General features: G+C 40.4%; 1 protein-coding gene across 2 annotated transcripts; it reads right to left on the bottom strand.

Moving 5' to 3' along the window:
* Window positions 1-24,275: 24,275 nt before the first annotated feature.
* On the bottom strand, window positions 24,276-44,682 carry tmem161b (transmembrane protein 161B). Of its 2 annotated transcripts, XM_063489730.1 has the most exons (12): window positions 44,462-44,682; window positions 38,937-39,040; window positions 37,307-37,387; window positions 36,014-36,111; window positions 35,758-35,914; window positions 32,843-32,994; window positions 32,696-32,756; window positions 32,452-32,592; window positions 30,330-30,443; window positions 29,167-29,341; window positions 27,783-27,879; window positions 24,276-27,665 (listed from the first exon to the last, which is right to left on the bottom strand). In XM_063489730.1, exons 1-12 carry the CDS (start codon window positions 44,462-44,464, stop codon window positions 27,370-27,372), a joined length of 1,479 nt encoding a protein of 492 aa, XP_063345800.1. In that variant the 5' UTR covers window positions 44,465-44,682; the 3' UTR covers window positions 24,276-27,369. The 2 variants fall into 2 exon arrangements, with proteins under 2 accessions (XP_063345800.1, XP_063345801.1); XM_063489731.1 differs by lacking the exons at window positions 35,758-35,914; window positions 36,014-36,111; window positions 37,307-37,387; window positions 38,937-39,040; window positions 44,462-44,682 and adding exons at window positions 33,639-33,753; window positions 34,226-35,731 and having other exon boundaries at window positions 32,843-32,896.
* Between the last annotated feature and the right edge of the window lie 7,904 nt (window positions 44,683-52,586).

Below are 52,586 nucleotides of genomic sequence, written 5' to 3'. Positions count from 1 at the left end.
TTTGCTTTTGGATGTTAGTCGTCCTTGCAGGCAGTGGGACAAGCAGGGATTGTTGATATCTGCACGAAGCTATGAAATACAGGTCTTGTGTTCCACTTCTGTTCTGCATTCACCCTGGTGATTTATTATAGAGAGAACATGACATTAATCTCTCCTTAGAATTTTACTTTTCATGAGAATTTGCTGCCAGTCACAAACGAAAGTCCATGTAATGAGTAACACATGGATTAAAAATGAAAGGATTGTGCTGTGAAAAAGGAAAAAAAAGTAATTTTGATATACAGATACATTATTTAATTGCTCTGATTTATTTGTTTTTCTGGATAAGACTGATAATCAGTGTTATGACAAACTCTTACGATGACTGTATTTCCAGGTTCTACGGTAAGCACAAGACTGGCAGTCTCGACACAACCCCTGTCCTCAGCCTCAACCCCCACCCTTGTCCTTGCCCCCACCAACCCACCCTTAACAAACTGTAGTCCTCCACAGCACAAACAGAAGCACGTTGTCACGCACTCGACCCCCCGTGACAGCACTGGGTCACGGAAGCCGATGATGGGCTGTGTGTACCATCAAACACACATGTCATTGTGAAGGGCTGCCAGATTGTCAGTAACTCTTTTCATCCAACCCTAAAATATCTCATAGTCCAACTCCGGCTCCTCACACACACACACACACACACACACACACACACACACACACACACACACACACACACACACACACACACACACTCAGACAGATTGGCTCGGTATCCCAGCCTGTCTGACCCTGGTGGATGTGGATCAGTGCAGAGGCACTGACAACTCTGTCTCTGGCATGCCAACACGCCTGGTGTCGATGAAGTGATGCTTTGAATTAGAAGTGCGTTTGATGCTAAAGAGGAGCTAACCTGATTTGACTGGCTAACGTGATTTGAGTGAGCTCAGACAAAGATAAAGAGCTACGGTGTGTGGAGAAAAATGGATCCCTGCCAGCCCGATCTGCTTATTCAGTCGATAATGGACACAAATGCAGCCAAATGAACCCAAAGGTTCAGCGCAGAGCTAATCTAAAATGCTAACAGTTGGCCTTGCATTGCACACTATTGCAGGTTTTATCACTATGGTTATCTAATAGCCTCTGCTAACTGCTCTTGAGCATTACAAGCATTTAATGTGGCTATCATTGACAGGGTCATTAAGTGTTATCTGATGTGATTGTTATTCACTAAAGGGAGGCATTAAAATGTGAACACATGCAGTTATGTCTGTGTGTTTCCTAGTGATGATTGGAATTTTATATTTTTTGTGTCGATGTGACTCCAGTGTCCATCCCTCTTACTGTATTTGTTTAGCTTTGAATACACTCACAGTTAAAATGTTTTTTTTCTCGCCGGCACTGTGGTTAATTTTGTTGTGAGAAGAGCTTTTGATGAACAAGTCTAGGCTTCTGGGGGGTGTTCTCAGAGGTGTCAGAGTGCCAGAAATGGTGAGACACAAAGTGTAGAAGCGTTGATTGGGCTGAGGTGGGTGCATTTGGAGATCTAGGGGGAAAAGATTTGACTATTAGGATGCCCATTTGGATCTGTAATTTTTTTTGTTACAGAGACTTTCCCTGTAGCATCGAAGGAAAAAGCAGACTTTTTTTGCTTTATATGTAAAGAAGGTACAGTCCCCCACCCCAACCCCACTCCATAAGGAATATAGAATGATTGTACGGAACAAAGCTTCCCCTCACATTTAAGGTCAAATCCTTGCTTTCTGTCTAATGAAAAAGCAAGCAAACAAACAAACCCTCATATAGAGATAACCATATAATGAAGAATAGTTTTGCCACCAAACATTCTGCATATTATCAGCTGTAACATCTGTGATATACTCACTGCTGTCACACTTGTCAGCATTCGTTGTGGATCTCTGTGGGGTCAGAGGTCACAGGTGGTCTCAGCAGGGAGGGCAAACCAAAGCTGGGCCTTCTTCTGCTTTTCACAGAAATGCCTTCATGATCTCCGAACGAGGGGCCTTGCTCCTGAAGGCCAACCCCTGTTGGCCCTCTAATCCTGTCTAAATGAACCAGGAAGATGGCTTCTCTGCACTCTCTCTCTGACCTTTGGGTCCTTCAACACCTCCCAGTATGTGAGAGGATTAGTAAAGCAGGCCTCTAGCATCCCTGCTGTCCCAGTGTAGAGCTGACCCGCAACCCTGTGGCCAGGTGGAGCTGTGCAGTGGGTGGATACCCAGGACTGAATTAGCCTCTCTCTTCCTCCCTAAATGAGGTGTCTTGAGGGGCGCCAGGTAAGACAAGTCGCAAGGGGTCGGCAAACCCCTGTGGTCTTACACAAAAAAGAGGCAGAAGATCACCTGCCGCTTTCCAGATCAAATGAGGGCTTAAATAGGGGGTTCTTCTCTTGTCAAATCTCTCTCCATGAATACTCAGGAAGACCAGAGACTACTGTATAGCCTCCCCCAGTCTTGGCCTCCTGTAGACCCAAGACCCTGTTGACTGCTAACACCCCTGTACTTCACCCAGGTCCCCTCACAGTAGCCATCAAGCTCTTAATTCCTACTCTCAGCCCATCACTAAGTACTTTGTGCATAATGGACCTATAATCAACCCCTGTCCAATGGAGCCTTTTCTCTCAGCATGTCTGCACTCATGTTGAGCTTGCATGTCGAGTTGCAATGAGATGCTAATTAGACTTCATATCTACAGGGCTAATCTGTGTGTTCACATTCAGGTGCTTTTAATCCACTCCATAGCCGAGCAGCTTGCTAATTTGCAGGTAGTATTACCATATATTGGTCAAGGGAAAAGGGTAAAATGATTTTATTTTATGAAATATGATGTAGACATGTTTGAAGGTAGCTGCTGGGATCCATATAAGGGAGTAATTTCTAAGCCTATGCACAATATGTTCTACTACTTTATGGTTAATGGTTAGATCCTGCTCCTGCTACCAAATAACCTCATCAACCTGCACTGTATGACAGGGTAAGTGAGAGGTGGGGCGATCTAGGTGCCTAACACAATGCCCCTTGTCAGTCAGCCTCATTCCTGGGGGTGAAGAGGGGAGAGGGAGGGTGCAACAGAGGCAGCCACAGGCCCTTTGGTCTCTGCGATTGGCCTTAATCCGCCAGCTAATAAGTTCAGAGAGGAGCCATATGCTGCGGTGCAATGTGTGGGGAGGGGAGTGTTGCCTCATGTTACTTACACCAGGCCGGCGCTTTCCTAGGTACCGCCCTCCCACGGTCTGTGCCTTTGTACTGGGGGATCAGCCCTCTCCACGCTGTGAATGGTCCGAATTGATTAAACCCCACCGTATAATTGTCAGCAAATCCTAGCGAATCATTTCCCATCCATTTGAAAAGTACAATGTGCATTTCTCTTTTTCTCCTCGCCTCTTTTTCTTCCTCACCATCCCCACCCCTCAACGTCCTTCCCCTCCTGTTTTTCTTCTTCTTCTTCTTTTTTTTTTTTTGTAAGGTCTCCAGTTTGTCCCTGCATGCCACTCTTGGTTCCCCGCGCATGAGAGGGAAAGCAGAAGCTGTTGGAGGAAGAGGATAAGAGAAAGCAGGGTGAGGAGGCATAGGGTATGCTTGGTTGGACAGCTGGCCATAGATGAAAGTGGGCAAAGGGGACAGGAGTTTTAATCTGTGGCCTAGGCCAAAGAGCAGAGTGCTTATCTGAAACCTTACCTGCCTAGGCGCAGCCAGGGAAGAGCAAGGTCACAGTAGGTCAAAGTCAGGCTGTCAAGATTTTAAGGAAGCAAAAGAAATGGAGCAACTTAACTGTGGGCATATTTTGCTGCTAAATTCAAAGCGACTTTTAGATGAGTTCAGTGTAGAATGACCTTTTATGTAAGTGTGACTTTTAGCACAGATTAAAAATCAAATGGTTTATTTTGTATACCTTTATGAGACCTTTTCAATATTTCATATATTTACAGTTTTTTTTCTTTAATTTGGTTGCAGTTGCATTATTAATCTCTAAAGTAGAAACAATGAGCCTGTGATACTTCCCTTCATTAATTCATCCATGTCTTCAACAGCCTTTTATTGATCTAAGAAATCTCTAGACAGTGAGTCATGACCGTCTGACCCCACCATTTAACCTTTAACCTCAGCTATGGGCCAAAGCATTTCCCAGTTTATGGAAACTAGTAATCATTTCTTTCTTTGCCTGTTTTTCAGCTGGCCTCACTGACGCTTGAAAAACTTTTTTTTTTTTTACTTCTAATCACCCTGTGTCAATGTGCTGTGTCTCACATTCTGATATAAACAAGATCTCTTGGAGATCCTCATCACATATGGGATCATATGCATGAAAACAGTCCCTGTCACGAATCCTGTAACCTGACATTGATCTTCAGCTTTGATGCTTGGCTTTCATTACTAGCTGAAGGGCGTTGTTTGTGAGAGCGATCTTCATGTAAAGTGCTCATAAACGATCACAGGCCATGCAGGCAGATTTATGATCATGGGGGTTAAAAGGAGATGTGGGACAATGCAGTATCTCATCTATGCTCATAAGCTGCGTAGGTTCTGGGTTTGCATGCTGTCACGGTGGTGGTGCGGACACTGATGGCTGAGATGACAAGAAGGCAGGAGTGAGGTGGAAAGTGCCAGCGGCGGAAAGTGCAGGAAGTTTTCGTAGATGCGTTTGATGGATAACACAACCGACTCATTGCTAATTCAAATAAAAAGTACAGTGGAAAATGTGCATATGAATAAAAAACACATATTAAGATGCTAATTCTGAATGTAGCTAGTGGTCAGGAAATGTCTCTTATTTCCATGCATAACTGTTAGCCTTGCTATCATTGATGGAAGAAGATAATCCTCAAAGGTTGTCCCTCTAAAGACCCTATCACGAGAGTTAATTATTGTTTCCCACTCATAGTTCTGCAGTGCAAATGACTGCCCTCTTGCCAAATTGCTTCCACACTGCTTTCCATCATAGTTCTTTGAGTTAACTGGTGCTGGACTGGGGATTCCTTGGTTTAACTGCTTTACTTGCTACAAGACCCAGTGTATTTGCTTGTACTGTAACATCACAGTCCACCAAGGTCGCTTGTACATCTGACTGTTATTAAGCATGGACATGTGCAACTGCTGTTATGATACAGGTGCGCACAGCACTAATGCATATAAGTGCATCTGTGGCTACCACCACTTGACTATTTGATATCATTTGTTTTGGTTTTTTGGTCCTAATTATTGACTGAAAATTACCAATTCATTGTGCCCAGGGTCATTAATCCTTCAGTTGTCTGGCCCAAGTTTTCAATGATGTCCATTAAGTAGCCTGGGAGTTCATCAGCAGGCATCTCCTGGGAATGAGGTTATAGTGTCTGGTTTGCAAACTCTGACCTCTAGTGACCATAGTGGTCTGACCCGCACATGTGCTCCTGCACCAATGCGGTCGCCAATAGAACCACGTCAAGGGTCTTGAGCAAACAGATTAGGCCCATTGTCTGTAAATAGGATGACCAGCTGCCTCACTGCCCATCACGATAATTACGTGACCCATGAAAAAGAAAACACAAGTACTAGTTTATTGGGGACTGAAGAGGTACTGTCATTTAAACAATTACTTGGTAAGATGTTAATGTAAGGTGGGGTGGGGATGGGGGGGTGGGGGGGATTTTAACAATCTTGTTAAAAAAAATTGAGAGCGTAAATCTAAAATTTTACAATTTTTAAAGCCCAACAATTGAAGCAATATGAAATGTTTTACGCAAACCAATAACAGTGGCACTTAAAAGAATTTAAATGGTGTGAGCTTTGTGGCACGACGACAAAGAAACACCATTCTCACCAGCAACACTTTGCAAGGGGGTCTGGGTTTTTCATTTTCTCCTTAACCCCCACTGCACAGCAATTTGTCCCCTACCATTACACAGTAACCACCCTGCCTGTGTCCACCCAGTAACTCCGGCCCTTTCAAACCAAAATCTTAGAGGGCAAGTGCAGCTGACCATACCCTCACTTGACCTTCTTTGACCATATGGAGAGAGGCAGTGGCTAGATTGATAAGACATTGTTGAAAGGTCAGAGGTTAAATGACCAGGACTGTTTACAAGGCGATGGGGAGTTCAAACATCAGGCTCTTGTAAATTTTTTTGTCCTCAGCCTGTTAATGACTCCAGTGACCCCAGTTAAAGACTACAGTGCATTTCCAGTGTTATATCTAAACAATACTGAACCAGTGATTGCAGTAAAGTATAAACGTATTCAGCAGCAGTTTGTAAATTCAAACGTGATGCAAGAAAAGAATATACTCTAGTGAATAAGCAGCCACCAGTTAAGACTTAAGTCCATCACACCTTGGCTTCTATACATTTTCTCACACGGGTTATGAATCTGATTAGCGTAGGGTTTTCTTTTCTTTGGAGACCCTCTGTTTACATAAAGAGGCCCAGTGGGACCAGCCCCTGAGGTCAGGGGGTCGAACCTCGGTTGTCAGAGAGCCTTGTGACATTTCTTTCCCACGTTTCCTGGCAGCCATTGTCCATGGAGCAGCCCTCCTCCCCCCCACACCATTAACGTTTGGCCCTGGGAGGTAGTGTGGCGTGAGAGGGAGGCCTAGGGGCGTTGGACCCTCAGCGGGTCCCTGGGAAACGGGCGTAACCAGGCGGGGCTGAGACGAGCGGGGACAGCATGGGGTCATTTTCCGGCTTGCTGCCCCTCTAAAGGGCTTTGGAGCACAGTATTGCAGTATTGGCCCCAAGAGGAGTGTTGGTGTGGAAGACTGTATAAAGGGCTTTGTTTGTGCGTGTGTGTGCGTATGTGTGTGTGTGAGAGAGAGAGAGAGAGAAAGAGGGAGAAAATGTGTGGGTGACTCCACACCTCAGCAGGTATATATGAATATCACAATGAATATTTTACATGACGGCAATAAATTCTGGTCTTTTGATTATATTATCGGCTAATTATATTATTGGGTAAGGAAGATCAATAATGTCACAGGGCTTTTACGTAGCTTTGGCCAGTGCAGGAAAAAAGTGTGTAAAAATTTGAAAATGATGAATCAGCAATGGTAGAAACCAGCATTGAAGGTTCGGGATTGTCTAAAAATCTTAAATTATTTTAATATTCTTTATGTGAGAATTTCAGAGCTTGCCAGCATTGAGAAAAGAATAAGAAAGGATCGCCTTACATAACACGAATACACACATGACTAGCGCCGAGAGCAAAGGTAGGAGCAGCTGAGGATCTTGAGGGAGAGTCACTCGGATGGTGTCACTTCTCTTCCTCCTTTTTTCCTCTTGAATGCGTGGTTAAGAATGGCAGCCATTTTGTTTTTATAAACAAAAACTAAACTAAAACTAAAAAAAATATATCTTACATTGTTTTAGAGGTCATCGCCAGAGAATATTATGAATGTGAAAAAAATTCTGTTCTATTATTTCTTCTCATTTCTATAACGTTTGCTTGTTACGTTCATCACAACTCCATTTAGTCCATTTAATTCACGATTGTTTTCTTCCTAACAAAGACTAATGGTGCACATACATATTGCTCAAGGTTGACGGAGGAGAGGAAGAGAACAGGTAAAGATTGGAATTTTTACACATGAAGAAAAAGCGAATAGCACAGTTTGTTTGTCTCCAGCAGACCATGCCGGTTCCTGAATGCTATATATAAAAGTTTCAATAAAATGTCCATTCATCCCATTGTGAGTTTACCTGGGCTGAACGTATTACCAGTAGCATATCAGCCACAAGAACTGGCCTGATAGAATCTCTCCACTCTTCCAAATCGGAGACAAAACATTGCAATCTAGTGGCTGATTGCAGCTATTTTCTTGCTGCTCTCTTTAGCAGAATTGTTTCCTGGCCCCTTTCGAATTGAGTTTATCAGGTGTTGAACAATGGAATCGCGCTGGTTTATCAGGTGTTAAACAACTGAATAGAACATCGCAGAAAAGGTCACAACTTCTCGCAAACTCAAAACCAAACTTTGTTTCATTTTCATTGCGGGATGAGGCCACAAAACCTTTAGATATGAAAAAAAAAGAAGTCCTGGCTGCTTTGGATGCACTACAGTATTTCTTGTTGAGCAGTCCTGATGCGTGGGAGGGTGCCATTTTATTTTCAGATGTATTTATTCATGGATCTGACATTTTAAACAACCTCTGTGTGCCTGCAGAGTTACAAACCAAGCTAATTTTCTATCATATTCCATACGTTTAAAGCTCTATCACATCCCATAGGCTGTGAGATCTGAAGACTATTCACTAGCTGTCTTTCTCGCTTCGCCTCCCGCACTCCCAAAGCCTGAACCTGAACTTGGGAGTGCAGGCAGAGATTTATATGCATGCCCCTCCTTTGATGGCAGGGTAAATATTCGCACAGACAGCCAAGGTGCCCCCTTCATTACCCATGTGCTGTGTGTTTGCCCACCAGTTAAATTCTTAAGGGGATTGTTTGGGGAGATGAATGGGGCCAAAGTGCTGAAGGACGTATCGGAGTTCAGCAAACAAAACATCCTCCGATTGGCTCAGCAGCAGCAGCTTGGTCCAGTGGGCAAAGTTGGCTGCGCGGGGGGTGGAGGTGGGGTGAGGGGGTGGGGTTAAGGTGAAGGGGGAGGGTGGGGGGTGGGGGGATGAGCCGTTCTACGGTTTCGCCTGTCAATTAAGGCTGCTGTGAATGGCTAGGAGGTGGAGAGCTCCAGGCTGCGCTTGCCATCTCCCTGGTCCTGTTGGATCTGTGGAGATAGCTGAGGTGCCGTTCACCTCAAATAGGAAAAACACTGTCAATATTCATCTATTTAATAATCCTGCATGTGCTCACGGTGCCTTTTGAAGACTGTGGGGTCTGCATTTCCCTTTGATGTACCTTCATTGTCAGACCCTCTATCTCAAATCTTCGAAGATGGAATTGGTGACATTTTCTCTTTTTTCATTCATTCAATCCAACCTCAAAGGTTTCCTGCAGTATTTCTCTTGTCCAAGATGCTTTGTTGTATAGGGGGAGGGCATTCAAGTTGGCTGTAGTTCCTCAGTAGGATTTCTATCCCTGGGTAATGGAAGACCAGGAGATTTAGACAAGGATGTCACTGACTAAAATATACAGGGCTATATATATACACACACACAGATATATATATATATTTACATCTGCTATGGCTGAAGCACAGATTGCACTATATTGCTATAATTTTGAGTTTTTTTCCTCTGAAGTGAAAAACACAAAGATGCACTAGTGCACGTATCTGTATACACACATGCATCCACTCGGACACACAACTCAATGTCACAATAACACCAATACCACATTGTAGCCCAGGTGAGGCCAGCACTGTCAGTAGAAATAATTAATATTACACATTTTAGGCACCTAGTCCAGGAACTCTACTGAGTGTTAGGGCTCACTAATTAATCTGTCTGGTTTCATTATTTTCATTATTTGATATTATTTTTTATGTACGGTAGTAGCTGTCAGGGCTTGATAAAGGTACTGACTTTTCCTAGAGGTCTTCAGCATCCTGATCCTCTAGTCCAGGAATTCTACCAAGGGTGACTGCTAAATGAGGAGTTTGCTAAGTCATCTGTTTGGTTTTATTACAACATGAAAATCAATCCAAAGGCACTGCAATTCAGTCCAATCCAGTTTTTTCCCCTCATAACACCAATTCATGAAAACCAGTGTGCTTCTTTAAAAAAAAAAAAACACACAGCTGAAAACACATCTATTTAGACAGGCATTTGGATAATGTTCTTGTGAATTATGGTGTTTCTGTGTGATGTATTTTTAATATCCTTGTAAAACACTTTGTAATAGATTCTTGTCTTAAAAAGTTTTAGTTACGTACGTACTTACTTACCTTATACTATAAGGTAAAGACTACACAATATTGAAGGATGACCCCAACGATCAGATAAAGCACGTAATTATATACATATATTGATTTGAGAGCTTATCATAGAGAAACAGCCAGACTTTTGTTTGCTGGCAAATGTTTCATTTCAATATATGGAGCTTTCACTATAAAAATAGCATAAATATATTTATATATAAAATATATGGAATAGAGGTTTAATATAAAGCAGTAAAATGTTTTAACGATAACCACATCACACTAGGATGAACCGGATGAATTAAAAGAACAAAGCTTGGTTATGCTTTATCGGTTTCTCTGTTTTAGTAGCAAAATGTATGTAAGTGCAGTGGAGACACAACTTTCATTACTTATGTAATGAATATTTTTGTTCTTTAAAATTTAGTAGATATAACACTTGGTTTGTGGTGATGGCTGCTACACTGCAGTAATGCAAACACACCACATTTACTGGGATACTAAGAACCCTCAAATGAATATGTTATGATATATGATACACGGGTGCATCAAACTTACTTTTAAATTAATGCATAATCAATTACCTTTCTTTTAATTTAATGAACTAAAAATAGACGTTCAAATTTAATGAACCACGTGTAAAATAGGCTGAAATATTTAAAAAAAAATTTTCAATATTATGTCTTGTTACATGTTCATAACAGAGCATAGTGGCCCTACACAAAGTATAAAACCTTCAAATAAACTAAACAAGTTTATTATATTGTTGTGGGTTTTTTTATGTAAACAATTTATCAAGATCTACAAATGTGTTTAACTTTACATACATTTTGGTACATATGTAGTGAAGCTATATTCATCTCACAGTGAATATCTTGTATCTTATTGAAAAATCGTAACTATTAATAGCTTCACTGCAATTTTCGTGCTTACAAAGCCAGGCGGTAGGCCAGTTCTGGCCACTGGGTCACATGTTTGACACCCCTAATGTAAAGTCTATGTATAGAATCCCAGTGAAATGAATATCATAGCTGTTTCCTCACGACAGAATATCTTTCAAGGTTTGTCTGGAGAAGGACATAACTGTGGAGCCGGCGCTCCTGAGCGTGCAGCTGTAATGTCTAACAACTTCCTCCGTTTCTCATATTCAGCTAATTTGAGTTTTCCCATCTCTCCGTGGTGCTGTGTGCTCTATACATCTTCACCCACCATCCCCTCACATTTTCACTCCGTGCACTCTCACTCTGGAGGACCTATACACTCTCAGATAAGAGGAAATGAAGTCTCGTCTGCACAATTTGAAGCGCTGCTTTGTAGCTGAAAGTGAAATGGCAGCACCGCTCCTCTCTGCTCCTCTCCGTCTGGTAAAATAAGGGCCCTCTCGTTAAAAGCACTTTACCTGTGCTCCCTCTATGGATCATTATTCTCATTAAACAGATTTGGGGTTACATTCAAATCACAATTACTCCGAGCACTAACTGTTAATGGGCACAAGGGTTGAAAGAGTAAGAGAAATGTTTCTGACATTTCTTTTTATATCTCTCTTTGAGCGTGGATGAGAACACATCAAAAGGTGCAAGGTGAGGCATAAACTCACCTAAACCAGGATGAGGATTCATTTCAAAGATGTGCAGTATTGAACTGTACCTGAAATCACAGCCAAGGAATTTAATCTTTACGCTGGATTTTAATCTTTCCCTCCGCTGGGGACAGTTCCTTACATAATGAGTATGTGTTTAAAATGTAGAAATGAGTTTTCTCTCCTGGCTCGAATTACTAACTAGTGCACATTTTTTGACCCGATTTGACCTTTTGGTACTTAAAGAAAGTTTTTTTTTCTCTTTAAAATATATAGCCCACACTACTCTGCTTCTGCGCAGTTGTGTGTGTTTGTCTGAGTGTTGTATATGTACCAGATAGTTGAGAACACCCCCCCCCCCCCCGGCCCTCCTGCACAATGCCAAGAAAAGTGCAGGCAAGATACTTTCATCTGTTCACCACCAAACTCCTGCTGGGTGTGTGTGTGAATGTATGTGTGTGTTTGTGGTGTGTCTCTGAGCTGTAAAGGAGGCAGATATGTCACCTTGGGCACTGCAACACAGGGAGGAAACTACTTTTTTTCTCTTCTTGCATTACAGATACAGTAACTAGTCCTAATTTGGCACTTGATATACAGCTTTCACAATATTTAAGTAAGTCTCTGAACTTTGCATCAAGTGTTCAAATAAAACCCTTTTAAAAGTCGCACACTCACTTCTTCCTGTGAGAATTTCTTTTTTTTAATTTAGTAACCTGCAGACTGCCTCAGGAAAAGAGTCTCATATGACGTGTCATTGATGACCAAAAGAAATCAAAATGTGGATGCTCCTTACGATAGATGTGTGCGTGCCTGTGTGTGTGTGTGTGTTTAAAAAAAATTAGAATATGCAGTAAGTACACAATTTAGCAATTTGTGCACATTGGTGAGCATTTATGTGGCTTCACTTCACTGCTACTATGTTGCATGTGTTTGTGTGTGTGTTTGTGTGTGCGCGCGCTTTTGCAGTATGTGTGAGGGCCTCTCCTGGTGACTGCCTAGGGCAATAGCACAGGATGTAATCCCGTGTATGCCTGCAGTCTCTTAGCTGCCTGCGTAGATGTGGAGGAACGTTTTAGCCCCTGCAGTGTGCCGTAGGGCAAAAGTGCTCACCCTCCCGTACTGCTAACAGACAGCAGCTGTTGCAGCACCGACACACTTTCTTCTTCACTCTCTCTCTCTCTCTCTATTTCTGTCTGTGTGGCACAGTTCGATTTGCAGCAATGAGAGATGGCTTAAGGAGGGAGAAATTGACTTTTGACAGCCATTATATTAAAGTATGCACACTTTCACAAATTTGTATCAGTATCCGGAGGTGAAGAGCACTCTTCTGCCTGAAAATCAAATCATCTACTTAATGTATAGCTTTATCTTGATTGGCAGTCGGTTGTGCAAAAGCGGAGAAATACAGTGGGTAAAACATACTGATAGAGAAGCCAAATGTCACGCAGACGTCCTCAGCGCTCAATCCAGGCCCCGCAAGTGACAAATGACTTCGGCCCGACATGAAAAGCTTTGTTCGGTATGTGCATGAAAATGTATCACTTAAAATAATCAGCAAGGGAGATTGTCCGAAATTCTGCTGTATTCTTAACAAAGCAGAAACAGATTTTTGATGTGCGTTCGGCTGCTGGGTACTAGTGTGTCTCCAACTTTTAAAAGTGACAAAAAGCAGTTAGAGCCATAAACGTTAGAACATGGGCACACTGTACTGAAAAGCTGGTCTTGATCTGTAACACATTATTATTATTTTAATATATATTACGTATTATTATTCCTGAATTATGTAATTTAACAAATACTTTAATAATAGTCATGCTTGTGTAATTATCCAGGTGTAGCTGATGGTGTCGACCTCGGATGTCAAACATAAAGCCCACTTTGATCTAAGTGGGCCAAATGAGTGAAACTCCACTTTCTGTCAGTATGAAGACATTTACAGCACATCTCAGTTTTTCTACTTGATAAATGTGTAAAATTACAGAACATGTTTTGGTGCACAGATTGTCCCATATTTATAAAGCATAAAGTTTTTTTTCCCCTTTGTTAAAACTGAAATTTCTATAGTAGACTGTGAAAAACATTTTTTAAGTATTTAGTATGAATAGATATGGGGGAGATCTTTATCAGCAGGAAAAGCTGTTAAACTTATAATAATAGAGTTAAAAAATTTAGGCCCTCCTTCGTATTTTCCAACTCTTTTCAACAGGCTGGACAGGAATCTCTGCCAGGCTCATTCTGGCCCTCGGGCCTTATGTTTAACACCCCTGGTGCAGACAGAAGAACTTCCTCTGTTTACAATGTCAAAATAGCTTTTAGTGTTTGCTCTGAAACCTGTTAAAGGCTAAATCTAAAGTTCCTGTGTCATTACCCTTAACTAACAGGTTCAGCTTTATCACGGCCTGACCTCCTGTGGCGCGTGTCAGTGATGACGTTCACGAAGGAAGGCTGGAGGAGTGACAGGTGGTCCTCGTGATAACTATCCATCCGCCACCTTCTATCTCACTATGGTGCGACCCTGTGTCACTGATCTCATCTCTGATGTCTGCAGTTGCATCAGAACGCGGTGAAAAGAAGGATCAAGAGGTGTCATGATCGATAGGTCAGAATGAGAAAGTGCTGAAAGGTCAGTGCTAATTGATTCCCACATTATTGCGCTGCACCCTCTGTGCTGCTGCGTCTTGTTGAGTGTTGCGGGATATCAGAACCCCTGTGTATTTTTAATAACATCAACCGATCCTAATTATTCGCTCTGCTCTGGCAGAAGGGGCCGGCCGTGACATTTTCTTCATCTGCGCGCGATGTGTTATCTTATCTGCACGGCCCTCACAAACTCTGACCTGTCTCTCTGTGTGACTGTTCCTTGTTAGGAGGAAAGTCTGCTTGCCCCCCTGCTGCATGTAACCTCTGCCATGCAACCATCATTAGTGACTGAGAGTGGGTGTACGCGCTTGCTGCGCCGCGCTCTGACCAGCCTTCTTGAACTCCAGGAGGCTATCGTGGAGCTTTGTGGGGTCCAAATCTTGAATCTTAGAGAGCAATCCTGGCAAGATGTTCACCTGTGCTCTCGGCTCTTCATGGGAAGAGGATAGGGCCAAATCTGATTTTCACCTCTGTCTGGGCTGGTGTGAAGCTCTGATGGAGTTTTGACTTGTCTGAGAAGTGTAGTGACATGAGCGGATGAAATGGATGTTAGTGGTAAGCTTAAATAGAGTATCGTGTCTTATTTAACACAGTCATTGTCTATTTAAGACATGAGTGATTGGGGATTGCTGTCTCCAATGGCAAACTTTTCCTTTTAATCTGGCAAAGGCCAAAAAAAGAAAAAACCCAGACTATAAATTAGAGTAGACCTTTAAAAAACAAACAAACAAAAAAGCCCCCCACACACAATACAAGCAGAACCAACTGAAAACCAGGTACAGACATGCAACTACACAGCTCCTTTTGACCCTCTAAACCCGTTTTGTCCAGCACTACTTCTCTGAAATAGCATTAGCATAAATCTCCAGCCCATAGAGGTAATGATGGCGTGAAATTATGGCTGCCTCAGCAGACCTTATTCCCCTCTCTGCACTCCCTCCCTCTGGGTCCAAGGCCTCAGCCTTCGACTGAGACTGTCTCCCAAGCCTTCTTTCTCTCCATCCCCTCTCCCTCTCTTCTTCTTTGCCTTCCAGTTCCATTCAAAGGGAATGTGTAACTGAATTTGAAATTGAGTGCCCTTCTTTCAAGGACCACGGCTAATGAGACGTTTTGCCTTGAAATCCAGGCTGGATGAGGGAGACCCTGATGGGCAAGGCCTGGAGATGATAGCCATCCTGTATGTCAGGTGTAAGGCTGTCCGGATCTCTCACCACTGTGAAGGGGAAAGGTGGTTCTATAGGAGTGAGAAATAAGGATAAGCCTTCGTAGAATGAGCACTCTTCTCTGGGTCACCTGGGGGCTGCCATTGTGAATCCAAGAGCCAACCTGAAATAATATGCCCCTGTGATCTGCATCAATGTGCAAAGAGAAGACTGACACCAGCCAGGCCTCCCCCTTTTGCATACATATATTAGAAGCCCATAAGGGTCTGCAGAGACATAGGAGGTGAGGTGACAATTAGACCAAGATGGAAGAAAGTACACTGTAGTGGGTCTGAGTGAGTGAGATGAGGAACGATGCAGGACGGAAAGATGTAGGAGAAAGAGATGGAAAAGGGGGACGGACCCATAGAAACAGGTACACTTGACAGTTTGCGGTCTCGGGATCATCCAAGAGACTCTGCATGGGTGCGATGATGAAAGGAATCGGGAGCTTTGCGTCCTAGGAGTTCACCCTTTAATCAGGGGCCCAGAGGAGAGAACCTTGCAGCCTGGGGGCCCCTGGACGCTGCTAGCAACTGTCATGCTAATGAAAGAGGCTCAGGGTGTGAATGGAGAGGCTAGCTTGTTACCAGTGTGCTAATTAATGCATGTGTCAGGGCTGTGTGTGTGTGCATGTACGGGTTTTATGCATTTTAATGAGGTGTCTGTGTACGTGTGAGAGTGTGCATGCTTGTTGGGATGAGTGGGATTCGAATCGTGGAGTGAGACGGATGTGCAACCAGGTTTAAAAATAGGGGCTCAAGAGTGCAGAATACAGCAGATGCATCTAGAAACAGGATGGAGATAATTTGTTGGGTATTATGTGAAATCAAGACGCGAGTCTGCCAGCAACATCATCTTACTGCTCTGTTAAAAGATCCTTTTCAGTTTCAAATTTTAATTGAAAGCACACACAATGGAATCAGATAAAAGCCTGTAATTAATACATTAGAGTAGTTTTATCTATTAAACTACAGATTCTTCTTCAGCTGCCGTCTGCTCTGTCTCCATCACTACTGTGGAAACAATCCTGTCTGATTTACTTTCTCGTGGCTGGCTACATCACACTGGCTTCTGTTGATCGGCGCTTTTGTGTCTGCCAAGTCTCAGACTATATGACTAATAATTATCTTTGGAGATGTGTGAAGGGTCTCATTCCAGACAACCCTTTCTGTCTATACCCCACGTTCCCACGGATGAATAGCTGGGGCTGGGTGGGTGGGTGGGGGAACTTGTGGATGGCCACAGGCAAAGCATATGGCCTTAGGCCTCAGCATTGTCTGAGCTTGTTTGGGAATGACTAAAAAAAACTGCATTGTTGCACGTGTCACCCAGACAAGACGTAGGGGCGTGTGTCAAGGACAAAGAGAAAGCCATCGAAGTCTGTGACCTTTTAATTTGCTGGTGGCCTCTCCCACAGACCACGGTATCGGCCATACATGCCCCCATTCTGTGATTTGGGACTCGATCGATGTCGCCGGTATCGACAAGGGACTCAGTTTGATGCAAACTGATGCAACCTAGGTGGTAAATGCGCGTGCTGAGGTTTCTTGTAAAATTCTTTATTCAACACGTATGAACTATATTATTTCCACAATCAGAGCACAGACGAATTAGGTTCAGTCTTAAACGTTTCGAGGTTAGGGCCTCTGAGAGACTTGCTTATTTTGCCTGAAATGTGAAATTCTCATCTGTGAAGAATTAGAATTATTTTCCAGGGCATCAAAACTAATATCTCCGGAGATGTAACCCAGTGCGGAGGTGATACACTAACGAATTATGAGCTACTTTTCCTTCATCAGTCAGCTTGCACACAATTTTAAACAGCCTGTTTCTACATGCTCAGCAGAAAAAAAAGAGAAAAGTTTTTCTTTGGATTAAACAGCAAAACTAAAACACGTGAAATTTGCTATAATTTAAAAAATACCCTTTATGTTGTTTTTTTTTTTTTTGTTCTCGCGATTTTGAAGTGAGATGTACCGTTCTGATTAACAAAACGTTCACACGTTCCATAGGTCACTGTCCAGCTTCAGGAGTGCCAGTTACACTCGAGGTGCCTATATTGTGTTCCACTAGTACTGCCTCTCATATTCCACCCTACCCCCAACCTTGTCTGCCCTGTAAAGTGCCATTATAAAAATGTCAAGGGGTCCCTCTTTCTCGTCCTGCCTGTCAAAATCATGTGCTATTATGCAAATCACTGTGTGAACATACATTCTCTGAGATTTACACAGGCTATATGGGCTACGGGCAAGAGTGAATTCAGATGATTGCGGACTTAATCATAGAAATACAAAATGCACATGTGCATTTATGAACACGTGAACATTTTACACTGCCCCTTGGAAACATTATCATTGTGTTACATGTATTATTAAGCAGCATCCCATGTTTTTCCCTTTCTCTTTATATAAAAGGTCATTAATGTAACATTCATGATTTCTAAGCAGAAAATGAAAGCGGATTTTGAAAAAAAACGTATGGATCAAAGAGGCTCATAGAAATCTAAAACTTTTTAATATCAGTATTTGAAGCAAATAACTTCATGGAAAAATAAAAAAAATAAATAAAAAAAACGGTTTAGTTTTAATTCCTATTGAATTCGGATAAATTCTCAAATTCCACTATATTCTTCATCTCGAGAAGATTTTCATTCACTGATACATTTTATTGAAATGGTTCAATGGCGGTAGGCCCTTACATTGGGTTTAAAGCAATTTTTCTCAGTGGCTGTTAGAAGTGCACATGAGATTTTTATCCTTTTACATTTCTTAACTCTTTCCCTTTTTAAATGCCTGTGTTTGAATTGCAGTGTCAGGGGTAGTTTTGTGGTTCTGCAGAAATGGAAGTAGTGTATGTGGGAGAAAAGAGGAGGAAAGGGATGTAAAAAGATAGAAATATGTAATTTTTTTTTTTTTGTGGAAAACGTCAATATACCTAAGATAGAGGTCAACCCTATAATGTACCCATTTGGAGGTTGGATCATTAAAGTCATTTGCTATGGCTTTCATTGCATTGCTTCTTAAGTAATGACAGAGGTCTTCCTATTGAGAGCGAGTGAAAAGAGCTATGTGTATCCTTCTGCTGCACCTGCCCTATATGGAGTGTTATATTAAAGAAAATCAAGAAAGGACAGATAACTTCACTGCTCTGTGACACATCAGGGTATCCATTAGCTGCAGGAGAGCACGGGAGAGAAAAGGAGAGCGAAACAGAGAGCGGGCCTTCTGTTTTGACAGCCATAGACCGGAATATCGCTCCATTGTTTGTTTCTCAGAGACAAGGAGTCATGGATGTGGTTTGAGTGACAGTGAGTGTGATGTACGCTGACGCGCAGAGCTGATTCACATTTCCTCTAATTGCTCCACATTGCCCGATCTTGGCACACATGTAGAGCATGGTAAGAGGCGCCTCTTTTTAGGTTGAAACGGGGAATGCTGTGATTTGGCATACAAAGAGAAAAGGAGGCACAGGGGGTAAGAAGAAGAGCAGCAGGAGGAGGAGGAGGTGGAGAAGGGCTGGAAGAGGAGAGCGCTCTATTATTCCTGATAGACTACTCTGAAGGACAGAAAGGTGATGGCCTTGTTTGTACAACTCTGTGGCATAATAATGTCCTGCGTTAAATCTCTGGCCAGTTAAGGCGTAGATGTGGTGTGGGTGAGTTAGATATATGACATAAGGCACATTCAACCAATCGAGTGTCACCGAAGCAAGCCAGTTTTGTGGAAATAAACCAAATGGAGAAACAAAGAAGGGGACGTGAAGGGTACAAAATAGTGGCAGACATGGCGTCACTTTTGATTCATGGTGTGCTGAAGAGCATTGAGATTGGAGGAAATCCTTGCGGGGGGGGGGGGGGGGGGGGGGAGCCTCTATCCTTGCTGATGCTATTTTAATTAAATAGTTGCTAGGTTACACATTGCAGAACGACAGAGGTGGGTGGTGTGGCACAGGCGCCTGGGCAAGGGTGTGTGCACGCGTGAATATTCGTGTGTGATGGAACATGTCCCTCAACAAAGAAAGCACATCCCTTTTTTTCCACACCCAATCTATAATAAGGATTTCAAATGTGAGACATATTGACATGAAATACAGTGAGAGCGATTTTACGCTCTCTAAAACTCTCTCCAGCTCTCTCGCTCGCTCTCCCCATATTCGTCTGTCTTTTTCATTTTTTTCCTCTCGCAGATCAGAGGACGGGGGGAAGCCCCCTTTCATCTCTGTGACAGCGCTTTTCACCTCCACTGGTGACTGGTGCTCCTATTGCACACTGGGATGCCAGACAGAGCAGAATGCCACAGGCCTGTGCGCCCTGGCAACCGTTCCTGCTTTAGATGCCCCCCTCGCTCCACAGCGTACTCTGGGAATACGCGCACCCTCCTCCAGCCTCCTTTAGCCGTCCACCCCAAGCCTTCGTCCACAACCTCCAGACAGGTCACTGATGGATGGAGTAGGAGAGCGCAGAGAACCCCTTGATGTTGGAAATAAATCTGACAGGCCCGGATGGATAAGGCCAAGCATTATATTTCTCATTGGCCTCACGCTGAAGTGTGTACGTGCGGAGCGGTTTGTCCTATTTTACTACACCATTTTCTTTACTTTTAACACCCTCCCTCATCTGCGCCCCAGCCCTTCCTTTCTTCTCCTTTCCCCCTCTATGGCAGCAGAGATAATGCCATAATTTACAGCTATGCATTGTAGAAGATGAATGATAGTTGCTTTTCTTGCTTAATATGCATTCACCACTACCAGATAATAGTCTTTTTGTAGGAATAATAAAAGAAATACCCTCAAAAAAAAATTGAGCATTTTTATGTTATATCCCTTCTCCATAATGTGCTAAAAGTGATGTATAATTTTCAATCTTTCATTAGAAACAAAATTGATAATGATGAAAGTGTGCTACATTTTTCTATAGCTTTTCTTCTTTTTTCATGTTCTTAAGTGAAATATTGCACGAGGGGGGGAAAAGTTCGCTTTTCTTTTTCTCCCATAGGTAGTCTCTTGAGTGTATATGCAGCCTGCTTAAGAACAGGGGGAGAAAAACACACAGACACCCACACATGCATGCATGCATGCAAACACACACACACACACACACACACACACACCCACAAATAATTTTGCAGACATCTTTTTGCAAAAACATCTCGTCTTGATGCATATACAGCATAAATATGTATTCCGTGTCTCCCTCACAAACAGCAATTTCTCTTGTAAATTCACACTTCCATGCCTTCTCAGCAGACTGTGTGGTAAAGGAGGCTGGAGCTTCGGTGTGTGTGTGTGTGTCTGTGTGAAAAGAGGCTGGGGTCCGGTGTCCAGGGCCCGGTTTCCCTTGGGAGCACTTTAAAATACTCCACTGACCTTCCTATCTCCTTCAAATGCAGGTCATGGCGAGGGGTCAGAGGTCACTTGGAGCAACAGGATGTCAGCGTGTGATCTCCGTGCAAACAGGTTCAAATTTGCTCCCCGAACACGACGGTGCTTTGATTTTTTCCTTTTTTTGGGCAGGGTGTTAAAAATGTATGAAAATGACCTAGTTTGTGGTTATTCGGTCAGTGAGTTTTGCAGAAAATAGGTGACACGGTAGTAAATATGCAAAACCTTTCAATATTACTGTTGAAATGTCCTTTCAATATTAGACAATATACCACCAAGTCAACACGACACAGTATTCTCTGATTGTGAATTGTTTTGACACCCTCCCAGCCCCCCACCTGGACGACTACACGTCGACTGCATGTTTATGAATCTTAACAGATCCGTGAGGAAACCTGCAGAAGCCACTCATTGCATTTCTGCTAATTGACCGGCTTAAAATTAATTTCTCGCTTTTACCCGGAGCAATGTTCAGAATTCGCAGCCTTCATTCAAATCAGTCTCAGTTCCTGAAAACAGCGCGCAGCCACATTGTCTTAATTAGGAACATAGGCTGGCTTTACAGCAATGTGTGGGAGGACCTGGAGGTTGAAGTGCTCCGTGAATGCAATGTGCATCATCATCCTAATAAAATATAACTCCGAAAATTAACTCTGTTCGACCTGAGGCACGCAAAACAACAGGGTCCACTGAGCTAAAGTGATGCAGGTTTTAGTGGCATGTGCGAGTCTACGCGTGCGGACGTGTGTATGTGTATGTGTGTGTTTATATAAATGCATTTGTGAATGCTCAACCACAAAGGGAGCAATTATGTAAAAGAAAATGTTTGTTACTCTATTACTTCCTTTATTGGAGTAGAAGGGAGAAAATCCCCAAGAAGAAAGTGCGATGCATACTTGCAGCTGCTTTGTCCTAGTTCGAGCGCCACATTTGCCAAAGTGCATCAGAGTGTCAGCAACTCAAAGATGAAAAATGGATGAAGACAATAGTGCATTTCTCACAATTTTCCTAATAAAGTGTCAATCAAAAAGCTGCATGAATGACACTAATATCATATGATGCAGCATTCCATATCAAAGATATCACCAATGCTCATCCCTTCCCCCTCACCCCACCCTCCTTCCCCAGCCTCCCTTTTGCTCAATCTGAGGCCTGTCCTCCCCTCGTATTATCACCATCATCATTCGGACATGAAAGGAGAGAAACAAGTGCTGCACCGCTGCCAAGGAGAAACCTTGATCTCGGAGCATTTGCATTCGCCACCTTGTTCCAGTGGATGTGTGAACGAGTTACCCAGGTGCTCTCTCATTGGATGGCACTGAAAAACAGGCACTCTGCTAATGCTCCAAACAAGCAGGCTCTCCCACTTCCACCACCCACCCCCAAGACGCCCCCCCCTCAGCTCCACATACTGTCACACTTAGCTGGTGGCACTAGAGGGCAGTCCACTCTGTTGGTTTGTATTGTTAAGGCATCTACATACAGTAGAATTTGCCCTGAGGAAAAAACGGGACACAGAAAGAATTTTTAAAAATATATAATTAATTGATTTATTCATGTGAATTCCTTTACGAAAAAAAATCTATTACATTTCTGCTTAATGCACTGCTTTTTTTCACCACAAGACATTAAGCTTTTGCTAATTAATTCGGAATGCACCGTTAATCTTCGACTAAGCATAGTTTGTCTCGCAAAGAGTGGATTACATATGCAAGACACAGAGTATGAAATTCACTCACTTTTGGTGAGTTAAGATGCCATAGTGTTTCGGATTCACGAACATACCTACGTATCTGTTAGCTCACCTTAGAAAAGATGATGCAAAACTGTACAGTGAATGGGCAGAAGATTCATAATCGCATATTTTGCCCATGTGTTACACTTAAAAGACTTAATTGATAAAAAAGGGGGGTGAAACATTCCTGTTTTTTACATTAATATTCAAGAGAAGAAATTCCATTAAACCCATGATATGTCCACACACACACACACACACACACACACAGATTTGAAGGAGCTATACTGTGGCAGTGTGTCTGTGGTATAGTATCTATCAGGAGGCTGCTAATTAAAGGCCTACAACAATGAAGCATGGAAACCTCAGAGGAACAGTGCTCATCTGAGATTAATTAATGTAGGAGCAGTGGTGATTACCACAAGGGCAGTCAGCCGTTTCATATTTCTAGCACAAGGCAGTGGACCTCAAATTTTTAACCATGACGAGATTTAAATGTAGTTTACACACACAGAGGATTTTCATCGTTCCAGTCCCCCCACTCGCGCTTTATTGTGTTGCACTGGTACCCAGTGGAATTTTAACTAAATTATGTCATGGTACATGGAAAGCTTATCAAAGAATACTAATTATGTGCTGGGATGTGAACAATGATGACGATCAGTGAAAAACTGCACAAAGTTATCCACAGCGTTACGCCTGAATGTTGGGTTTCTGTGTGTTGTGTTATTTGCCTTGTCAGTGACTCAGAGAATAAAAATTCTGAATGTTTTGCTTTATGATTTCCTGAAATCGATGTAAATTAAGTTGCCTGAAATCTCACTAATGTCCTGTTTATGTTCTTTTATCTTACATGTCAATAAAAGTGTTTGAATCGTTATGTGGTCTTCAAGGGTGTCTTATAAAATACCTGACTTTGTGAAATTTAAGGACAAGTTTGTTTTTATGTTAAAATGACCTCCCTTTTCTCTGAAATGTCTGGGTTTTTAATTTATTTTATTGTTTTCCAGTTGTTGTCATGCTAATAAAAAGACAATAATTGCATTTAAGATGTTTATTTCATGCTGATATCAGACAATCAAGCTGTAATCAGCATTCAGTTCTGCAGGGAACCTCTGTTTTTCTTATCTCATTTATGATTTGGAGGTATCGCTATAAAGAATGTAAAAAGAAAAAAAAACAACAAAGTAAAAATAGGTCGGGAGAGTTCAAGACATGTGGAGTGCTCTCTTTTAGGCCATTCATGGCACAAGGTCAGGTCGATCACGTAAGTATGGCGGCCGCATCTCACAATCAGCGTGAGGATGGGATCACTCTTCTGTGCGGGACAGAAAGCTCACTATTATAGCTTTGCCCCTTCAGAAGCTTCACAGTTCTTCTGGCTGTGTTAGGGATGGAGGGGTGTGGCGGGGGGAGTCTCTGCTCCCTTTCCTGAATCGGAGCTCCACGCCGCTCTATGGAGAAGGGACGTCTGTGAATAGGACCCACTCAAGAGGAATAAAGGAACCTCTCCACTGGTTTGTTTTGGAAGCTGTCTTATTGATCTGTCTACCTATGAATGAATGCCATGGCCCAGTTTTCCCGCTCATGCGGACAATGGCACTCAAGGCCTGTATTAACTGGCCTGATGTTGTTCCCAGAGAAAAGAGAGTTTGGGAGTGTTTGTCATTTCATCCCTCCATCTACTCCGATAACGATTCCCACAAGAATGGAGACCCCCAAACTAAGAAAAGCAAATCGATGGCCATTGACTGCCTTAATCAATGCCTGCTTACACGAGGACATATTTTATAATTAGAGATCCTTAAACACAATTACAGTATGAGTAAACACTCTCATACGTAGCCCTTTTAAGCTAGAAATAAAAAAGAATTATTTTTAACTTAGTCTTTCCGAAGACCTTGAAGATCCAAAACTGAGACACTGTAAATGCAGAGGAAAGCTTTTAATTCCAAAGCAATTGGAGCAGTGATTTGGACAGAGGACCTTATGTGCTTACAGTCTTCAAGTGCAGATGAAGCAGCGATGCTTTAGAAATGGGCCTCTGTATCCCCCGCCTCCCCCCATGCAATCATGAAGGCCACACCACAAAAACAGCTCTGCAGCAAAAGCCAAGGCATATAAAAACATCAGCAATTTATTAATTTAGCAGTTTACCAGAAACCACACCTTTTTCCATCACCAAAAAAAGTTATTTGCCTGTGAGAACGAGCTAAACTGGGAGTGAAACACATAATAAAATGCTTATTGTTCTTTCTAGGGTTCCTGCTGGCATCCTTTGGAAGAGAGAGTCCACAAAAGTATAGTCTGTGTTGAGCACGTTCCTCTACTACAGTATGGGATATCACCAGAAATGTCCTGTAAAATAAAATGAGTTTCCATCTTTGGTCATCTGGAAACAAGTTTCAGAAGGTGGCATGGCCAGAAAATCAGACAAAACAAAATGCACAAGGTCTTCTTTTAACTTTTCAGAGCTTGGTCTGATCTTCTGACCTTAATAAGTCAACTGCATCTTAAGTTTTGATAATTAACCGACGTCCCAGTTGTGTAAAGTTGTGTATGAAGCTACAAGGACGTATTAAAAAGGACGAATTAAAGAACATAATTTATTTAAGACTAAACTCTAAAGCAGAAATAAATACATGAAAGAACAACAGTGTGTGTAATTTGCTTTGTGAACCCAGCAATGAATAACAAACACTTTCAATGGTAACACAAACTGAAGGAGCGATGCCCGATAAGGCATCCGAAAGTACTCTTTCGCAACCGATCAGAACCACGCCGTCAAACACAGGTTCAAAACTGATTTTAGCCCACCACACACTCTGACAAAGAAAGAAAAGAGTTTGCCATTAAAATGAGAAATGTTTACAGGCCTCAATATGTGTAATAAATACAAAAAAAACAACAAAAAAAATACAGATCAATCAATTAAACTGGTCATTAGGATAAATTACAATTTGCTTGAGGGGCAGATTTAGACAGATTAGACAGGAGTTTAAGAAGTACAAGGAGTGAGGGGTGTTAAATCAAGTCATCAAACAAATAATTTCCATTAAAAAAACAAAGAAAGAAACAAACAAAAAAATCTAGAAATCAGGCAGGATTGATACATTCATTATGTGCATATTCTCCATCCTTTAAAAACACACAACTAAAGCTAAGACTTTTGACATCAGGAGCTTAGAAACGCTGATATGGTGGTTCTGTACAAAACTGAGCTAGAATTTTGAAATTACAGCTCGATTGTATATTAAAAGCAAAAGGAAATGACAGGCCAGAGAACCGCAGCACCGTGCGATTAATCTGGCGCCATGTACCCAACATTCCTGAATAAACTGGACAATCGCATTGGCCAGTGTGTCATCTGCACAATGACTGCTTGTGCGTTTAAAATCACCCACCCCCGAGAATTACAGCATACAAAGGAACGGTAAATACTTCAATATCGTTATGTGAAGCAGAACTAGTGATTCCCTCTTTTTTTTGTCCTTTTTCCTGTGGGGGGAAAAAAGAAAAAGCAGGAGTGGTGGGGTTCGGGGTTAGACTCACTTGGCACACATTTTTAAAATTAAAAAAACAAAACATTTGTTCTGTTGGAAAAAAAAAGAAAAAAAAGAATACAAATCAAAGATTGTTCTCACGATGTTAAAACTAATGAATGGATAGAAGTAAAAACAAAACAAACAATATAAAGGCAGTAGCTTATCAACAGTTGCTGACATCGTCTCCTCACCTGACCTTCAGCACAGAGCCTTGTGCTGTAGATGCAGACACAAGCGTGAACCCTGACCCCGTCCCTCCCATTGAATCATCTTCGCATCTCCCACATCTTCTAAAAATGGCTCAGTTAAAACCAGGAAGGTTCCAATGCAAGTATGATATCAAAACTACGCCTTTCTTTAAAAGAGTCTCTCCTCTATCTCAGCTCATTTAGACACATTTAAAGAAATCAGCTTTGAGTCAGCGAGATGTCACCCTTTGAGTTGAACACTGCTTCTCGCTGCTTTTATTACGGACGCCACAACCCTGGTTAGACTACGGCGCTTCCCGAGCAGCTATTCTGGGAATATCCCAGCCTGTCCCTCCCTCCTCTAACACAGACACTCACCGGTCAGCACCAAACAGTAAGACTCTTCTCTGAGGCATTGCAGGAAAAAACAAAACAAACCAACAAATTATATTAAGTTTAAAAAATATGTTAAAAGTTTCGATCAAGAGACAAATCTGGGCCCAAGTGTGGCAATCATCAGTTTCCCACAAATGTAAAACCACACACGCACACACATAAACAGCTGAGGTGATTGTAGATCTAGATTCAGTGACATCCTTTGGTTTAAATGCAGCTTCTTTAACGTGCATCGGGTTTAGGACCTTGAATATGCCCGAAGGACTCTTAGCATCCAGGCCCCTAGCAGCATGTATGCACTCTGTGGTTTAAATAAGCCAGACTCTTGCTGATGTGCACAAAGCTGCAAAGAACCTGCATTTTCTAAGCAGAAGATGTCAAAAATCTGAAGATGCTGATGAATTAAACTCATTGCATGTGCTCTGTTGTGAACAGTTACCATGGATTCAACTCCCCTCACAAAAAAATGGTGTAACTGATCAGAATTGCCACACCGATTTTCACCTAGTAAAATTAATTAATTCTATTGTATTTATTTATTTATCTTTTTACAGCTCTTCCGACACACTGCTGATACCGATTACTCTTACAGTCTTGTTAAGGTTTATAAATGTTCTTGACCAGATCAAAAGTTGTGGTCACATGTAAAAACAATGTCAGAGTTCATGGTCTATGGAGGAAGCACTGGAAGTTGAACCAGGAGCTCTGAGGATATGACTGAAGTTATTGTACTGGTGGTCAGAGAGAAGAAGGAAGGGAAAGGGGGGCGGATGTTGAGCTGTAAGTAGGCCTCCATTTGCCCCCCCACTCAGTCCTTTTTGATCAGGCTGTACACATTAGTTGCACTGTGGTTGTGTGTGTGTGTGTGTGCAGCTGGAGGGGGGGGGGTTGATGCCACCAGTGGCCTGGTGATGCTATGCCGCCATGAGATACTGATGGTAGAAGAGGCCAAAGAGGGAGGTGGAGAAAAGGCAGGCAGCAATCCACCAAGTGAAGAAGGAGAAGAGGCCCCGGAAAAGCAAGGGGCTGAAAACAGTCCGCAGGCCTCCCAGGGCTACTGAGAGCTGAGCTACTGATGCTCGGGCTCCTGTTTCTATCACCGTAGCTGCTGTTGGAGCTGCTGTTGGTGCTTCACCCATTATAGAGTCCGAGTTCATTTCATGGGTGCAAGGCAGGTCTTCTTCATGATAAACCCACCAGGAGTGACCACCTATAATAATTGAGGAAAATGGGAGGGGGAAAAAGGAAATATAACCTGAAGTTGGAGGAAAATGTGATATTTTAAACATGAAAAAAATATATATTTACCAAGCAGTAGATGACTCACCTAAGGTTTTTAGCAGCAAGGTTGTGTGTAGCAACATCACCAGGGGTGCCACATATTGTAGTGCAATAACACACAAATAGTAAAAAACACGTGCAACCTAGGTGAAAATTAGACAAGAAAAGCACCGTTACAATAAGCTTTTTACACAAAATGTTAACACAATATCTTTCCAAATGTTTTCAACTAAGCTCATAAACTCACAGCAGCTTTTGTTTCTCTGAAAGAGTAACCCCTATTTCATGTAGGGCAGGGACACATCGTAACAGGAAGCTTCATCATAAAAATAATAATGAATTCTATATTGATAGATCAAGCAACATCAGGAATAAAACATCTTCTTCACATTTTAAGAGCATTTCAGTCATAAATAAAAATATTAGTTAACTACAGGGATCAGTTTTTCTGTCTGTTGTAGACTTGAATCTAAAAATCTTAACAGAATCTTAACGCGTTTTGTTCTATCTGTAGTTGTAGTATATTATTCAGGCTTCTTAATTGCTTCACCTCTGCAAAACCAGCATCTTAGATCAACCTTAACAACACAGTCGCACTAAGGAGAACAGTGATTGCAAACCTTGGCAAAACCAAAATTAATAGGATCGTGTGCAGTGAACCTGCTGCCTTCACAATGGCTGCTTTGAAGACGAGGACCAGGTCTGCAACTATTCGCAAACTGTGCGATCTTCAAAGTTAAATTGCTGTCTTGATGCACCAAAGTAACAGCAATAAGACAATCAGTCTGCTATCAGTCTGCACCTGAACGGAGTCAAGTTGGAAATTGCAATAACTTTGATAAACTGGTGAAAATCACCTGTTGTGTAAACCAGAAATTCACACTGACGACATGCATTAAGACTCCAGCCAGAACCAGGATGAGAAAATCCTCCATAAATAATGAGGTTATTGCCGCAGGATGGTAACTTAACCACAAACTGACACAGGCGTTCACCAGCATTGATTTTACACACACATAACAGAACCAGCTGAGTCGAATCCCTTGTTGCAAAGAGACACATCGCAGAGGAGTTGCGCTCATCAGCAAAGACTGATTCCTATTGATTGCAATGTGTTGACGATCTCTCTGCATTTATAAGTTTGACAGCAATTATTTACAGACCTTCACCAGTCTGTCTGAGAGTGACTGCAGTTTGAGACTGCACCCAATGGGAAAAAATTCAAAGCAATGACTGGGCAACTGCTCATTTCATTCCATATGCCATAGGTGATGTAATCTAAACACTGCTCTGAATCCCTCGTTTCAGTGCTCACCTTAAGTTGAAACGGGTAGTTGCTTTTTCTTACATTAAAAAAAAACAGAGTGGTAATTGATTAATAATGATCAATAATTATGACTAATATCATGGGAAAAACAAAAATTGCCCACCATCTTCTGCAGGTCCACAGTACTTATCCGTCCAGCTTCCTTCTTCATCTGATCCACACCCTTCTGGGCCAAGTTGAGGTAAGCCTGCAAGTGATGTCTCATCATAGCAAGCCGCAGCACACACATCAGTACGATCGCCCATAACCGCAAAGTATCATACGTCTGTTCAGTCATCCTGACAGTAACAGAAAGACAGGAGTGAGAAGAGGAGGGATGAAAGGATGGCAGTTTTTTTTCCCCCCCGGCACACAAACTCAATACATCATGTATCCGCTGTGCCATTTGGATGGTAGGTAAGAATGCTGAGACAGAAAGGAAAGATTGTAAGAGCAAAAAGAGTAATAAACAACTAAAAAAGAAAAGTAAGAGAGGGTGAAATTGAGAAATTAAAAAAATAATGAAAAGGGGGCACTGTAACATGAAATAGGACTTAATCAGGTTTGAGTCGCTGTCAACAGCAGGAGAAAGTTCAAGACATGACAGAATTCAAACTTGTGCCACAAATGAAATACACAAACTCAAAATAAACAAAGAGAAGGTGGAAAAAAAGGGCCTTCTCTCAGGTGTGACTAAATTTGTTTAAAGTCCAAACAGAAAATGCATGTACTTGTTGTCACTTTATCTTTGCACTGAATACAATCTTTATCTCATTTTTGTACATTCCTTTCTCACAAATGGCGTTGCTTTGTTTACATCTGTTTCGCAATACAAAAGGACACAATTGCTTTTATTTATTTTTATTTTTTTACACCTTGACAATGACGTCCCATCCCTCATCTCTGAGTGCCAGGTAATTAGCTTTCTAGATATCAAGGCAGTTGAACTGACTTCCCTTCCAGAGTACAGATCCATCAGTGTGATGTTAAGACTATAGACTTCCGCGAGAATCATGATGAATTGTTTACACAGACTAAAATGTGGGCAACAAACTAGTTTACATCCGAGTTTTGTTCATATTCAGCCAGCACTCTGTTTTATTTACAAAGTCAACTTTGGACTATGATGATGTTCAAACTGGTCCAATTACTAAACTACTTATTTGATGTTGAAGTAAAAAAATAATTCCTTATGGCTTGAATTCATCCAGTTACAACACAAAGCTTAAACTGTATTTACGAGCACGGAAAATGTTACTACACAACGTGTCCCATATCTTTACTTACAAAGGCACACTCTCCTTTCCCAGAGTGGGGTTCATTATGTAATCCTTGGTAATAGGCTTCACCCACAGCAGGACCATGATGAGAGGGGACAGGAAGTTGATATGAAGCAGAGTCCTACAGAAATAAACACAATACTTAAAAACAAGGGAACTCATTTTTCCCCCCTTCAGAATCATCTATGAATTCATACATTCATACAGAAAACTGAAGACATCAATGAAATAATCAATTTTTAAATGTTAAGACTGTGAGAAATAAAGTCCACACTATGAACGTAACTTTCCCCGCGAGTGGTGAGAAGATAACCAAGACACACATTTCGAAGGAATGGAGATAATCCCTGCTGGTGACAGGGTCTGAAGATGTAAGCTCATGACACTTAAGTAGGCGAATGGAAGAGGAAGCCATTTTGGGGAGTCTGCTATGCCAAAGTGGATTATCTGAATGCGATGTGCTCCCTGCTCTGTACCCCCTATCATGGTCAGAGGCATCCCACCCAGTGAGTTCTGAAATGGAAATCTGCCTCAACTGAGCAAGCCTTCATCTGATTTGCAGGGTGCTCTCTTAAATTTGACACACTCTGAATAGTAGGAGACAAGTATTACTGGGCTGCACTTGCCCTCTTGATAGTCCAAGATAGGATAGTTTGATAGTTAAGCATTGTTTTTGTGGCCAATTTGAGCACATCCCATATGAAACAGGTCTAACATAACAAATACATTACACAAGGTTAGAGGAAATCAAAAATACTGTCTTACAACCTCAAGGCAACAAGAGTAACTGCATCTGGAGGGTTCATTCTTTCATTTATGAATATATTTTGCATATTTTGTAATGACACCAGACTGGCAAAAAAATCTGTATAGAGACCTTCGGCCATTGTTTACAGGCTAATCTCTATCTGTTCTTCACTGGAGGGATTCTGCACGACACAGCCACAAGTGTTCCTTGCAAGGTCCACGCTAAACACGACGGGCCCCATCTGATCCAAACAAATTCATTTTGGTTTAATCTGCCCAAAGAATAGGCTGCCAATATGAAGCAGGCTTCTTTTCATGACTGTTTGCAAAATTTAATCTTGCAAATAATACTATGTAATCAAAAACTCTAATGCAACTTCTGCTCCAACATTTGCTCAGTATCATCTACGGAGTAGAGAACTGAGTAGCTCAGGGCTTACAGATTAATGAAAGCAGACTAAACAAGGTCAAAAATGAGAAAACTGCGGTAACAGACGGTTCTTTATAACCATATGACCTTAATTGCAAACTACCTTGTTCCAGCAGCCACTTTCTTTTTCAGTTTGCTACTTTGAGTACTGAATTTGTACATATATCCTTGAAGAGCCACCTCGTCAGGCCAGGACTCCGCAGTCTATTTACACCTACAGGCCAGTGGACACTCTTTCAATGATGAGGATGTACACATCCTGGACAGGGAGGAACGCTGGTTTGAGCACGGAGTCAAGGAGGCCATTTACATGAAAAGGGAAAGACCATCTCTGAATCGAGGAGGGGGCCTAAGGGTACATCTTTCGCCATCTTACAATGCTGTGATTGCAGCCATTCCCCAACTCTCTGTGATGGTACTCAGGGCCATTGATCAATGGTCGTGAGAATTTGCTTAATTATGATGAAGGAACTGACCTCCCAGCCTGTTATTCCTTTAGTGGTGCTGGTTTCAGTCACTATGCAAATTTACTGTTTATAAGATTGGGGAAACCTGCAGTCAGCTGAGACTGAAGAAGTCACTTGGATGAGTGATGAAACGTTTCTCCCACTGAAAACGCTACGTCCAGATGAACAGAATCAACTTTTGGAGATCTATCCTTTTTGTTTGTAACTCTACACGAGAGTTACAGCTCCAAATAGCACAGTTATCTTACCAGGTGAAGCAAAGAAGCATATTTTTAATTGATATTTGTCTGCCAGCAATGCTACATAAAAACTAAAAGGAAACATTTTATAAACTCTAGTGATACTTTTTTTAAAACTGTAAAACAGAGTATTGGTTCTTTGCATTTCTAGTTTTAAGATCAAACATTTAACATCTAAGGGGTATACGTATTATTGCTGTCTATAAAAAGGGCTACTGACGTATCTACAAAACACAGAAGACTCACTGTGTAAATTTGGTTGTAGTTAGGTTGAGTGCATCTAGGTGCATTTGGGCCAACCGTAGACCAGGGAAAGTTAGAAACGCTCCGATCAGAGAGCAAAGCAGGGCCAGGATCAACTTGAAGGTGAGCTTAGATATGGGACCCCTGTGAAAGAGAAAATCCACGTTACTTATAACAGTCATTTTACAAGTCGTAAAGAATTTATGACAGCGGAGGAAAGAAACAACAACACTGATGTTACACTTACTGGGAGTCGAGGCCTTGGTGCTCCAGAAACTGTTGAGCGCTGTCAGAAAAGTTTGCAAAACCTAGAAAGGAAGACGTGTTCAACGGTGAGTAATATTTTTATTCTCAAAACAAACAAACAAAAAGAAAGCTATGGTGCAGAACTGACCTGTCTCCAGACCAAACTCCAAGTAGTTTTCAGTGACAATGAGAATGGCCATGGCTTTAACAAAAAAGAAGAAAGCAAAAGTAATGCAGAGTGAGCGCTCGCCGCTTTCTTCCAGCTTGAAGTAATGGGCAGTTAGAGAAAAAAGCGTCTTACTGTACAGTGCACAGTTAAGGAAAACATCTCAAGAAGCACAATGACATAATCAGCTAACACAAACTACTTTGCCTAAACTTTATCCTTTTGTCAAATTCAAAAGAAATACACAACAGTATGCGATGAACAACATGGATATTCACCATGCAAACTATTTTTCCTCTTTACAGAAGAACAGTCTGTGGATACTGAAAGACCCCGTGTGAACCCTCACTCATTTAAAGTCACACAAACCCTGCTAGCTGGTATGTGTGGAGAGTGGATCTCTGGTGCTTTGGCACCGCTGCATATGACTGAAGTGATGAAAATATTTATACTATTTTGCAGTGACTTTGCTCTGATGTTCACAGAGATGAAATCCTCGGATTCTGGAACATATAAGGTTACAGTGTGGCATTCAATCTCTTTCACTCAAAATCAAGAATAGCATTCAAACAAGTGGGTTTTCTTTTTACCTCTCCAACCTTCATTTGTACTATAATGCTCACTAGATAAAAGTTAGCATGAGGCTCTAAGAGGAATAAGTTTGAACTATGATGTAGTGCTTTACAATCAAAGGTGGCTTGCTAACACTGGGAGGATAAAAGGGAGATTTTTAAGCAGGAATTTACATTTTAGTAAATAGATTTAAAAAGGTAAATACCATCAAATGTGCATACTTGCAGAATTCCAGTAATTCCATTACTTTCAGTAAATAGTTGAGAGAGCTGTGCAGCTGACCTCCAAGGCTGACCTCCAAGGCAAGAGTCTTAAGGACTCTATCAGAAAAAAATGTAAAGGCATTACTTTGAACATAACGTGAACTCCACAGAGTTCACAGCATGTGCGCACATTTGCTATATGTATAAGTGACATCAAGTGACATTATGTATGAGATCAGAGCTGTTCTACAGTATGGCAGCCACATGTAGTTTGGCCTACTTTCGTTAATTAAAGGCCATGCATACTCTGACAGCTGTGATGGAGCTCTGGACTACAGATGGCCACTTTGAAACAAATTATTTAACTGTAGCTTCTAAACTGTGACAGCTCACCTGTCTAATGTGAAGAAAAACACGCAAGGTGATCTGCTGTTACAGATAGAACAGATTTACTGATCTACTCCTACATGTGTAAATATATGCAGCACTTTTGCTTTGGAAACCCTCACAGATGGCTCCTACTGCTGTTTGATGCTGTAGAAATGTCATAAACTCAGAAAAAAATACTTAAATTTCACCAACATCATACTTGAAAGGCATTCTGTGATTCTGGAGTTGTCCGTGTATACCTCTGGCAGCTGAAAGCATGCAACTGTGTCTTTCGCTCTGTGTAAGATGAGCAATTCACAGGGATGCAACGGAGAAATGCACAGACAGCAGGAATCGTAATCATGAGCTTGCCTGTAAAATTGAATGCATGCAGTTTAACCCTGTGTTGAAAGTGATATGTAAATTTTACTAGGTCCACCCTCATAAGACTGTTGACCAGGTCCTCATTCAGACATGAAGCTGACGTGTGCGGATGCTGTCAGATTAATGAAAAGGAGCGGTTATGAGAGTATTTAAACATGTCACCAGGGCTGAAATGGGGAAAAAACTGAAATCATGTGTCGAATTAACACATATCCCCGCATCTTCAGCTTTCATCAGTTTCCTTTTCCCCAGGCATATCAGTATGTTGGGCTGTGAAAATTGGGCCTCCAATCGCCAGTGCAGGCAGGAAATGACACACCGTCTGACCGCAGTGAGCCACATCTGACCTGGAGAACTGGAAAGATTGATCCCCTTGGTCGGTGGCAAGGATAATGTATATTATTCAGCGCAGCAAATAGCAGGAGGATGATAAAGGCAATGGGAATACGAACCAGGAGAATCTTTACCTCTCATTTCAGTGCCATTAGTCTCCTCTGTTGCATTTACATAGCACATTGAATCGCTGTTATAGACATGTTAACCTATGTTGACCTACATATTTCTTGAGTGGCCACTTATGATCGGATCTGAGCTGCCCAATCTACATCTAAATAAACACATACATCAGATCCTCACAAAAAACATAAGCTTGCTGTTTTTAGCTGGCTGGAGGAAGTAAAACACTGACAGAAGCTACAAAAGGACAAGAAACCTTGAAAAAAACAAACAAAAAAATCCCTACTGTTTCTTCACGTTTTTTGCCCAAGATAGCACACTTGTAACAATACTGCTAATGTTGAACTGACCATCATTTGATGTCAGACTATCATTTGTGGTGTCAGACTACCAAAGTCTTGATAACGATGTATAATCATAACACCGTCTAACGAGTTCTAATGAATTCTAATGACAAAGCAGCCACTATCAAGTGTTAGGTTTGATCTTCTGACATGTTTACATTCGGTGGTCTAATGTCACAGTTAACAGGAAATAAAGAGTTTGGACTGCATTATTATTTTTAACAAAAATCTAAGTAAAGGCAACACAGTATGTGTAAAAAGGCAGTTGCGTGTAAACCGGGCAACACCAGCAAGCACTAAACTTCTTAAAATAGAAAATTGCTTAAAAAAAAACAGTGCAACATGATGAACAGCAGGTGCTGTACTGATGATTGCCTATGACAGTCTGCATATAAAGTTGAAATGTGCTAATGAATGAAAGAATATTTTTGTTATGCTAAATTTTATAATTGTGTAACCTTTTCTTACTGTCAGCATACTATCAAATAAAAAGCTACTTCACACAACAACACTGAAAAGAAAAAAAAAAGAATTAATAAAACGTAAAGACTGACTGATGTAAGGATACACAACAAAGGCGAGTACTAGTAGGCACCAGACCACACTGATGTTCATCTCTCCTGAGGGCTGAGCCACACTGTAGTACAGCTCTGTTATCAGATAAACCACAGTTGCTGCTACTGTGAAATCCACAAGCCACTGGAACTCTGGGAAGTAGTGCAAAGCTGCGGACATAAAGTACATAATTAAATCAACACTTTCAATTACAAAACAGATTGTATTGCACAGTATTTACAGGCTGTGGGAACAAACAGTCAAGTTACCTAGTGTGTCCACTTCTGTGATGCATTTCGTCTCCAGCTGTAAGTCTATGTCCTTGGGGACTGTTAGGGGCTTACTGTCTATGTGACCATTGTACTTCCTTGAAAAGGAGTGACAGAACAACAACTTGGGTGAGAAAGGGAGAAAAAGGAAGAAAAAAAACTGGAACAGAGTCAAGATTTATGGTAAAGCATTTTTAAAGGAAAAGAAACCAGAATAACAGTAGTCTGAACTGAAAACTCTCATCTGAACTCTCTTTTAGGCAAGAAGAGAATCCATGACAGCTAAAAGCCTTACTTATGAGATCCAATGCAGCTCTAGCATTCAAAATTTCATTACCGACACTACTGTACTCTCCCACGACCCAGTGTGGCAAAATGTAGGCAACTCTAAATCGCTAATAACAAGTGAATGGAGAGCTGTTCTTTAATGTTGAAAAACTGTCTGAGGGCCTCCTTAGTTTTGGACTGCTGGCTGAACAATACCACTCTAAGACTCAAAGACCAAACATGCCCTGGATAGATTTAATTTCTGAGGCACCTGACAGGAAAAAAGGGGCTCAGCTACACCCCTGGCTGAGGGAGTTGGACGCTTAACAAAGAGAATTGAGCTGCATGGCACGAGCTGGCCAAAGGACAGTGGTCCATCTTTTTCTTCTAGAGATTACTGAGCATGTGGTGATGATAGCCTTGACCTGCCTCATACAGGGTCAAAGAAAGGACTGTGCTACAAAAACCGCCTTAAGTTGAGAGATGGACACCATGTGGAACAGTAAGGATTAACCGTCACCAGTGACTTTAAATTCACATTTAAAATGAAGAGTACAAAGGCAATTCATTTGTATGGCCCAACATACACCTGCAGCCCTAGAAAAATGAATAGCATGGGTTTTTTTTTTGTTTGTTTGTTTAATGCAAAGTAGTCTCAAAGCAAAATTTGACACTTCTAGTATCAAGGCTTGACATCTGACCCCTTCGAATTGATAATGCCTTTTAGATTTCAGACATGATGCAATTCTTTTCCCATAAAAACAGTCCAAATAGTAACACCTGCCCCCCCTTAAAAGGTCCAACTTTCCTCATATCCACTGGACAGGACCACTTACATGAGCTGTTCTTAAACCCAATGAACAGCCATGGAGGAACAAACCAGAAGGAAATCTGTCTATTTTATCTCCTTACTTCAAAAAATCCTTAAATGAACCACATAAACACATCTTTGGCACCTCCTCTTTGCCTCTGCTATTCCCCGCTACCAAACAATAGCCTTCATTCACACCCTTCCTTCCAACCTACCTGTCTTTCCTTTTCTGTCCTTTTTGTTTCCCAGCTAAGCTCCTCAACTCATCTTCCGTAGGGTGCTGGTACCACCGCAAACTGCGAACAAAGAAAAGAACAGCCATGTGACTTTGCACTCAGAGTAGTAGACGGGGAAAAAAGACAGTTTTAAAGCACGTGCAAAGTACATTTGTGACAAAGACACAGCCATTCTAACACACTCTCTCACACTACAAGAAGACTGTTGATTTATGTATCTATTTATTTTCTAATTTATGTGTTCCATGTGCAGTATGTTAGTTTTTTTCTAACAGGAGCAACAGTTGGTGATACACTGTGTATTTCTATATGTACTCTAGCCTTTTATTGAATTTTGTTAATTTCCCTAATATACCCCCCCTTCTTTTTTTCCTGCCTGTCCTGCCTTAGACATCGTCATACTATACCACATATAATGAATAACCAAAATAACACAAATAGAAATAAATAAACAGATAAAAGATTCACATGAACAAGAGGAGTCTGTAGAGATTCTATATAGCTGTTCTTGCAAAAGCAAAATGTGTTTGGCACCACAGTGCATTTAAATCACAATTCTGATTGTAAAAGCTGCCAGACAGGACAGGATTTAAAAAAAGGAAAGAAAAAGAGAAAAAAAAAAATGACTGACTGATGCTAGATTTGATTTACATTTGCTAAGACACCCAGCACAAAATAGCATATGTTGACTATGAAGTATGGAAGGCATAGGCAAGTAATTTGGGGTTAAACATGTACCATAAGAAAACTGGGGACTATATAATCAATTGTTCATTCATTTCCCTTTCCCAACAATCAAAGACGATTCATCTACTGTTAAAACTTTAAATTGCCTTACATTACTCTTCAAAAATGCTCTTTTAAGTGGTGACATTAAGTCTAGATTGTATGAACATGACTCAAAGCCTCAATTTATAACATCTCTAAGCTTTATGATGAACTTAGAGAACACAAAAGCGTGCACTAACCAGACATATCGCAAAGATTCACTTTACATAAGCGACCCTAATACACATCTAAAATGCATTTATAAGAGCTTTTACAACAGAAAGAGTATTTGTCCTTAAGGACTAAGCTTGAAATAAGACCTAATTCAGGAGCATCCCTTTAAAGACAAAGACCCTCCTTAACTTTGTTTAGAAACTCTCTTGTTAGCGCATCTTGAGAACTACTGTTAGGTGGAGGAGGATAGAAGGAGCAAAGCTTGCTTTTTTTACATTCTATATTTATTTATTTATTATGGAAAAGAGTAATTACAAAATATTCTGAGGGGACAACGCTCTGCTTAGGGCAAACAGTTCTGAAAATGTTGCAACGGTGCCCTAAAAAAAGCTTATTAATTATTAAAGATGTTCCAAAAAGCAGTTTTCTCAAAAACATATGTGGCACTAGTTAGAGGAAATGAAGCGCACCCTATTTCTGTCCTTTCAGGCCACCCCAATATTTTGCCGACCTTTGGTCTTTGATCAAAATGCTTCAGAAAGCTTTAGAGTCTGAGTAAACATTTTGATCCCGATTGTTTGGAACCCTTTCTGAAATAAACTTCCCAGGTGGCAACTAAACTGCCTGCAGCATTTAAAGAAACAGCATGTAAGAGAGTCTACATTACCTGCCACTGCAGAGTAGCCATCTTGCCAAGGAATAATGAGGTATGATTTTCTGAATTACACTGGCCATTACCATGGTAACCACAAGCTGCACACCGATCACACCCTGTGGAAAAAGGATTGGATTTAAATCCCATTTAAAGAAAAAATAATTACGCATGCCATACAGCCGCTACAAAACGAGCTCAGCATGACCTAGAGGTTCATCGCTTCAGTATTATTTAGACAAGCCCAGCTACACCTAAAGCTACAAAATGTGTAGAATGTGAAAATACATCATTTAAAAGGCCAACAGAAATTTACAACCAAAGGGGCGCTGTGGCAGTCTTTTACTGTTCATTAAAACCAGAATACTGACATCGCAAGTGCTTTAACATCATTGACACCTTGATTTATGCGTCTTTTTTGACACTCTGGTTAATGCTACTTCAACACTTGCTTGATTGGTAAAGCTACAATTTGCAGGCAGCGGTAGATGTGATGGAACAGTAAAGACTGACAGAGAAATCTTCATCTTATAGTTACTGACAACCTTTTTTCTCTGTTTACCACCTAAGCAGTAGTCCTTTTATGTACAACTCTGGTTGCATTAGGCCATCATAACCAGCCAGTCAGTTGCATTATTTTATAATACTGCTTGATGTTTAATATTTGTTATTTATTTAATTCATTAGATCAGGAAATAAAGAGAAATGTATTGCATTTATGCAAATTTAAAGGTTGTAAGAAAGCTTGTAAAACATTTTATAATGACCAGAAGGAGGGAACTGATTAGTCATATACTGTGCCTGTCTCTTCTTCTATATCACAATTAAACACAATCTTGTAATGTCTTAAGTGAACATAGAAGCTAGAGTATAAAAAATATGGGATGATGTGTAACATTTAAATAAAGCAGACTCCAAATACAATTTTTCGGATACAATTTTTAAAGCCTATTTTTATTTGAAAGCAGCACAAAGGCAACAATTCAATTGAAACTGCAAAGATTTCAAAGAAGATATGTATTTTCTTTGAAATCTCTGCTCATTTGTAATTTTACAGCATCAACACATTATGAAAGGTTCCCCACCATTTACCTGAAATAAAAGGAAGTCACTGAAATTGTTTTATATAGAGTCACCAGCCCATAAAAACTTCAAGCACTCTCATAACTTCAGCATACATCCCCAGCTGGCTGGCTAATTCAAATATCTGCTTATTTAAAAACAAAAAAAATATTTTGTTTTACAGCATTTTAACAAAGTGTTGTACTCTGTAAGTAACCTAGGTTACTTCACTGTGATGTGATTTTAAAATAACTGACATAAAACTGCAGCACTTGTTGGAACATATATATATATATATATATATATATATATAGTTACTCTTTAATTTGTTACTTAAACATGCAATCAGAAAAAATCATCCATGCATCCACTTTCTTAACCACTTAGCTGATTTAGGTCACATGCTACAGAATAGTGGGTACACCCTCAATAGTTCACCAGTCCAGTGCAGAACATGGTAAAATCAAAGAATGCACAATTGAGCTTAAAATGATTTTGCAGTTTAGAACATTTTATTTTCCTAAAAGCAGATATCTTTTTAATATTTTTTCTAGGTTTATTATAATAATATTAGTGTAAATGTAATTTTATCTTGACACAAAACACAACAAGCTATTGAATTCTTGCTCTAGTTGCCAGATGTTGAATTTTATTGCGTTTTGGTTCATTAGTGCTAGCCTACTCCAGACATTTAATTTTTTTTAATTAAAGGTATTTAATTTGAGATTAGTTTCTGTACTGGGTCATTGCGGTCAAGCGTGTGCAGGCACAGATATCAATGGTTCCTACTGATTGCCAAAGAGAAGCCAACCCACTGATCTAAGCCTACATTGAGAGGATAAAAGCGCAGCATGATGGGAACGATTCTGGCTCCTTAAGCCTAAGTGAATATTGATCCAAGTGTGCCAGGTTGCTATTAAGCTTCTTGCTTAATCTTTGGATACCTTACACAGAAGCAAAGGCTCATGGCGACACAGACATTATGACAAATGGTGCAGAAAAAGTGGCAATTAATTTACTCTTATTGTATTCTTTAATGTTTACTTTAAGATAATTTATTATAACTTAAATTGTAGATTATGAAGCAGTAACTCTGATAATCCAACTTGGAATGGGAATCTGTTTGGAGTGGCTGCTTGCTGCAATAAAAATGTCAATATTTGTCACCACTGTACCAATACTCCTATTGATGTTTCTTCCAATATATATCTTTTTTCACCCTCCTAAAGAATATGGGTAATAAGAAATGTTATCACTTTATAAGTACATTCACAACAAATGATTTGTGAATCATTTGGAATGATCACGATTGATGTATTGATGACTTATTAAATGGAGATGCAAGTCACAGTTATACAGATCAGCTGTACGTTTAATGGCCTAAGAATAATGTATATAAATACATACATGAATGTATGCACTATATCTACACAGCTGAGTAATCTTTGACAGTTTATTTAGAGAAACGATGTGAACCACCATACTAACATCTTTCAGTGATCTACACTCAATAAGAAGATGAGAGGCCTGATGAGAATTTAGAGGAAGAGGAACCTTGACAACATACAATCTCCAGAATAACATCTTCCTTTAAATAAAAGCATACAAAGCCTGGTTGCTGGTCACTAAGGAAAAATATGTATTCCTTGACCAGCTGGCAAGTGGCTGCTGGTGGTTGCCAGGTGAAACTGGTCAAAAAGAGTGTAATTGGGTTGGTTACTGGCATATTGCCGGGACTAAAAAGTAGTTTACATGGAAGACACTGACTTGTTTGCAAACACTTGCCAAGTTCTAATCGAGTGTCTCTGCTCACAGACAGATGGGACTTTTGTGTGTTGTTTTTGTTTTTTTAGAAACAAAAACCCCACAACATGATGCAGCATAAAGGGGGTTCCCCACCAAAATGTTTTTGTCTGGCTCATTATTGCAAGGATGCATTCAAATATTTTAATTAATAAAGTTTCTAATAAATGTACATGGAATATTAGCAAGAAAGAAAAATGCATTATATACACTTATAATGGCCTGTAGGTATCAAATACACCAAATCATAAAATATTATGAGCTCAAACTAAATTTGAAATAGGTTTCACTTACAAAACTGCATGCTGAAAAACAACTAGAAATTGATAGCTAGACAGCCAGAGATTAAGAATGACAAAGAATTCACATTTGGGCTTACACTGTAATCCTCAAATATTTTAAAGTCATCTGAGTTTACATTATCAACAACTTAAGGCTAAGCATAACCCTGTGCCCTGATTGGAATCCACTTAAAATTTACATAAAGCCGTAAAGATTATTTTAACATACTAATGGTCAAAGTGTTTTAGCCGCAACAATGACAACCAACTGATTCTCTTTATATTTTAACCTTAAACAAACTGTTCAAAACAAGCAAACATGCAATTTCTGCAATGTTACAACTCAATGTAAGTATCTGAAAATAAATAGCTTTTGATGAGCTTTGTTTACAGCTAGCTGAAAGTGTTAAACAGACATCTGCTTCCAAGTTTGGACGACAAACATTTATCACAATGACAAAAAGCAACACATATTACTAGTAAATGTATCGCCAAGCAGGACTGGACTAAATGGCAACACACCTGTCTCTGAGTGATGGTTAAACCCATGTCAGGCTGAACTTGGTGTGTAAGGAGGAAATGAATAACACCTTGACAGGACAAGTGATACTGGCAGACATATACATTGGACCTAGATTTTATATTGGTCATGGGAATCCCTAGTGTCACCCAGCATGGGGTAAGCTTCAAAAGCTAAAGTCAATACCTCTTCTGGACTCACATAGAGGAGAGTGGGTGCCATTTATTTGGCAATTATTCTCACTTAGATGTGACGCGTGACCAAACACAACCTCTCTCACTCGGGACATTTTTTTTCATGTGAGTAATGGTCATGCTATATAGGTCAAAAGCACACAGTCTTAGTTTGGTGGATGCTGACCACACTCTGTGGGAGACCTGCAAGGATCTCAGGCCTGAGGGAAATTGAGCCAGCATGGACTCCCTTATCTTGCCCAGTCCGCTTGACCCCCTCCACAGAACAACCAAATGAAATCTGTAGGGGGTGGGGAGTGGGAACTGCAGCGATAAACACTATCCGTAAGAGCTCAAAAACCTCACTACTATTTTACAGATGAAACTAACTTTGAAGCAGTGAAAAATGTGTACTGACCAGCACTTCTCCAGTGTCATTCATCTTCACTATATACTGCTGTGTGTATTTAAAATCTTCAGCTAGTGAGGGTTCCAGAGGTCCAAGAACAAAGTTTGTAATATAAACATTGCAGCATATGATAGAGATGTTCCATATGTTGATTATAAAAACAAGTCTAATAGTAACACTGTAGTAAGATACTTGATGAATGAATCAGGGTGCGAATTACAGAATGCAATATACTGTGCAATATACAATGACGGTACAAGTTGACTCTTGTAAGTCAAATTGGTGTGGTGAGGGGGGCGTAAAAGTCAATTCAGCTCTTAACCTTGAGCCGCCCTTTGAAAGTATTTTGAAGGTTACTACAACTTATCAACTAACCAAATATAGATAAACATAGTTATAGAACTGTTAATAAGTGTGTTAATACTTAATGAGTCAGTCACTTGTTAACGGTTAGTTCAAGAAGTTCAGACTCAGTTCTGTGCCTTTAAGGCACATCACACCAGATATACTGTCAGCTACATTAACCAATGAAGATACAAATTGTACCTGCAGGAGGTTATGCAAATTCTATCTCTATTATTTTACAAACCTTTCCTTTACTCTGTTTCTTTTTTAAAGAAAGGCAAAATCCTTTCAATAGGAAATACATTTTCATGTTTGACACTCCATCTTATTTTTACTTAGGTGATGCTGTGTTAGAACTTGAGATACTTTTATAAATCCACGGCTATTGATCCAATAAGGACTGCCCAATCGCTTGACTTATATAAATATAAATGTAATTACAATTGTACGTACAGCGGAGGTTGAATTTATAATTTAATGTGATAAAAAATATTTTGGGGGTTAGGTTTCATCTCTTTCCCAAAATTATCTTACCAGCTGAATGGTAAGCTAACTGCTAATTATATGGTATATACGACCTACCTTCAAAGTCCCATATGCAAAACTAGTAAATGACAATACTGCAAACACTGTATGTGAGTGGACCCTACTTAACAGCACAACATATATGTATATACTATATAATATGTACTGCTCCATTCACTACTCTGCTGTCACCATTTTAGCTTACAAGCTACACTGACCTGCCGACTACAAGCATTTGCTCTGGCTAGCAAGCTAAGCTAACGTCCCACTGCAGTCACAATAGCAAACGGCACAAAAAGAAAAACGCTTCAGAGTCAAGGTAAACATTTACATGAAAGCTGATGTTAGAGGCTGGAGACCTATCAAAGAAGTGAGACAAAACATAGATAGCGTTGCGTTCAGGTGCTCGCTGTCATACTCACCATGTTGATGCAGTGCAGCTAAAACGAACTCTACCCCGGCAACACTGAGCTCTCCGACTCGGAAATCAAGCGGCGAGGAGCACATAAGCGCTTCCTACGATTCTAATACACAAAAAGAAGAGGTTTCTCATTCAATTTGTCACCGTATCTTTTCATACACCCCTACATTGTCAAGAAAAATCAATGGATTCTGCCTCCGCTCCCAAGTATTTTCAACTGCAGTAGAGGTCACATTAAAACTCTGGCTAAGGAGGTGTCCACAGATGTGCCTGTGTGCCGAACGTAAAGTAGGAAAACTGAAATTATTCACATAATCACAAACTGAAATAAAAACGAAATTATAAAAGTTTTAAGATATACTTGTGAATTAAAATTTTAGCTTTCGCTAAAGCACTACAAAAACTCTGTACTTTTTTGTAGGATTCGACAAGGCGACTATACGTACATATCAGGACCGCCCCAACCGGAAAAGCGCAAAGAATCAGTAGTACACGGGACAGAAGAAACTGAGGACAGCGTGTTTGTGTTTAAGGTTAACAGAGGAACGTTTATAGCTTCGCAGACTACACCTATTACTTTTACATAAATATAAATGAGTGAATGAAAGGAGGGGCAAATAATGCAACAGATTATCAACACGCCTTTTAGTTATGCTGACATTTTTTGCTAAACTACATCATAAAACTCATAATTAATATGTGTGTCGTGCGTATGGGTCTTTCTTTTCAGCGAAAATTGTATCTGCCACAGCAGATTATCTGCCTCCATCTCACCCTATCCCTAGCATCCTCCTCTGTCACACCAACATGTCTGCATGTCGTTTTTTTTTACTACATCCATGTTCCTCCTTTTCTCGTGCCTGGCAGGAACAGTGCTCGACCTGAGCTGTCGCCCTAATGTATATATGTCAAATGTTGTTCATTCTGTTCAGTTCCAGTAAAAACTTTAGCGTCTTCAGCTCTGACTCCAGTCTTTTTTGTGTGTTATTGCCATTGTTTCCAAACCATGTATCATAGCGGGTTTCACTACCATCTTTTAAATCTTACCTTTTACTCTTGCCGCTACACTTTTGTGACAAATCACCCCTGACACCCATCTCCACCCTGCCTGGACTCTCTTCTCCAACTCTTTTGTGCACTGTCCATTGCTTTGGATGGTTGACCTCAGGTATTTAAACTCACCCACCTCTGCTCCTTGTGTGTTGACTCTCTCCCTCTCATTCACTCACATGTATTCTGTCTTGTTTCTGCAACTTTCATTCCTCTTCTCTCTGGTGCCTACCTCCACTTCTTCAGGCTGTCTTCCACCTGCTCCTTATTCTCACTACATATCACTTTATCATCTGCAAACTCCTGCTTGACCCCATCTGTGTATAAAGTTTGTGAGTTCTGTGAGTTGGCAGGCTCTGAAATTTGATTGAATAGTGGCTGTGTGATGAAGTTAAATATAGGTAAGATTAAACAATAAAGAGTACTCATACATTTTGTACAATACTTCCACACTGCAAATGAGGGCAAGCCCTCAGTAACAAAATATAGTTCACGATGAATTTTTAATCTATGAATTACACCATTTTTTCTACACAGCAACATATGTGTATTTATTGAAAAGTTTTCCAGGCCATTTTAGAGTTCTCAATTAGTTGGCTATCTTAATCTAGGAAGGTGGGACTATCTATACATCCATTCATCCATTTTCTTCAGCTCCAAATTCAGTGTCCTGGCGAGGCTGAAGCCCATCCCACCTGTCACAGGACAAAATGCGGGGTACAGCCTGGACAAGTCACAGTCTCTTGTTGTGCAATACTTATAATGGGTGAAAAGAGAATTCTCTGGTCTCAAATGAAGCACAGGTGAATATTATACTTAACTTACTTAATTGTAATGAAAGTTTACCTTCAAAGTTTTAGAACTGTTTGTATTTCTTTCTTTTTCTTTTGGTGGCAATTTCTTCTGGATGGTGCAAGTAGATGGCACACTTTTTTTCTCCACAGGTCTCGTCTGCTGTGGTGTTGTTGTTGTCCTCCCATTACTTCACCTCCATAGATCACAATATCACTCTTAAATTGTAGCTCACTGCTGATAAACTTACATGGTCACCTGTAAATGCAGGACTTAAAGTATAGTGCAGAATTTTTTAAAGAGTGCTTTTTCAACATTAAATATATTTGGTCTCATAATTAATGCTGACATTAATAGCATAGATCCCAATAAAAAATTAAAATATTAATAAATAAATAAAAAACAATTGAATCAGGTGCAGACTGTCAGTCCTGTCAAATCAAACAAAAAGAGCCTTTTTCTTTATTATTTTTAACATTTTGTTTAAGTTTTTTTCTTTCACATACAGTATTTAGGTATAAGCAAGACATACCACGTGCAAAATGTAATTATGTTGCTCTAATCATTAAATAAAACACACTTGGTACTTTCTATTTAAGGCATGAGTCGTAGCATGATCAGACATAACACAACTGTGCATTTGCGCACCTTTACATATGGAATGCCGTGTATGACAACATGTGGGTATATTAGAACTAGGGTGTATTTGCACATGCGCATATATTGACTAAGCCCTCCTCTCTTATTGCAGGGATACATACCCCACCCCCTTGATGCATTGTGCTAGCCCCTCGTGGCACGACACATGGATACACACAATCCAGTAGTGTACAGGCACACTGGCTCAGCCTACTCTGTGGCACGTTTTCCATTCGGCCAAGGCCCCGAAATGTCTCTCTGATAATCGGTGTTATAATTGCTGCTAAACTAATAGTGATATAAATGAATACAATCACATTAAAGCAGTAGGAAGTCATATGATGGCACATATATATGCCCATGAAATTCATCATCAGCATTTCACAAAAGCAGCTAAAGCAGCTTTAAATAGGTTTTTTTTTCCAGAATGTGGGTTATTCCATACATTTCACACTGATTTCCTTTTCATTTATAATTGAAGGGAGTCTTGTACTGTACATTCTCCCCGTTGTATTCCATATCACACTCAGCACTATCGCTCCTGCTGTTTGAACTCTGTTCTCTCTGGAGCTTGTGTTTTTTCTTCTTCTTCTTTTCTTATTCAGTGTTGTCTGTTCTTTTTAGTCAGGCTTGTTATTTTTAGATGAAACATAATAGCCAGGATCTTCAGTGTACTGTGAGAGTTTCACACATTTTCCTAGTGTTTAATCCATATGACATCTCCTCTGTGCCTGCTGGTTCTTTTGAGTTTCAACTCACAATCCTGACAGTATAAATAAAGATGATGAGAATATTACAGTAAAAATCTCAGCCTAGTCAATCAAATAGACTCATTGTTGAATGTCAAGATTCATTTTTAATGGCAGGGCTTCTTGTGCATGAGATCTGGCGAGCATTTTACATCATTTCCTTCTTTTATTAATCAAACAACAGTTTGAAATGTGTGTCCCTGATCTCGGCAGTACACCTCGAAGCAGAGGAGGAAAATAGAACAAAAATCCATGTCAACTCCTCACAGTAGGACTGAAAATGGTTCAGAATGTAATTCTCTTTGGTGCAGCGCCTCCTTCTTCATTCTCTGTAATCTACATGAATGCAAATTACAATGCAAATGCAAATACTCCTGAATAATTTATATGTAGTGTAGACTTCCTTTACAGAAACCGGGAGCTTTCTGCTTAACTAGAATAATGTGACATTCGGAGCACACATTTGGTTAACCACAGAATATACCTCAGGAATTTACTATGTAAAATTCTGTTCAACATTTTTGTCAAGGTTTGCACAAATCAGGATTTAATATCTGAGATGGAGTCTCCTTTTTTTTGGAATCATGTAACACAGTGCTCTCTGTTCTCCACACTACTGAATCCAGGACAGAGTCAACCACAGATTTGAAACATTTTATCTTATTGGTTAAAAAACATAAATATAAATTTACACCCATCATCCCTCTTTAGTTTATTTTTGGCTCGTTATGACTTCACAAAACAGGAATAGTAGACATATTATTTACTGTTAGTCTGTTACAGCCAGTAACTGTCCAATGATATTTTTTTCTAACCATAATAACTAAGGCAGCTGATATTTAAATAACGCACACATTTTGCAAGTTAGATGCCAGATCCTGTTCTCCGATAAGTAAAAATTCACATCCAGTCCACAAAGGAAAAAGGCCTTTCAAGATCTCTATTCAAAACATCAATATAATTTCGCCAAATGAAATTCAAGCACATACAGCTTGCCTTTGTCTTTTGTGTCGAGGCAGGGGGGGAAAAATACCCCTATTATAATTAATGACATTCATACACACTTGAACACATACGTTTTGTCTTCTTTAAAGAAAAAAAAAAAAGCTTCTGTCTCCATCCTAACACGTGGATGTGTTCAGGCTTCTCCCTCAGCAGTTTTTCCATCAGGGATTGTAATTAAGCAAAAGCATTCATGAGTGGGCATGCTCATTTAGCCTGCATTTGGGTTTAGACAGCTTTAAAGGGATGGAAGAACAAATCCTGGTGGAACAAGGCGATGTATGCTATTGCCAAAGCGAAAACACTGCGGGCAGAATAACAACGACTCGAAAAGTTAGTGACATTATATTGTCTGCACCATATCCTCTTCCCCTCCCCGTCTATTCTATCATGGGGAGTGCATGTGTTTTAATGATTGACAAATGCAGTTTTCTGTCGACAGTAGAAGAGCGGTAACATTATATTTACTTTGAAAGGAAATATTATATTATAATGCCTTCTCTAATTGTTTTTAATTGAATATCATTTTTTTTTGTCTGTACTGGTGCGTGTCTTTCTGTGTGTGTGTGTGTGTGTGTGTGTGTGTGTGTGTGTGGCCTAATCCTTCTTACTTACTTTTACACCTAAAGGTATAAAATGATGCATGTATTTTTATTGCTGCTCTTACTAAAAGTGTCACTTTGGTGCAGAGTGAACTGACAGCTTAGACTGCTCATGGTGCTGATTTGGGATGAGGTTATAGTGCACAACACTATGAAAATAATAAATAAATACACAGCTTAAAGCAATGGTGTCATTTGAAAATAACTGACAAATAAAATCTCAAGATTAAGTCATTATTATGTTTGAGGTGACATGTAACCTGTGAGGTGAATGCTATTAAGCCAAGCAGTCAGATATAAGTTAAATAAATATCAGTTTTTTTTGTGGCTTAATTAAAAAAAATATCAGAATACTGATATTTCATACTCAAATTATACTAAGCTACAAACTCTGGTAAAATATACATATATATAATTTCAAGCCATAGCTAAATGTTCAGTGTTTTTTCTTGTAATGCATCTCAAACAAAGAAAGTCGAAACATAAGGCACTGTAGCATATTGATATGACATTAGCCTGCTTTACTGGCACTGTGTCTGGATTCCACAAAATTAATTAACTGAATGTCAGGCGGTATGTCAGCATACCTCATTTGAACAGAAATTGTTGTTTTCATTGTGCGCTTTATTTTTATTTTTGCTCAAAACTCTATTATCTATTGAAATCGCAGGAAAATGTTAGGTTTCATGCCAGGTTTCACTGTGCACAGCACTATTACAACACCAGAAAATAATAATGCTGATTTTTTCCCCCCTCTATTCAATTGAAGACTGATTTATATCAGAATTAGGCTGCAGTGTGTGTGTGTGTGTGTGTGTGTGTGTGTGTGTGTGTGTGTGTGTGTGTGTGTGTGCAGACACTGAGAAATAAAGGCAGTGCTGGAGAGAGAGAGAGAGTGAGAGAGAGCGAGCGAGAGAGAGAAGCTCATTATAATCAGGCAATTATGCTGGCAGAATTAGAAGCATCCTTATTTTCTCTTGTGGCAGCCTGAGTGTGGATACGGCTTTTTAAGTAACTGCAGACTAATCCATGGATATGACTGACTATCCTGTGTTAATATGGAGAATCTGTGACAACAAGATTTGGAAATGAAAGCCTGTGATTTTTTTTTTTTTTGGGGGTAACTGGTGGGTCCTGCAAGGCTCCTCAGGTTGTGGGCTCTAATTTGCATTGATGAGATTTTTTTTCCTTCTCTCCTGGTTGAGTTTTGGGATGAGTGTGAGATGAGGGCAGTCATACACGCCTACAACTCAGGACCATGGCTGTACACAAATAATTGTCTTCCAATCAGTGGTATATCATTATATTGCATGCGTTTTTCTTTTCTTTTATTTTATGTGAATTGCTGTGATTGTTGGCAATGTCTAAAAAATTTTAAAATAAGGGACTGTATTGTGCATTTTGTGTATTTGTGCATGATATATGCTTTTATTATTGAAACTGTAATACAGTTCAAGCCTTTTCATAAATTAGAATTTGTTAATGACAAAACAATTTTAAGAATTCAGAATGTGAAGTGAAAAAATAAAACCCCTTTTTTAAGACATCTTCTTGTAGAAATGCTTATCTGGCTAAATAGATTTTTGTGATTACACAGATTTGGGACCTATGTGATGACGCACCAGAGGCACGTTCATGCTAAAGACTTTGACCTTAGGTCAAGGGTATTTGACCAGAGTTTGACTCCTGACCTCTAATACATGTGTTATCAACTCCCCTCTTAATGTGTATTGATTAGCTCTCCCATGAGACAGAAATGCTGAAACATGTTATCCTCTGTCTTGTTTCTTTTTTCTTTTACATCTTCAGTTTTATGTTTAGTATGTTGAGTGCACAGTAAGGTTATGCTGATCACTACGCTTGATTTCTCGAAATTAAAAAAAAAAGTGATTGTACGTGGAATATTTTAGCATTATACAAAAGATAAAAAGACATCTTTTAATGGCTTTCTCAAGGACGCACAGGTTCAAAAACCCACATCTCTTTTCTCCTTACTTGCAAAAATGCAGACTTGTGCATGGAAGTGCCTGAGCGTGCATATATGTGTGTTGGGGTGGGGGTGAGATGAACGGTGGAATGACAAATCATTGAAAGTTCTCAGGGAAATGCTTGTGTCTGACCATGGAGGAGGCAGCTGATTTGGGATAAGGTGTTAGCATAACAAAAAGCCCGAGCCTGTGAACTTGGGGCACCTTACGACCCTGGCGCTGTGGGGATGAATAGTCTTTGGGCCTCCCTACAGAGCACCCCCATGGCTTTCCTGATCGTGGCTAAATTGTTAATCAGGGTAATTTAATATAGTTTTCAATATGCCTCACCTCTCATTGGGAAAGCATTCACCACCTTCTTGCCTTCCCGCCTTTCCGTCTAGAAAAAGTCCCTCCTATTCAAGTGGAAAAGACAGGCATCTCCAGTCTACACATCAGAAATTTTCCTACATCAATCACCCAAAAGCCCTATGTGTGTGCATTTGAGTGCAAATATACGATTATGGGCTGCTCATTTAACTGAAATTTCCAAATTTGAGTGTTGATGAGTGTTAGCACATTTCAATATCCAGATATGAAAAAGAGACCAGATAAACAAAGAGACAAAATTCTTGCACAGCTTCACCTGACTGTTCGTGACCGCTGAAACAGTGGTGGCTCGACAGTCTTTGTTGTCACAAAGTGAAATGCTACATGTTTACTTTGACATGTGCTCAAGAAAGGAGGATATGAGATGGTGCCTTAAAGCACTGACATACCAGACATCCTCTGGCACTCTTCTTCTCTAACCTGGATCAGAGTGAGGTCACTGCAAGCAGTAACTCTGTCTCAGGACAGGTGACGTCAGCTCTCCTGTGGCAGCGTCCAGTAGCTAAGGTGAGTCATCAGACAATGGGCACTGGTTTTAGGCAGTGTGAGTTGGAAAGACCTATCCACCCACACATGCACATGCATACTTGCATGCAAGGCCCGGGTCCTGACTCTCATCTATAAATACAAACTGTAATCGAGGATGACTCAGACACTTCATGGCTCTCCATAGGGAGGCAGAAGATGGAAAGGGGTGGACAAGGAGTCTCGGAACAATGGAAGCAAGCAAGCAAAACCCTGCATTGGTAGGGTTAGTGTATACTTTAAACTTGAAAGCTCTCAGCTGGCTTGGTGGTAGAAAATGGAAGACAAAGAACAGGAAGTAGGGTTTTCTACATGAAGTACTGAAACACTAGGTGATGCTTTTAAGGGTTGTTTTGAATCAGAATGAAATATGGCTATCACAGTCTTGCCCATGAGTACTAGTTATATAC

The sequence above is a fragment of the Pelmatolapia mariae genome, linkage group LG12, assembly GCF_036321145.2.
Source record: "Pelmatolapia mariae isolate MD_Pm_ZW linkage group LG12, Pm_UMD_F_2, whole genome shotgun sequence".
NCBI lineage: Eukaryota > Metazoa > Chordata > Actinopteri > Cichliformes > Cichlidae > Pelmatolapia > Pelmatolapia mariae.
The sequence above is the reverse complement of the archived record's forward strand: the minus strand, read 5'-3'. Positions and strand labels throughout refer to the sequence as shown.

Coding starts and splice junctions, on each gene's coding strand:
- tmem161b (XM_063489730.1), bottom strand. Junction 36,112..37,306: donor GGACAGAAAAGGAAAGACAG/GTAGGTTGGAAG, acceptor CTCCTTTTCAAG/GAAGTACAATGGTCACATAG. Junction 32,995..35,757: donor CTAGTACTCGCCTTTGTTGT/GTATCCTTACAT, acceptor TGCACTGTACAG/TAAGACGCTTTTTTCTCTAA.